Source organism: Podarcis erhardii (genome assembly GCF_964252035.2).
Source record: "Podarcis erhardii genome assembly, chromosome: 2".
In the NCBI taxonomy this organism is placed as follows: Eukaryota; Metazoa; Chordata; class Lepidosauria; order Squamata; family Lacertidae; genus Podarcis; species Podarcis erhardii.
In genome coordinates, this window is record NC_138498.1 from 65,892,094 (window position 1) to 65,953,041 (window position 60,948).

General features: G+C 43.4%; 1 protein-coding gene across 2 annotated transcripts; it reads right to left on the reverse strand.

Moving 5' to 3' along the window:
- Positions 1 to 27,763: 27,763 nt before the first annotated feature.
- Positions 27,764 to 60,195, reverse strand: LOC309336091 (LON peptidase N-terminal domain and RING finger protein 1-like). 2 transcript variants are annotated; one of them, XM_081851541.1, is made up of 12 exons: positions 60,072 to 60,195; positions 47,527 to 47,645; positions 43,124 to 43,246; positions 41,888 to 42,022; positions 41,333 to 41,459; positions 39,725 to 39,833; positions 36,397 to 36,511; positions 34,154 to 34,275; positions 33,002 to 33,160; positions 32,691 to 32,853; positions 31,906 to 32,052; positions 27,764 to 28,933 (listed from the first exon to the last, which is right to left on the reverse strand). In XM_081851541.1, the coding sequence occupies exons 1-12, from the start codon at positions 60,178 to 60,180 to the stop codon at positions 28,769 to 28,771; spliced, it is 1,593 nt and encodes a 530-aa protein (XP_081707667.1). In that variant the 5' UTR covers positions 60,181 to 60,195; the 3' UTR covers positions 27,764 to 28,768. The 2 variants fall into 2 exon arrangements, with proteins under 2 accessions (XP_081707667.1, XP_081707666.1); XM_081851540.1 differs by lacking the exon at positions 60,072 to 60,195 and adding an exon at positions 58,711 to 60,065.
- Between the last annotated feature and the right edge of the window lie 753 nt (positions 60,196 to 60,948).

Genomic DNA, 60,948 nt, shown 5'->3' on the forward strand with positions numbered 1-60,948 from the left:
TGCAGGGGGAACAAACCTGTTTCCAACAGATTGCTCTTCTGGCACTTGTGATCAATCCACAGGGCTTGGAGAATGCAGGCAGGGCAGAGCTCAGGAGGGGGCACCACCTGCCGGCAAGAGAATTCAGAGAGATTAGGATTACTTCCTAGAAAATGAAGTGACATTTTACCAAACTTATTGTGCTTTGCAGAGATATCTCACTGACTCAGTAAGCAGGGAGAGCTGTTGTTATGCAGACCTGGGGACGAGTTGCATCCACATCAATGACAAACGGACAGCATTTTCTCTCCGTTTTGCCTTTGCACTGGCTCACAATTCCTCTGGAAAATGATGTGAAGGCTGCAGTCCTCAGCACACTTCCTTGGGAGGAAGCCCCATGAAACTCAGTGGGGGTTATTTCTGAGTAAACAGACATCTTTTATCTCACTGTATGCTGCTTCTGTAGGTTCTGGTTGTGAACTTATCTACAAATAGATAAAAATAAATAACAAGCATACCTAGTATTGCATGCCTGTTTAGAATCAGCAGAAATAATTGTGGCTTCAAAGTTATTTTCTGCCCCTGCCATTTCTCAGGGCATAATATTATTGCATTGCTTCCCATATCCCTTAGGCATTCCAGAGCCAGTATGAGTACCTGAATTGGGTTACCACAGGAAACTTGCATCGTATTATAATATTTTATTTATTTACATATATAGAAAATTGGGCATTGAGGTTGTAGAATGATCTTCTCTTTTAAGTGTGCCTTTCACCATCACTGTATGCTTTTCAATGGCAATTTTTGATGGCCTTTGGTTGAGTGTATCTCTTCCTGCCTCCTCCTCCTCCAGGATGACATGTTGCTGGGTGCTGCAGCTCTGTGCTGCTGTTTTGTGGCTCTGATATTGGTTGTTTTTGTAGGGTTTTTTATTTTATTTCATGATTTACTTTTTCTTTCTCCTTTTTGTGTAACTTGCCCTGGGACCATTTGGTGAAGGGCAGGCTATATTTACAGTAAATAAATATGGGGCAAAAAAGCAGCAAATCAAGGATCTCATATCCACACTCTAATATGCCTTTGAGTCTTCAGCTCACAATCAGCCAAATACTGCAGCTCCTTTTTCAGTCTCACAGAACCTGCTCCTTTTCTCTGTCCCCAAACTAATTCTGTTGTTCTTCCTCTCTCTCTCTCTCTCTCTCTCTCTCTCTCTCTCTCTCTCTCTCCCCCTTACCTACTGCCCCTAGTTTTGGTGTTTTCATATTCCAAGCCATCCTCTCCTAATGAATTCCTATGAAGACACATCCCTTGAACTTCCTCAGTCATTACCAGGCAATTCACCTGAGGAAACTTATTTATTTATTTGAAGCATTTTTTTTACTCTGCTCTTCAGCTAAAAAAAAGGCTCCCAGTGTAGCTCCCAAAGATCCACAAGAAAGATCTGTAACAAAGATCAGTAATAAGACAGTCTCTACCCTCAGGCTTATAACCTAAGAGGCAAAACACAAAAAGAAGGAGGGGAAAAGGGGGGGAGCAGATGAAACAAGCAAACTCAGAGATGACTTCTTAGTTACAAAGTTCTTACAAGGGCCAGCTGGAATAGGAACCTTTCAAGGAAAACTGAATGGAACCCGCCTCTCAGCAGAGACAAAGGAGTGTCCTTGCTTACCATATTTCCTTCTGTTGTAGCCCAGTAAAATATATATTCCTCCAGGGGATAGTTGAGGGAGGGATGGCATAACGGCGCAAGTCTTTCAGCAGAGCTGGTCCTGCCATCCCTCTGTCACAGCCTGATGGAATGGCTGCCAGTGTTGGCATTGCACATTATGTTTTCCTGCATAAAAGTCCGGTGAAAGATACCTCTCCATCAGCATTCACCACAACACAACACAACACAACACAACACAACACAACACAACACAACATCATTTCCAGTGGGGTGGACATGTTAATCTGCTGCAGTGGGATAGGGCTTTTTGTGGTGTTTGTTAGATGATGTCTGGGAATGTGAAATAACCAAAATGTGAAAGAGGTGAATTATCCCCCCTCCAGGTGAAGACAGGGGCAGCTGGGGACTGTGAGAGAGAAGGTGGGTGGGGAATGAAATGTGAATTAATAGGGCTGCATTGTCTGGGAGTTGGGGTTGTTCAGAAGTTTGGATAAGCAATGCACATATGATAGCAGGTATTCAACATTCTGAAAACATGGCTTATCTGGACCATAATGAATCACCTATTTTTTATTTTATTTATTTATTATTTGTTTTTTTAATTGAATTTATACACTGTCCTATACCTAGATACCTTCCTATTCCAAACACATTTTCTTCCCTTCACTAACTTTACTTGTTTGAGTGACTTAAAATATTCCGATCCCACCTTTTGACCATAGGCCTCAAGGCAACTTATACAATACTCATAAACAACCACATCATCAGAAAAGCGATCAATATTAAAAACTCAGCAGGCACAGCTGAAACTCTCACACAACTCCAACCTAGTAAGAGCAACAGAAGGAGAAAAAAAATGTAGAAACACAGGATGGTGCCTTATACAAAGTCAAACTATTGGCTCCTCTAGCTCAGAATTATCTACACTGATTGGCAGTTACTGGCACCATCTCCTGGGGGCCTGGGCACCCATAAAATGTTCACTGTGGATGTCCGGCCTCTGCCCACCACCACCACTGCCCACTGCCTTCCCTCCAGCCCTCCAAAGCCATGGTGGTGACTGGGCTGGGGCCTCCACCTCTGGGACTCTGTTGGGGCCCACTGTGGCCACAGACATGAACCCACATTCCACCACCCCACCACCACAGAAGCAAGGAAGTGGTGCTGGAGAGTGGAAGAAGCGTGTGCACACAACGTCTTGACAGCACATTCTGGGGCCCAAGTCTGTGCCTCTACTGGCTGTGGCTCACCAGGGTTTTCAACAGGAACCATTCTCTCTCTTCCTCTCTTGTCTCACTCCCTGATTCCGCAGCTGCCTGCCTGGTAGTATGGGAAAAGATTGCTCATGCCAAAGGTCTCAACTGTAACAGAGTGTGTCCCCCCCCCCTTTCCATCACTTCTTCCATTTTCCATTTTTCCCCTGGGTTTTCTCCTTCATCCCCCTCATCTTCTTCCAAGCTCCCCCTATCCACATGAAATAAAGCTGGAGGCCACACGTAGCCCTTGGTCCACTGCTCTTGAAGCAGCAACAGGTAGGTTTTCTTTTTTGTGATATGTGTTCAATAGGAGAAAGCCGCCTGACCCTTCTGTTCCTCCTCTCCAGGGATTAAACCACAGTCCCCACTCAGAAACATCTCTTTATTGTCTTCCTATATTTAAAATTAGCATTCACTGTAAGTAGTGATTGTGGTAAATGGTAGTCATGTAAGAACACAGAGGCATTATAAGTGCACAGCAGTTGTATTGAAAGGCTCAGAAGATTAAATTATATACTCTTTTGTTCTAAAAGTGGTCTGCAGGTCAATTAACTTTTGTACTGGAACACTGCGCAGCTCCCACTGCTATTGCTATGGACATTAGCACTCAGAAACTTGGCTTCATTGACCAGCTTCCCGCAGAACTGAATATTTGCAGCAAATGTTGCACCCATTAAAATTTGCTAATTTTGGTGGCATGACTTGTCATTGAAAAATTATTTCTGGTTCAGAAGCAAATTTATTCTAGTAACGAAAAATGAACTTAAAATGACCCATCTTGTTTTAACCCTAATTTTGACAAACATGTTATCAGTACTCATTTCTAGCCATAGAAGTACCTAAACAAAATGGCTTGTACCTCTGTAACTGGCTATTGAAACTGATTTGAAACCTGAAATCAGACTTGCAAGGATCAAATAGTGCAAGAATGCAGATATCACATGTGCATATAATGCTTGGTGCAATTATAATAAAGAAAACTTATCGATCAAGCATTAATATCAAAACACAATGTAGCTTGATATCATAGAATCATAGACTCATAGAGTTGGAAGAGACCACAAGGGCCATCGAGTCCAACCCCCTGCTGATGATATAGTCATCAGCACTCAGTGGTGTAGCATGGGAGAGCCATGGGGTGGTTGTGCCAACTGCAAAATGGTTAGGGGCACAAAATTTCAACATCTACTGCTGCCTCAATACAGCTGCATGCTTCCGTCGCTGGGCTCCATTGAAAATGGCTTTTCCATGCGAACCAGGAAGTAACGTCTCCAGATAACGGAAGGACTCTTCTTTTCTTATCTCTGTGGTTGTGATATCCTGGGTGACACAGTTAGACAGTTGAATGTGCATATGTACTCCATCCATTCCCTCCCTCCCATACAACCCTCCACGCAGACCAAACTATGTCACTGCACTGGCAGCACTTCCAGACTAGAAGTTGGGTTTACTGCAGTTTTCAACCCAAACACTCCTGTTTGATAGACAAAATCAGATTGGAGTCAGTCGTTCTCTGTAGACTGCCAGTTGGGCAGATATCCGTTCATCAAAATGCCAACAGTTTAAAATATATCCAAATCCCAGCATCAGCTTGTTAAATCTTTGCCACCCAAAACCAGGCCAAATTAAAAGGCCTTAGACTGCTTCCAAAGGTCCACTTCAAAAAACTATGCATTCTGCATGGAGAACTATAAGGACAGCCTCAAATGCATAAAGTATTTTCACAAGAGAGAGTTCTCCCATATATTGCCAGATGGTGGGAAGAGATATGTCCATTTTTTGTTTCTGGTTTTGTACAATATTTATTTGATGGGTCCTACTGGCTTTCAGATTTCCCCCTTATATGCTCATTTCAGTTGAACTTCACAAAGAAGCAACAGGAACAGAGAAGATGAGAGCGTGGGAGTGAGAGGCTGAGAGGGGGAAGGAAAGAACTTTCTGAGTTTCTGATGGAACAAAACACTTGGTGATTTTCATCCCTGCCAACAGCAAATTGCTTGTCAAGCAACTCACAAGGGAGCAGCTTTTGTCAGTTAAGTGTGAATAATAATTGGAACACAAGACTCCTATCATTTGTTGCAATGCTCTCCAAAGCGTCCATGCTTTTTCATGTTCTCATGCCAACAGGCTCTGCCATTTGGTATCTTGGCAATGTTAAGAGAATGCTTCTCTTTTTAGAAGTTATCAGTAAGTGTTGAATAGGAGGTGTTTAAAGTAATTTTCATGGCTAGAATGGAAGTAAAGACTGCAATCCAAACCCCTGATCTGCTGTGCTACAGGTGTTGCAGTCAGAAGGGGAAGAGCTCTCCCTTGACCCAGCCTAAAAGAGTGCCTTCTCATGCTAAAAGTTCAGGGAGGCAGAACTACTACTAGCAATATATATATATATATATATATATATATATATATATATATACTCATGAAAATTCATCAGCATTTTAGAGTGAATTCCTCCCAATATGTGCATCTTTGTAGGCAATTTTAATAATTTATAATATAAACATTTTTGCAAAACAATTTCCCTAATGTAATGTGTTTCTGTATGTTATATTCTGTATGCCCCTACATATATTTATATTTTTTGCATATATTACTCGGCTGGAGAACTGCACTGCAAAATTTAGAAAAATGCAAACTTCAAAGGGCGGCTGCATTTCAGTTCACATCTTGTTTTGGAAAGTACAAATCAGGCAAGTTCCCCTTTAAATGAAAACTGAATTAAATTTCCTCACCATCTCTAGTGCATTTATCACTCCTACCCTACTTCCATGGGCAAGTTGCTCTTTGGTGGGTTGGTGGTGCTGAGAGGCGCAACACACACATTTGTTTTTTGCCAGGGTTTTGTGTAAGTCTGTGTATAGGAAAACTTGTATCTCAAAAGTAAATAAACTGAGCTCTGCTTTGACCTTGAATAATATCAACTAAGGGATTGGCTGCTCTGGATAGAATCGCTTCACTGCTACAGATATAGTGCTTTGACTTCACCCCTGGAGATGCACTCCATTGTCTCTTGAGACAGACAGATGCCAACAAAAATTGCCCAGTGCAAGTTTGTCATGGCCTTTGGTAGAACAATAAACTCATGAACTTGAAATTTTTTTAAATGGCTGCATGCAGAGGTAAACAAATTCCCAGTAGTGGAGAAAGGGAGGCGGTGGGGCCGGTCTGTCCCAGGGGTCATACTGAGGGGGGGTGACATTCGGCACGGCGCACGTGCACCCACAAACTCCCAAGCCTCCTCCGACTCCCGAGCTGTCAAAATGAAGGGGGAAGGCTGCTGGCAAAGTGGCGCAGCTCCCCCCTTCACCCAACGGCTTGGGACTCTACCCTGTCAGGGGAAAGGGGAGCTGTCGTTTAGACAGCTCGGGAGTTGGGGGAGAATCGTGGGTAGGCAGCTAGCTCCCCTGGGACGAGCATGGCTAGCCCCGCCCCCAGGTGCACAGCATGTGTGCCACTCCTGGTACCAGAGTACCTAGCTCCGCCTCTGCCAATTCCTGCATGCATTTCCACAATGGAGCTCGGGTTTCCAGAAATCAGGGTAGGTGGGAAAGGGCTAATTGAGCGGAAAGAACAACAGCATACAGTATGGCTGCACCTCATCAGGCCCCAGGCACTGGTGTGGGCAGGAAACACTGAGATAGAGTTTAATTGAAAACACTTAACATGCTCAAAAATAGGCATGGGCTCATGTACGCATTAACACTCTGGTGTATGCACAGCCTAGGACCTCAAACCAAAGCAAACCAGATTTGTAACAGAAGGAGGGGGCCTTTTAAAACAGCCCATTATTTATTACCCTAGCCCAATCGACCAGCTGACATATGGTTTCTCCATAAAGCTGCCACTTGGATTTACCCCTAAAGGCTGCAAGCCCATGTACTGCGCAGCTAATGAAAGAGTCACACTCTGTCGCAGCAATTTCGGTCTTATTTGTCTCTGCATGCTTAGCTAGCCAAAACACATCAGCTATTGTAAGACTGGCACTGAAGTAAGAATGGCAGCAGTGGTGCAAGGGGTGTGAAAGCAGAACCCATGGGTCATTTTTCAAACTCTGAACTGTGCAGTAATGGATTTAGCACCCATCTTCCTACTCAGAGTTTAGTCTTGTATGAAGCTTTCAACAGTTTAGGTTTCTCGACAACTGTGCCTTCAATGCTGACAATGTGCTGTTACGAATTACAAGGGGAAATGGACAGACCTTTAAAGTTTGCATTTTAAAAGGTGGGATGCCCTACCTTATCTGAAGTTTTGTGGGCTGTTTGGATGGTTACGTCACACAATGTAGAGGTTTACTTTTGCAAATACCCCAAAGAATTCAGGAGGATTGATCTAGGGCCTAGGGAGATGCTATGAATGAAAAATGATTTCAGGCTTTGTTCATTCATTTTTTTTCTCCTCAGTTGGCACTAAAGTCACAGAAAATGCTTTATCCTTCCTTTAGCTGATGGATGACACATTACAGAGAATATATATGGAAATGTATACTGTGCACACTATATAATACCAGATATGGGCTGCTTTTAAAAGGGATTCCCTCCTGCCCCATTGTTTTGTGAGCAATTTGCTGTGCATTTTGTTGTATGTGTGTGCAGGAAAGTGTTTTACATACACACCGCGTTAGACTACTGCTTGCTACCACCTGCAAACCATGGTTGCACACGCTCCAATCTCCCAGGTGTGCCAACATGTACTAAGGGTTTGGTTTTCTTGGAATGAAGGTCACTGGGCACTGTGATATCTTCAGGATATATGGTTTTATTTACACTTATACACAACTGGAGCACAAGATAGATGAGGTCACAGCATTAACACTCCATTAGGTTTCCAGGGACAATCTCTTTCTCTTTCTCTTTCTCTTTCTCTTTCTCTTTCTCTTTCTCTTTCTCTTTCTCTTTCTCTTTCTCTTTCTCTTTCTCTTTCAAAATGCTTGTTCTTCTACCTCTAGGATGACATAGCATTTAACCAGGTAAAATGGGGATGAAGGCTGACCAATTTGTCTCTGGCAACATGGCAACTCTTTAATCCTGAACATGCAGAATGCTTACAGGACCCACTACAGTGGTTTACCTCAGGTTACAGATGCTTCAGGTTACAGACTCCGCTAATGCAGAAATAGTACCTCGGGTTAAGAACTTTGCTTCAGGATGAGAACAGAAATCATGTGGCGGCAGCTGCACAGCGGCGGCGGGAGGCCCCATTAGCTAAAATGGTGCTTCAGGTTAAGAATAGTTTCAGGTTAAGAACGGATTAAGTTCTTAACCCGAGGTACCATTGTACATCCATTATGTTAACAAAGAGACTGAGTTGAGCAATTCAGCGGTTCTCTTCTCCTACAACTCCTTTCCCCATCATCTACTTTCCTATGTGAAGGAATGTTTTATGTGTTGGAGAGCTTGCATACCTCTGAGCACCAGTCTACAGAGGTACAAGTCATGATGTTCTGGGAGAAAATATTCTTGATGGGTGGGGTTTTACAATAAAATAAAATGAACTCCAAGGGGGTGTGGTTTATGCGTCTGACAGTGCAAACCTATACTTGTCTATGCAGAAGTGAGCCACAATGAGTTCTGTGGGACTTCGTCTCAGTGAGCTTAGAACTGCAGCATACATTTCTCCCCACAGCTGCCCTCAAACTTCTTCATTGAATAAAAAAAGACGACATTTGTTGATTCGACATGAATGCTCCATAAAGAGAAACTTGTGAAAACACTATGAACACAGCTGCTGGTAGTTTGATGGGTGAAATTATTGCCTTCCTTCTCCTGTTGGCTAAGCCACAGATTCTATATACCGATTTCTTCATTTCCCAATCAGCCCTTGCAAACTACTTCCAGAAAGAGAGGCTGCGCAGCCAATTCTTTCGTTTCAAAAATTGACACCTCTTCAATTTGTCATCACGTTCTATGCTTAGCAGCTTGATTTCCCATGCTCTGTGACACACTGCAATCCCCATTATGTTCCTGTCGATTTTGTCTTTGACAAGACAAGCAGCTGTCTTCATTCTGCCAGTCAAGCTAGCCAACAGCCATGTCAGGAGCAGATGGATAGCAAAAAGGGGGGCATCTTCTAATTCTCATTGCCTTTTTGTTTGCTTTGTCTTCTAATCTTTCCTAATAAAGAGCTTCACAACAGCCAAAAGCCTTGACCGCCCCCCACCTGCATCCAAGAAGAAGGATGCCAGCCTATATACACGCAGACAAACACACCCCTTGGGTCTTGCATCCACAGGCTGTATCTTGGCTTCTCAGAGTTTTGATCCATCAGATTTGCACAAAACCAGAAAACCACCAAAGTGTGTGTTTAGAATGTACAATTGCCTGACAGTGTGCTTTTGCATACTTCCTGGCAGGAAATTTAAAAAACCAAAAACAAATTGGGTGTGCATGCAGCTTTCTGCACACCAACCCTTTTGGTACTTAAGCAGTATAACAGAATCAACAAATTAGAAGGCAGGGACAAACACAAAGGGAACCACCTGCTGGTATAAATGGGAAAGATCAAAGTTGCTCTTCTTGTACAAATTAAAATATGTGTGGGTGTGGACTCCTCCAGTCTAATTCAAATAAGGAAACATAGACCAACAGCTGAATAATGCTCAAATGTGAGCAAGCTCACCAATGTGTATCACTTCAGAGTTGTTTACATTGAATCAGTTTTTGTGGCCATTCACCCAATTTGGAGAGATATTTCAACCCCTGTTTGCTTTCACCACCCTGAAGAATTTGATACCATCAATTCTATGGAGCTTGCTCCCACAAGAATTGTCTAATCTCATTTTCAAGCCAACTAAACCAGTGGCCATGAGCACAATTCATAGCAGCAAATTTTGCAAGTTGATTACGTATTCTGAGAAAAAGTAATGGTAAAAGGTAGGTAAAGGACCCCTGGACGGTTACGTCCAGTCAAAGGCGACTATGGGAAGTGGTGATAATCTCGCTTTTCAGGCTGAGGGGGGCAGTGTTTGTCCACAGACAGCTTTCTGGGTCATGTGGCCAGCATGACTAAATCTCTACTGGCACACAGATGACCGTGACAAGTACCAGAGCACATGGAAACACCATTTACCTTCCCACTGCAGCAGTACCTATTTATCGACTTGCATTGGTATGCTTTCAAACTGCTAGGCTGGCAGAACTGCTAGGCTGGCAGAAGCTGGGACACAACAACGGGAGCTCACCCTCGTTGTGTGGATTTGAACCACTTACTTCCGATCGGTAAGTCCAAGAAGCTCAGTACCTTGGTTTGTCTAGAGGACCAGACTCAAAGGCAGGACTAGAAGTGATCGGTGAGGAACTGATTTTGGCATGACATTAGGGGAAATGTGGGAGAGCTCTGCAAGAGTGGAACAGACTGTCTTGGGAGATGGCGGTCTCTCCTTTGCCAGAGACATTTAAGCAGAAACTGTAAGGCCATCTGTCAGAGATGCTAGAACTGCATCCTGCACTGCAGATCCTGCTTTGAGCACAAGGTTGAACTAGAATCCCCTAACAGCTCAGTACTTGAAACATTGTCAAATTGCTGCCATTACGACTATCCTTGTTCATCACCCTCTGCAAAAAAGCCCCTTTGACTCCATAATTCTATGATTATATGTTGAATCCACTGCCAATCTATTTCACTGTGTGACCCCCCTGGGTTCTAGTCTTAGGAGAGATGGGAGAGGAAATCACAACTCTTCCCCACATAATTCATGGTTTCAAAAACCTCTGACACCCCCCACTTAGCCACCCTCTTTTTAAAGTTGTTTTCATAAAAATCTTCAAGCGGTTTAAGTCTTTCTTCATAGGAAAGGTGTTCCAGCTTCTTGATCTTGGAAGCAGAATGTAAATTTTAATGCCATGCCTTTCCATTTAATAGAAAGGGGATGTCACGTTTAAGCTTAGCTGCAGATCTGTCTTTAACAGGAGGGGGAAGCGGTGAGCATTTCTGAATGTTTCTAGACTATCACCCCCACCTCTAAAACATACTTTTTGGAAAGCATTTTAATTATCTTAAATAGATCAGATCCTTATTCCTCCATCACACACTTCTTTCTGAAGAGCCAAGATGTCTCAAGTCTCTGTTACACGTTTAACTAAGCTTCTTGCATCTGCCTTCCCTCCCACATTTCCATCTCCGTTTTCTTTAATATGGTATTCATTAAAACTGACCTTCAGCCTGCAAGGTTACGTATCTTTCTTTCTTTATTAAAGAAGAACATATATAATGGCACAGCAGGGAACACCAGAAATCAGAAAGTCTTTTGTTTTAAGCAAAACAAGTGTTTTTTTTATTTTCATAGAGAGTGATGGACAGGCATCATCATCATCAGAGCAATGCAATAATGTGTTAAGCATTGAGCTGTTAAAGAACTGCTTTAGATTAATCTGGCTATATTTTAACGTGGAAATGCACCTCCTAACTCCCTTATCTATTCCAGAGCACCTGGCACTGTGTCCTATTTAAATGTACAAATCCAAAGCTCATACTAGGTAAATATTCAGATTTCCATCAAACACATATATTCGGTGGGGGGGGGGAGATCCTCTATATTTGGTCTTTGGATTTCCTCCACCTCTGCAGGCGTGGGAGGAGAGGAGCTGCCAAGGGCCTATAGATTTTGTACATGAATTGAAAAGCATGACCTTGCTCCGTAATCTTCGTAGCAATGCATTCCAAAGAAAGGAAAGCTATTCTGCTGCTTGAAGTGAGTTCACGGCAGTTTTCTTAAATGCCCTTTTTATTTTATTTTATTCTAAGCAGAGGCAGCAGTAACGGTTTGGGCTGCAAATCAGTTTACCATGATGCCTGCAGAGACTGGAATGGGATGAAAGGACTCGCAACCCAAGCCGGTCAGATGCTCGTCGCCTGTGAAAAGGGGTCATCACTGGGCAACATTTTGACATCTTGACTCCGGCTTCCCTCTTCCTCTCCTGTCCTCAGGTTCTCTGCTGTTGTGCCACTGCCTGCCGGATCTTTTGTTCCAGGGCAGGTAAAGCACTGAACCTGTATAGGTCTAGCTTCTTTTCCAGATAGGCAGAGAAGCTACCAATGAGACTTACAGAGTCACTGATCATGCACAGTGGCTGTCAGTGGATGTGGTACCCTGTGCACAGTGCCTCACTTGTTGGCACTCTGCAAAGTGCTAATCACTGGGCTTTGCAACACTTGGTGATCAGCCGGTCATCGGGGCTTGCAAAGCTCTGTTCATAATGCTTTAGTAGGGCCTGCAAAGCCCATTTCAGCTCAACTGCATTTTATAAGAAGACATGAGATCAGTGCCGGATTTACATATAAGCTAAACAAGCTATAGCTTAGGGCCCCACTCTCTTGGGGGCCCCAGGAAAATTTAAAGGGGAAAAACTGGATGTACATTTCCAAAATATAAGATAAAAAACAAATACAATAAAACCTACATACAGTTAAAGGTAAAGGTAAAGGGACCCCGACCGTTAGGTCCAGTAGTGGCCGACTCTGGGGTTGCGGCGCTCATCTCGCTTTACTGGCCAAGGGAGCCGGCATACAGCTTCCGGGTCATGTGGCCAGCATGACTAAGCCGCTTCTGGCAAATCAGAGCAGCGCATGGAAACGCCATTTACCTTCCAACTGGAGTGATACCTATTTATCTACTTGCATTTGGACGTGCTTTCGAACTGCTAGGTTGGCAGGAGCAAGGACCAAGCAACGGGAGCTCACCCCGTTGCGGGGATTCGAACCGCCAACCTTCTGATCAGGAAGTCCTAGGCTCTGTGGTTTAATCCACAGCACCACCCGCGTCCCTCTACATACAGTTAGAGCTTAATAATTATTTCACTATTAATATACTTCTTCTTAATTGTATTTCACTATTAAAATACTTCTTCTTAATTGTATTTCAGTTCAACAATTACTTTGATAAAATACATATTTTGTTATGTGCAAATGGCTTTAGATACCTATTAGGTCCATAAATTACCATATAGCATATATTCAACACAAGAAACAGTGACAATTTGTTGTTGAGAAATGACAGCTGGACATATAAAGGGCCCCATTACCCTCAGTAGCTTAGGGCCTCATCAAACCTAAATCCGGCCCTGCATGAGATGTTGAGCAAATGGGTGCGGCTTGGCTGAAATACCCTCACTGGCCAAATGGGGAAACTTGACAGGCCTAATTATATTTTTCTGAAACGAAAAGCTTCAACCAGAAGGTTGTATGGCAGAAGGAGACGTGGAAACTGCACCGGAAAACTCTGTTGCTCTGTTATACAAGACTAAATTAATTACCACCTCCATGCCACTCTGACAGAAGCGAGCTCTGTTTTCCTTCAATGTGCAAACTTTTATTGCTCTTTCCAGGTTGGGCCTGTCACTTATATTACAATGCGGTCAGACTGAAAGTCAGAATTGTTGGATAACAGGGTCCTCACGACAGAAGGCGTCAGTGTCGCAAATTTAAAAAATGGGTTCCTCGAGGGTAGCTTTTGCCTGCCAAGGTTCTTTTTAAAAGGAGCTCAGGCAGCTTTTAATGCACTGCCAGTTTCCTCTCAGCTTTCTCAAAGGGAAATTCAGTGCAGAATAATCAATCAGCCCAGTCAACTGCAGTTTCAGGGGAATGCCTAGGAATGCCTAGGGCAGCTCTAATTTTCTACCTCCAACTTCAAGTAGACAAAGTCTTGGACCCTGAAAAGTCTCACCTGGCTTCAGATGCAGAGAAATGTGTCTCTAATTGCATCGGTTTGCCCTGAAGTAAACCCAAGCCCAAACATTATGCACTTAAAATTATACCATTAGCAGTGGTTGATACCAAAGACCTAAAACTGCATATGCAAAATGCATCAATCTAATATTCCACCCACACCAGAGTTGCTGTGGATTGAGCCATTCAAATGCACATTCCCTATAACCCTAGTGGAAGTTGCAATTTATGCGCCCCACCCCTAATTTCTAAAAATCAATTATTTCTAAAACACATCTCCAACTATATATTTTAAGAGAGGCAGAGAGAAACAGCTATCACTAAAATATATATATATATATATATATATATATATATATATATATATATATATATATTAGCATGGAAGTATTGTGAGCTTGGGACAAATTCCTCGGTTCAGATTTCTTTATACATCTTCTGCACAAGGCTCTGGTTTCTGACTTTTCAGTTTTCCTCCTTTACACATCAGCTCACAATTTATTTATATATATATATATATATGAAAAACCCATAAAAGTTCATTAGCATTGTAGTGCAGATTTCTCTTAATATTCACATTTTTGTATGCAGCTCAGCCTACAATATACATTTGTAAAGCAATGTTTCCTAATACAATCCAATGTTATTATTGCATACATATGTTTTTATAAACACACATTTCACGCTAGCAGATGCAATTTTGTCCACAAAAGATACAACTGGAGAACTGCTTTGCAAAATTCATAGAAGTGCGAATTTCGAAGGCTGGCTGTGTTTCAGTTCGCGTTTTGTTTTAGAGAAAGTGTGAATTAGATAGGTTCACCTTTGAACATGAACTGAATTCAACTTCTCCATCCTTGCCATCCATAAATGCCACTGTTAGCAGAGCAGTGTGAGTTGGCACTTGTAGTCGCTTTGATTTATGTGTGCCTCGCATCCATCTACATTTCTTTTGCATACTATGTCGAAGTAAAGTTGAAGCAGTACATTTACCTGTAGTATTGCACACCTTACTGGGGTGTATTTCACACAAGGCACCCACAACGAAATATGGATGCCACAAAATGGGAGCAAGTGAAGGTGTGTGGAAATACAGACATTTTTGTTTTCTCAGTGTTGTGATACAGCTTAAGACACACATTCGCACCTACATGCATTCTGCTGACATTTCATTTAAGGAATGAGAGAGACAGCAGGGAACTAAATACACACCTTATTATGTTTTGCTGGGTCAGCTGATAGCTGGCTGTGTTTTCCTTAAGTCTGCATTTTGTTAGGTTAAGGCCTGCCTATTTTTCATTCTCTCCTTCTTACCAGCTAGCAACCCCTAATTAGCAATCACTAATTCTACAACCAATATATTCTCCTTGAAACCTATATATCCAGCAAGCAGCACAAATTCTCTGCTCAGTCTCCATTATCTAACCAGATGGGAGCTCTCTATTCTCCAGTGTGGGCAGGTTGTCTTCCTTTAACCCAGTGAATACACACATTTTTTAAAAAAATGCTCACTGTTTTGCTAGAAGAATATTTTTGTGTGCACCCTACTCTCCAAGCAATGAGAAACTTCAAGGGTGCCTACGGCTATCCAGAGTTCAGTTGCCTTGGAGTGAAGGTGAATAGAGACTGTGGTGTCTTTAGGGTGCATACATGTTTATTCACACTTATATACAACCTAGCCCTAGAATGGAAGGGTTTACAGCATTAACACTTCAACAAATCTTGCTATAGCTCAGGGCCCAGCACAGAGCAAGACAAGTCTCTGTCTCTCCAGCTTCCAGCAGCAGCCCAAACCCTCTGGCCTGTTGCTCTCCTTTCTATGAAGATGTGGCATCCAGCCAAATAAGGGCATACCCCACAAGTGTCCAGGGTAAATTAGGACACCCTGGATTTTTCTGTGAGAGCATAGCGGCCATTTTAGGCATAATGATCTCACACAATTTGCCTCGAAAAAAGCACTTTTGGGGAGCTGTGATCTCACGCGGCACCCCAAATTGCACATTTGGGGGGCATTTTATATAAATATATTAGTAACTTTGTTAATGTAACTGTGTGTTTTTGTAAAATGATAGGTTGTCTGTCGTTGCTTCAGTACACTGCTTAGAAATATGTTAAATATATTAAGCAGTATAGAAATCAAATAATCAATCAATCCACATTTTGGCCACGAGTGTTTAATGAATGCCAGAAACTGCTGTATATTACCAGTATATATTTTATTTTCTAAAAGTGATGGTATGACAGCCCTAACAAACTCATTAACACTGACCTTGTTTGGGCTGAAGCACTTCAGTCCTAGTTCTAGTTCCAGGGTATATGCCATACCATAATAAGGCATCGTCTGTCTATTCAGCATCACATTTCACCACAGCTAGGACTGCTGCTACTTTCAAACTCTTTCAGCATGTATCCTTTGGCTGAGTTTCACAGTGAATGGATGCTGTTTCTTGTCCCCTGCAATGCTGATTTATAGTGACAAACAAAGGAACAAAAACATCATTGATCAAAATGCTTTTCTGACAGCTGATTCTCATTCATTCCTGCAGGACTGTGCTCCCAGCACACTCTCTCATTCTCTCTCTCTCTCTCTCTGAAAGAGAGAACAGCAATCTAGGAAACATAATCTCATCATCCAAATGAACTCACTTAATCGAGACCCTCAGACACCACTATCAACACAAAGATTTAAACAAATTTGATTAATTTATTTCAATTTGCACAAAATTTCTTCTCAAATGATAATGAATGAAGAGAAAAAAGTTAAGGTAAACAACGAAGCACTGTCATTGCTTTACAGTGGTACCTCAGGTTACAGACACTTCAGGTTACGCGATTTCAGGTTGCGCACTGCACCAAAAACAGAAGTACCAGAACGGGTTACTTCTGGGTTTCAGCGCTCACACATGCACAGAAGTGCCGAATCGCGACCCGCACGTGCGCAGACACGACGCTGCGGGTTGTGAACAGTGCAGGTTGCGAACTAGCCTTCCACACAGATCACGTTCGCAACCCGAGCGTCCACTGTATTTGTTTATTAATTTATTGGGGGGTGTCACATAATAGTGTTCTGTTTATATCAATTCTACTTTTTTTAAAAAAAAATGAAACCTTTTTTTTGTCATTTTTCTCAATCTTGTAAGCACTGCTTTCACTGGAGAGCTAGGACTTATTTCTGAGTGAGCCAGCACAGGACGCTTTTCAAAAGTCAAGGGAGCTGTCCAAGAAAAGGAGCAAAAGCCCAGTTCCATCTCTATTGAACATTCATGCTGATTTGTGTGCAGTAAGGTTATACTGCAATGAGAATTCCTCTTAAATTCACCACGATTTATTTGATTTATAAGTCTTCTCATTAATCTTTCATTCAATCAGTCAATTAAAAAAGGGGGCAGGGTTTCTTCTGTTCTTTTTACTGAGTAGTGAATGATTTTAAAAAGTTTTTTAAACAGTGTAGAATAGCTGGTGAGAAATTATTTTGGAAACAGCCTTGAAAACTGTGGTTCTTGTCACATTAGCTTACTCTCCAGGGTTAACCATGTGGGTTAAACATTAGCCATTCCTGCAATGCAGTGAGGCTGAGTGGCTGAGTGGCCATCTGTCTGGGATGCTTTAGGTGGGATTCCTGCATTGTAGGGGGTTGAACTCTACAGTTCTATGATTCCATGGGTATATAAGTGTGGTACACCACTTGCCCCAAGAATAGCATGATCACATACTTTGGAGGTGGTCAGCCTGAAGAATGGTGGCTGGAGAGCCCTTTAGGCCTCTGTTGAGTCAAAGAAGACACAGTCATAGAATTTCCAGTGCACCTAGTGTGCATTTAGACATAGAAAGACTTGCACACAGCGCCATATTTCACTTCCCACAGTCAACCCCAGCACCAGCTCTTTTGAGCTCCTAGCAACCCAGTTGCTTAGCAAAATCATTCATAAAATTAGGCTTTTAATGCTGTTCCATTTCTTTCTTTTATTGCCTCTCCTTTGTCTTTGTAAAAGGGCGAGCCTCTGTGAGACAGAACTATCTTCCTAATATTTGTATTTCAAATTCCTGTAACGGAGCAAAATCAAAAATATAGACAAATAAGGCATGCCAAGAATAATAATAACAAATCTTCTTCCTGCCATCCTCCTCTCTAGGACTTTGGCTGTGTGTGTTACTAGATTAACATTTCAAAACAAAGTAACACCCTGGGGATCTGATATATGAAATATGGGTGTTGGGTCTCCATGACATTCTGTGGAACGCTGACAAGAAGGCTGTTCAGCCCAATCTCCTCCAGAACTTCACTTGCATTGGGGCTTAGGGCTGATCTGGCTGCTTTCAATGCCACCGATAAGCCCTGCAATATGTAAAGTAGTACACTTCTCATCGAGGGAGCGGGCATCGCTCAAAGGGAAGAACCATTGACCTTGACAATTGCTCAGTGCTAGTGAATAGGCTTTGTGTGCAAATGATTCCCAGCAGCCCTTCCAGTTAAAAGGCTCAAGGAGCAGGAGGTGTGAAAGATGCATCTGCCTAAGACTTTGGGGAGTCCCAGCCAGTCAGAATAAACAGGTCTAGACTAGATGGACAAATAAGCTTGGCATGGTACCAGATTGCTTTCTTTAGAAACAAATTCTTCACCACTGTGTGTCATCACTGCCGGCCCTCTCCCATCTTACATGACAAATGAAGCAGCGCAGCTCCCAGACAGTTTGTTTCCTGGCACAGTTTTGAAGCATGACTGCTGTTAACTTCTAACTAATTTCTAACTAAATTATAGAAATTTAGCTGCCACTGTGGCGTGGGGTGTGGGGTAGTGAGGGCTTCAGAAATCCTTACAGACAATCCAGCATTATTCTCATTTCCTGCAGCTTGAAGCCATTCGTTTGAGTCCTACCCTTGAGAGCAGGAGAAAACAAGCATGCTCCCTCTTCCATGTGACAGCCTTTAAGATATTTGAAGATGGCTATCATGTCTCCTCTCAGCCTCCTCTTCTCCAGGCTAAACATACCCAGCTCCTTCAAATACTCCTCATAAGGCTTGGTTTCCAGACCCTTGATCATCTTGGTTGCCCTCCTCTGCACACGTTCCAACTTGTCAACATCCTTCTTAAATTGTGGTGCCCAGAATTGGACACAGTATTCCAGGTGTGATGGGAGTTCTGGTCCAGCCACACTCAGAAGGCCGCAGGTTCACCCCTCCTGCTTTAACATCACCAAGTCCATAAAAGGCAAGAAAAACCCTTGCCTGTCTCTGCAGCTTAGCCCACAGAAAATCTGGTTGTTTTGTTCTACCTGAAATGAAGGGGGGGAGCATAAGTAATTTATTTGGAGTGTTAGAAGAGGGAAGGAGAAGAGGCCTCACAGTAATTATAGATAAGCAACCAAGCGTGCCATGCTATTAATGTCTGCTTGGTTCTAATATAGAGAAAGAATAGGAATCTGCATTTCCCCTCCCCCATTTTAATTCTTTTAACAGGCACTTTTCAAGCCTGTGGCATTAAAACAAAAAGCCACCATTGCTCTAGTTTCTCTTGACCTCGGTAGAATGGAGCTGAGAGTCAAGTTAAAATGGAAGAACAAAGCTACAGCCCCTGGGCAGCCTGTGGATTCTACCTTTTCATGTTCCTTTCGCCCATGGCTTTGAAGCAGTGGCTATTGGCCCTTTCATATATGAAAGGCACTTGTGATGGCTTCAAGGTCTTTGGAGAGGCACAGCCACCCAAATCCTAAAAAGAAAGTGTCAGAAACACAGTGGAGTGATGCTAGTCATTGTGGGATCAGGTAGACATTTGCATTCAACCACCATAACTAGAAACATGCGCTACAACCATGGCAGTGGGGGCAAAGCAAGCACATTGCACCTATCCTGCTCGATGCATGTCTCAGAAAAGAGAAGGTAACAAGGGCTATGATCTCCTCCATTGCTGTTCCATCTGTACAAGGGGAAAGGCCATAATTCAGTGGCAGAGAATCCACTGGCATCTCCAAATAGAGCTCCTTTATGAAGTCCTGGGGAGTGGCTGCCAGTCGGTGTGGGCAATACTGGATTAACTAAACCAGTATAACATAGTTTCCTATGTTATTTTGATCACTTTAACTGCAACGGCTTTGGGAAAGGCTGTCACAAATATGATAGAGCACCTCTCCCCCCCCTCGCTGCCCCAGAAAGGTTCAAATTACAAGAAAAGGGGATTTCACTAGTCACTAAGAATAATGTCCTGGCAGTATAAGAGGCTGGGGAGTGGAACAGGTTGCCATGAAAAAGAATAGGCTTTCCTTTGTTAGAGGTTTTTAAGGCTGGGCAGCCATTTACCAGGGGTCTTGCTGGAGGGGTTGGACAATAGGATATTTTAGGTGCCTTCTAATTCTATATATCCCCTAATGGAGAGATCCACATATAAGAAGCATTTCATGTGTTTGCTGAAGCACACACAAATCACTGTTGAACATCTGGTTGGAGGTACCAGTGATGATTCTTCAGAGGTTCCCTTCTTTTTACTCTGACCCTGTGTGCGAATTAGGGAGCGAGCTTTTTGTTGAGTTTTCTGCTGTTTTTACTTGTATAATGCCATCTATGTACATGACACTTTACAAAGAACTGGTAGCTTATAATCTAATATAGACACAAGGAAACAAAAAGGAAGGGGGGAATGGAGCCCTGAGTAGGCAGAGGAAGAAAAGGTGATTGTTTCAATTACACATACTTTGGCTTAGTTACAATAAGTTATCTGTCATATTGATGCCAAGGCTCTGGGTGAGATCATCCAGAGTTGTGGTTTTGACCTCCAGCAATATATTGATGACATTTTGCACTAAAAGAGCATCTTTATCTCATTATTGAGCCTACCTAATGGCAGTTAAAGCAGCAAAGGAGGTATACTTTTCTGCCTCCATTGCATCCCCATTATGTCATCTGGCAGAGCTTTTCTGGGTTGTACGGGGCCTTTTACAGGCTGGCCCAAAGGAGGTGGTAGAACCACCAGTAGCTCACTGTGACTTGTTTGCAAAGCATTTTGAGGATAAAATCACTTGCACCCGCCAAGACCTTGAGTCCGCTATTATAGCAGATGAATCTCATGGGGTATCCAAAGCACAGTCTAGTCCTGTTGTGTTGGATGAGTTTCACTTGGTAAGGCTTGAGGACGTGGACAAGGTGGACAAGGTGCTCGGATTGGTCAAGGTGACCACTTGGAGGTGATCAATGTCTCTTTATGAGAGCGGGTGGTCCCTGCCTGTTTGAAGGAGGCAGTGGTAAAACAACTCCTTAAGAAACCTTCCCTGGATTGGGAAAACATAACTAACTACCAGCTAGTTGCTAATCTCCCTTTCCTGAGCAAGGTTTTGGAGCAAGTGATTGCAGACCAGATCCAGGCGCTTTTGGAAGAAACTGATTTTCTGGATCCATTTCACTGGGGTTTAGGCCCAGTTTGGGCATAGAAACTGCTTTGGTTGCTTTGTACGATGACCTCTGTCGAGAGAGAGACAAGGGAAATACAGTGGTACCTCGGGTTACAGACGCTTCGGGTTACAGACGCTTCAGGTTACAGACTCCGCTAACCCAGAAATAATACCTCAGGTTAAGAACTTTGCTTCAGGATGAGAACAGAAATCGCGCGGCGGCAGCGGGAGGCCCCATTAGCTAAAGTGGTACCTCAGGTTAAGAACAGGTTCAGGTTAAGAACAGACCTCCAGAACGAATTAAGTTCTTAACCCAAGGTACCACTGTATGTCTGTTAATTCTCCTCGACCTCTCAGCAGCTTTCAGTACTATCAACCATAGTATCCTTCTGAAGTGACAGCCCGAACTATGGGTGGGTGGCACCACTTTGTGGTGGTTCCAATCATACTTGGATGGCCATTCCCAGAGGGTGCTGCTTGGGGAATGATTTTCAGCCCCATGGAACCTTCAACGTAGGGTTCTGCAGGGCTCAATCCTATCCCCTACGTTGTTGAATATCTACATGAAACAACTGAGTGGGGTTATTCGGAGATTTCGTGTACGTCTTCAGCACTATGCTTATGACACTCGGCTCCTTTACATCTGCAGGTGAGGCAGTGGAAGTGCTGGACTAGTGTCTTGTCTCAGTAATGGACTGGATGAGACCCAACAAACTGACCCTCAATCCAGATAAAGCTGTTAGTGGGTGATTCTCTAGACCAGATAGGTGGGAGATCACCTTCTCTTGATGGGGTTACACTTCCTCTGGAGAAGCAGGTTCATAGCTTGGATCCTGGATCCTTTGCTGTCGCTCAAGGCTCAGGTGGCCTCAGTGGCCTGGAGTGCTTTCCATCAGCTTTGGCTTGTGGCCCAGCTACACCCCTTTCTGGACAGAGATAGCCCAACTACTGTTGTCTATGCTCTGGTAACCTCAAAGTTAGATTACTGCAATGTGTTATATATAGGCCTGACTCTGAAGATGGTTTGGAAACTTTAGCTAGTGCAGAATTCAGCGGCCAGGTTGCTCACCGGAGCAAGACGGTTTGAGCACATGACACCGATCCTGGTAGTACTGGCTACCCACTAGTTTCCAGACCTAGAGCTGGTGTTGACCTATAAAGCCTTAAATGGCTCAGGACCGCAATACCTCAGGGACCGCCTCTTCCCATATGAACCTACCTGAACCCTGAGATCATCTTCTGAGGCCCTTCCTCATGTGCCTCCTCCTCAAGGTGTCAGGAGGGTGGCAACATGAGAATGGGCCTTCTCTGCAGTGGCTCCCCATCTGTGGAATGTTCTCCCCAGGGAGGTTCGGCTAGCACCTGCATTATACACCTTTAGGCGTCAGACAAAACATTCCTTTTTAACCAGGCCTTCGGTTGATTTCATTGACATCCAATGCCTTTTTTAAATGTGGGGTTTTTTTGGGGGGGGTATTGGGTAGTTGTTTTTATTTTGATTATGTATTTTGTGGTTTTATATTTTGGTTTTATTCTGTGAACCGCCCTGAGACCTCCGGGTATAGGGTGGTATATAAATTCAATTAACAACAACAACAATCTTCAAACTACTGTCTGACATTTTATCCTAGAATCAGTGGAGACTGGGTACTTTTTTTCTACATAGTCCACACACATGTAGATCTATTGCATATTTGTTTTGCTCCTGAAAGGCAATGGTGGAGAAACTGCTTTCATTTAGAAAGCAAAAGCTCACTGCCGATTAATTCTGAATTAACCTGCAGTGTGTCTGTTCGAACACAGATGTGGGCAGTCTTGGCAATTGCAGGCTTCCTTCTTCATTCAGCTGGGGAAAAGGTGCAAATAACCTAATCTGGGGAAGGTTTCAAATGTGAATCAGGTAAGGACACCCAGCCTTGCAGGTGGCAGGATCTGGAATCAATCTACATTGAAAGTAGCATATTGAGGATGAGCACGAACAATTCCAGATCAAGAAAAACTACATTTTTGTGCTACCAATGAGTGTCTATGCAGCCTGAGCTAGTTGGTTATATGTCCCAGACCAGCTACTGAAGCTTTGCTGGCCCAAACTGGAACCAGGCCACAGAAACTTGCAACTGAACCTGAACAGAAACAGCAAAATTCACGGTTCACTCTGTGCTTTATGTACCACCCCCCACAAATACTTGCACAAAAACAGAGTGCTTTGGTGCATTCGGAAACGGGACACTTGATTTTGGAGTTGAAAAGCTTGGATGCTGGAGGAAATAGTCTCTTTCTGTTGATAACCACCAGAGTCCTTAATTTTTCTTCCCTTGTCTGTGAAGTCCTCTGATCTATAATGACACCTAGTGGAAAGAGGCTTCATTGCAAAAGTACATCCCAAGCACTCAATACACTGCACCGTCAAGAGACACATGTAACCCAAGAAGTAATACACAACCCATATGGCAAGGGGGTGAACTGCTGGCCTCTTTGTGCCATATGGTATATAGTAACCCCCTCCCCCCAAATCAGACTTGGGGGAGAACTCCTTTATGGTACCCAATAGAATGCTTTTTGCAAACCCGATTGCAATAGGAAGGTGCATTTTCAGAGAAGTCACAACTGGGGAAAGGAACCCTCCTCTCCCTTTGTGCGGCAACCCTTTGCTGAAAGCACATACTAAGCTACAATTAGTCTTGGAAAAGGCCTTCTATCACCTGCATGCCCCCCCCCCCGAGTGATTTTAAGCCGTTTCCTCTGCTTTTTCCATCACGTTGCCATACATCCAGGTTGTCCCTGACATTTTGCCGATTCGGCAAAATTCCCCTGAAGCCATTTTTACACCCGAAAAACAGGACATGTCAGAAATTTTCCTGACGTGTGGCAAGCCTACCAACCACTGATATGCAACCCCCTAGAGAGCAAGGGTGGACATCATAATGCCTTCCAGATTTTGATGGACTGCAACACTCATCAGCCCCTATTAGTGTGGCCAAAAATCAGAGACATAGAAGCTGTGCATCACATGTGCATCACATTAACTACGCTTGCCCTAGAGACTTGGCCAAGAGGGAATATACAGGGGGGAGGGGGAAGAGAGTCAATATCCCCCAAGCCAGTATCAGAGGCTGCAGGGGAGAGAAGAGGGGGGAGCCCCATTGCACAAGTTGAAGTCCTTGCTCAGAGCTGGATAGATGAATCCTGCCCACGGCTTTCCTGTATACCACATTACTCTGTTAGCTTCCACCATGCTTCACTTGAAAATACTTCAGGCCAAGATACAACTTTTTCATGTATCTGTGTATTGCCTTCCCAATTATGAGAGCATAAATACCCAAGTGATTGGAACTGCAAGGAGGAAGGGTCTTTTTGGATCTCTTTACAGCTGAAAGCTAGAGAATCCTTAAGGCAATTCCTGTGAAATATATGAACCTCGGATTGATCCAAGTAGACACAAACGCTGTGCTCAAAAACACAAAAGTTTATTAGTTTGATAAGAAAATAATAATAATAATTAGACCAGCAGGAAATAAAAAGATACAAATACAAATGAATTCGGAGTGGAATAATTCCCTAACACATTTTCTACCAGGTAAAATAAACAGCTCACTTACAGTGGAATCCGAAATGCACTTTCCCAGCAGTGAGTCTCACTGAATTAAATGAGACTTACTCCTGGGTAACTGTATATAGGACCACAGCCTCAGTTTCTCTAAGTAATAACTTTGCAATGAAGAGAGAGCACACAAACACATTTTAAATACTATCCACACCCACATTTACAGACTTGGGGGAAAAGAGGGAAGCAAGGAAGTCCATGTGGGGTTAAAACACACACACAAGCAGGATGAGTATATCTGCTGGTTGACTATGCAGTTTGAGAAATCCTAACTGCCAGAGGGTCAGTAAAACAACCGCTGCCACCCTCTCTTCCTTCAACCTGGCCTGGCTCTGAAGTAGCTCCACCCTGAAAAAAGGCACTTTCCAGTTAAGAAAAAACTTGTGCGTTTGTCAGTGGCTTTAAACACTCCCTTCATATTTCCATTTCCTATAGCATGTGAAGCAAGCAGCAGCAGCAAATCCCTTCCATAACAGGGATATACATATACAAAAGAGGCATTCACCCTGTTCCCACTCCATTGCTGGGATAGCCTCACTTCTCCTTACCCATAATTCCAAGGCCACGTGAACAGGCCTAGCACCCATAAGACTCCAATGCTAATTGGCTCCCTTTTTTACCCTCCTTGTGGAGACACAAGGCCAAGCAGCCAGCTTTGAACAAGAGACTGCTCCACATGGTGCAGGACGGACAGCAGTTCCCCACACAGACTGGCTTGCCATGTACAAAAAGACTGAAGGTTGAGACTACCAAGCTGTTACACTGACACCTCCGTGTATGAAAATGCCTCTGGGAAGTCAGCGTTAAAGTGTCTATCATACAAACTTCCTAGATACTCGAAATGAACCAGAGGATTTTATTTTATTTTTACATGTTGAAAAGAAACTAGTACTGATTTCAAGAACCCAACTTTGCCCCATCCCTTTTAAGCATCATTTAACATCTTTGGTTGCAGAAGCTTATTATTCCCCTTAATGAGGCACATTGTACAGAAGAATGGGCTCGACTCAAATGCTTTAGAACAAGACATTTGAAAGAAATAAACAGCTGATGCCAGCATGACAAAATAGGCAGCGAGGCTGCAGAATCTCAATTATACTCTATAAATAAATATCACTTATCCTGACTTAGGACTTTTAGCTAATGGGACAGATACTGTGATTGGCTGGAGAACCATGTCAAAATGCTGCACGGCTTATAATGTAAATAATATCTCTCCAAATGCTTCCAAATAAATACAGAATGAAATTCAAGATGAAAAAAAGAACCAGCCTAGCCACCCACCACAGAAAAATTCAGGACACTAGACAATGTTGATGTTCTCTGTTCCTTTGCAATCCATTAAAGAAAACAACATTTGCAGCAAAGTTTAAGCAGGCAATGAAAAATAAATAATTACAATGGTAACTTAAAGTACTGGTTTTCTTCTCCTTGTGTTTTTAAGAACAGAGGACTCATTCACACTTATGTTTACCCTGCTCCTTTCCCCTGGGAAAACCTACGGATTAGCAATGGATTGGAACAAGCAGCAATTGGGTTTTCTGCGGACTGCCATTTGCTCCAATTTAGTACTAAAGAGCAGGTGTTCCAGGGGAAAGCAGCCAGGCAAAGGCAAAACCACTTTGACTCGTTCATACAAAGTCCAGGATAAGCAGAGAACTGCTCGGACCTGTGCTTTCTAGGAGCTAGCATGATGACCTTTCAAGTCTGTATACTAAACCTTCCAAACACAGTGCAGATTCCAGATTCAGAAGCTTTCAGACTGTAAGACACTTGCATCATGTGAGAAAGCAGAGGTTACAAATATGGAGAAACGCTAGACATGGCCCAAAACTCACACCCATAGGCATTTTGGTAGCTTGGCACTCCCTAAGTTATCTGATAAGCAGAGCAATCCTAAGTTTAGGAACCTAGTGGAACTATAGCCCCATTCCAAATTCCATTTAGGAGCAGGGCTACTGCCCGTTGAGCCAGGATAAGCCTGGCAGAAAGGAAACGAGCTAATAAAATAAAATTTGACTTACACCACCCTTTTTACTCGCATAACAGTGTCCTCAACTTGACTCAAGACAGCAACCATTTCCAGACATGTTGTCATAATACTGATTTGCTTGGGTGATTTTCAGCAAGTTCTCTCCTTTCTCTTTGAACCATTCCTATCCTATTACCAGGTGGTTAGGCAGATGAACCTAGTAGGAAGGATTGTGGTCGCCCAGGAGATGGTGAACATGTGCTTTGCTAATTGTAATGTGGCAATTATTGGACAATCTGTCAAAATAATTTGGTTTTCTGAACAGAAGGTTCACCTGCCTACAATAAAGTCTTAATTCTTCTTTCTAAATAAGAGGATCTCAATGTCATTGGGAAAAAATTTAAGGTCAACCAAAAAGCAACAGAGCTAGAAATCTGAAGACGTTAATAACAGGACAGTTGTAATCAAGCTTTGTTGCTCATTCCTCACATCTATGTCCTTCAGTTGGGTGGCAGTTGAGGTCATTCTGCCATGTGCTTTTTATCTGAGGGTACTGAAGGGTACGTACCATCAGCACCTTTTTTTCTAGAAGAAAAGCACTGATTTGGCCTAATAATTGTTAATCATAGAATGGTAGCATTCAAAGGGACCATGAGAATCATCTAGTCTAACCCCCTGCAATGAAGGAATATGCAGCTGTCCCATATAGATGTCCAGCCTGCAACCTTGATATTATCAGCACCACAACATTCCCATCTTCTATGTAAGTAAGAGGTCTGTAGCACCTTAAAAGACCAACAAAATGCATGACCACTCATAGCTTGCAAAGCAGATTCCTATACTGGATACATTTATGTGACCATCTCCTACAATATCAGATGAAGTAGTGCCTTGGTTACAAAAACTCATAATCAGCTGGCATTTCAAGGTGTTTTTGTATTTCACGTAATTGCCTAGCCAGGCACACAATAACTAGGCAGTGCAACAGAGCTGAAGCCTTAGCCTTGTTGGTTGATGCTCTCAAAAGTAGGGTGATTCTTGGCCAATACATGTTAGACCACAGCAACTGTTTTAGCTCTTTGCTCCATTCCGTAGAAGTGATTTCCAGAATTTAAATTTTCTTCTTCAAATCTCTCTGCAGTCATCTTTTAGAAGTTACATTGTTTTATTCATGAACAGCCTTTCCCTAATTATACCGCTTTGGAGTGTTACTTCTACATTATGTAGAAGTAGTTGGGGGGGGGGTTATCACATGACTACAGCAGGGGTGGGGAATCTTTGGCTATTGTTGCTAATATTCCCTGACCATTGGCCACACTAGCTACAGTTAATGGGAATTCCAGTCCAACAACATTGGGAGGTCCACAATTTCTCTATCCCTGGCTATACCCTTGTTCTCCACAGTTTTCTTCTCTTCACAATGTCTTAAGGGCCAAGCCACACATGACTCCTGTGGTGTATTCTCCCACAGAATTTTTCTTTAGTTAAAATGCAGCTAGCAGGGTTAAGGGGTGCAATTTGAATTGAGGCTGAGGTCAAGGGAGAGGCTTTAACCCTTTGCTCCTGCATTGTGGCCTTGAGGAAAGTCGCTCCCTTCTGAGGTAACAACCGAAGAAAAGAAAAGAAAATACAGATACCTGTATTGATCCTGTCTTTCTCTATCCTACTCTGTAACCTCAAGCAGATTGCTTAAGTTGAAGTTGAAGAAATGGCACAATATACACAATATACATTTTGTAGAGCTTTGAATAATTGTACACAAGCATCATTAAATGACATAGGAGGACAAAACCCAGGAAGTCCTAAGCATTCGTGGTGGGGTTTTGGTTTTTGCTTTCAAGGGATGTGGTTGCTCAGAACTTTCTTCACTTAGCACAATGGTAGTCAGGTTTCTTGGACAGATTTCACATCTAGATCACTGCATTCTTTTAGACCCAACAAGGCCAACTAAAAGTCTTTCAAGGGATATTTCCTGTGGACGGTACATCTTTGCTATTGAATCTTGATACTATTGCACAACAGTTTCAGTTATCTGGTTCATGGCCTATTGCTGATCAGTTCTACAATGAAAAGAAGTAACTGAAACACACAGAAGAAATAAAGAAATAGAAGAACAGGTTAAGGCTTTACCCCAACCCCAGAAAGAAAGCTGGTAGGTGAATACAGCAAAAACCCACTTTGTTTCTGCATATATATATATATATATATATGCATACGCACACAACTTCTCTAAGGAATGAGGCTTGAGAATTAGCTGTTGTAGTCACGACTTTCCAGAATGACATTCAGAATATGCTTCAGTTGAGTGAGACGAGCCTTCAGGGAGGTCTCAGAAAAGATTGTCAATTTGCGGGTCAAGTCAAGGGGCAAGATGGAGATAAGCCACCAACACCAAACTGGTCCATCTGGAGATGCCTTGTGAGAAAACAAGGGAAAATACATTAACTCCTTGTGCTAGGGGTTCTATATCACTTCATGGAGGAATCAGTTATGGCCTGTTCAGTTGCAATAACTGAGGGATTGTTCCTTCTTCGGCTAATTAGTCTGCATTCCCCACCTGCAACAGTGATGTCTGATGTATGCATCTTGTCTTGTTTATTATGTTACTAAGTTGGAAGCCCACCCTGTGAGCTTCTGACGTAAATTTCTTAAATAAATAGAATCCTTCAGGAACATACGACTGTTGTTTCTGTGCTTTTTATCTTTGTTTCGTTCTTATGCCTTTTCAATGTAAGCATCTCACAGGTTGTGTGCTGCTCTGGAGTGCAATATTGAAAGGTTGCCTAGAAATTATCTAAATAAGAACAGTAAGGGGAAAAATAACAACAGGAACCAAACTCCACTGGGAAACTCCACTCTCCTTCTTTGGAGGTCTTTAAGCAGAGGCTTGACAGCCATATGTCAGGAGTGCTCTGATGGTGTTTCCTGCTTGGCAGGGGGTTGGACTCGATGGCCCTTGTGGTCTCTTCCAACTCTATGATTCTATGATTCTATGAAATGTGCCCCTTCCCCACTTAAGATCAGGATAAGGGCTGAGAACTCCTGAGGATAGGAAAGAGTTCCTTCTTTCAGAGCTGTAATTCCTACTTCCATATTGCTTCAGAATAAAGATATGCAGGTTTTGTGCTGTTCAACAAGATAATTATTCCTGTACTTTAATTAATTAACCAACCAGCCAACTAGGTAGAATAGGACAAAAGAATCTACCCAAATAAACAGGCTTCTTCACATGCTATACTGAATGCAGGAACAAACTGTCTCTACATATGTACAAGTGTTTGTATGAAAAAATATGCAAATTGATTGGTACAGCTCAACTATTTGTGTAACAGGTACATAGATTGTACACTCATTTAATAAGAAGAACTAGCAGTGCAAAGAAGCCCACCCACTACTACCATGAATTAGAAAATAGCTGCTGGACTGATTTGGAAAGTCCTTCACTTCCAGGATTTTAAAAAATACATCAGGTAGAAAATCCTTCTGCAGACTTCTCTTCTTGCCTCTGCTGCACAGCCCAAGATGAAGCATCTTGTGGAATATGCATGAATAGGGATGACAGTGTATTGGTTCCATGGATATGGAAACAGAAGCCCTCCAACGACTGTGCATTGACCAAATATTAAGTAGCCTTTCTCTAGGAAATCACACAACCAATACTGCAATCTGCATTTCCCATCAAAAGAATTAAAGTTTACTTTCATGGGAAATATGCATTAAAAGTTCATATTTAATGGATGTATTGCATTTAAAAAGTTTACTTTTTAAAACTTCGCATTAATTTAAACAGTGAACAATCTTAAACTGCTTAGCATCCAATTTACTTGACATACTAAAAAAAAAAACAACTAGTAACTAAACAATGAACCACACACTCGAAAAAGAAAATACCATAATAGTTCCTTTTTCCTTTTCCTTTTTGTAATTTAAAAAACCTGCTTAGTTCTCAGGCAATAAATTTAGGCAATGTCTCTTGGGAAGCCAAAAGAAAAGCTTGTAAATAGATCCATTTATCTATTTAGCAGTGTGCACATATTTTAAACATATGCTCTAGAAATAAATTTGGGAAAGAAAACAAATATTTCGATTCATCCCATGTCCCTTGAGAGACCAATGCAAGAGCTTAGTTTTCTGTAAAATTGTTCTTGGCTGATCAAATATGCCTGAAGATTACATAGTGTGGTCTAAAGTTCAAGGTTGGCGTCAAAAGTTACTTTAGTGGCCTTGGGTAGCAAGTTAACAAGTGGACCAAATTTTCCATTCCCACAGTTAAGGTACATACAGCAAAGCATCAGTTTATCCATAATGGTAGGCTGCTCTGAAAATCTTATGAAGTAAAGCTGGGACTGATGGAAGTTGTGGTTCAACAACACCTGGAGGACCACAGTGGGAAAGGCTGATGTAAAGGAACTGGAGGAGCTGTTTGGCACTTTAATATATAGCCAAGTCTCATTTGGTATACAAACAGAAATTCAACACTTGATCACACTGGATCAAGTCTTATCTTCACCTCATTCCTTCAGTATTATTGTGTTCTTTCCCACACAATTTAGCCAAGATTGGCAGGCACCTGTAGAGATTGGCTACTGGTCTTTGAGACAGTCCACTGATCTCAGTAAGGCTATTCTTAACTTCCTGCATCTCTGCAAGCCAGCAAGAAGATGGAACAGATTAATCACAGGATGCAAATGATCGCACTGTTCCTGAGCTCTTTCAAAACAAAGCTGTTGCTAAACTTGGCAGCAGGCCATTTGCATTGCCATAGGCACAGCCAGTTCAACGTGTGAAAAGCATAACATTAACAATGGCCTGGGCTATTAGTATCCCCGTTAGGCTGAGTCAACGAGCTGTCACTTCACTAAAGGGGAGTTTGAGATGAGGGGCCAAACCAACACAACTCCATGAACTGTGGCAATTTTTTTCAATGCTTTTAAAGCTAGCCTTCTAGTAATGCAAGTCAATGCTGCTTTTATCCACGAGTGCCGTGCATCTACTGGTTCCTCACCTTATTATGTTATCTAATAAATGGTCCACGCATCTTGTATGTAGAATCCTGTGAGCATTTTGCCCACTGGGAAGGCAGCTAGGCCAGTGCAAACCTACAGTGTATATGCTCTATTAGGCTCTTAGAGTGGGCTTGCAGGAAATAGGATGCATGCCGGTCAGTGCAAGTCACTCTGCACATTGTTGCAGCCATCCAGATCTAACAAGACTGGATCTCCCATGATTTTTCAGCAAAATGAGAAACAGAATGGGATGCGAGAGTGTCTGTATTATTAGGTACTTATCTCCTTTTCTGACCCTTCCCTCTGTTTCACTAGTACACTGTGCTTTTGAATCTGGACAGCTCCCATTTCTAGGAGCCTGGAGAGAGAAAGCGCCAATACCTGTATATCTTCCTCTTTCTCAGGAAGAGGTCCATGGTGCATCAAAAGCTGTCTGAAGGTGGTGTCTCCATGTTCATAAAATCTCTGAGTTAGCTGGTATGTGCAGTCATGAAGAATTTGAAGCTCAGCCAGTTCTTCTCCTTCCACCTTTGCAGAGAGAGCAGCAGATGGAAGAACAAAAGAAGTGGAGGTGATGGAGAAGGGGAAGGGGAAGGATAAGAAGGGCGGAAAGAGGGAGAAAAGCTCTGTACGAACAACAAGGCCTTGATTTAAAGGGATGTCAACTAAAGCTTTAGGTAACTAATTGGCAGTGGGCAAATTTTAGCTGGTGAAGCTGAGAGTTAATGCCATGCTTTCTTCTCTCCTTTTTGAGGTTATTTTGGTTTTCAAAGATGTCTCCTATTATCCGCACTGAATGGTGGCCTTTCCTTCTAACAATAAATTGGCTCTCCCACATCCATCAGTATCCTAAAAGGGCACATTTGTGTGTCTGAAATTTTAATTTGATTAATCAGTTGAAAGGCAGATTAACACATCAGCTCAAGTTCCTTAATTGGAACCTACTTGTTTTGCATTTCTCCTGCACAGAACTTTCAATCAACAAAGTGCACCTGTCATTGCAATGATTTAGTAACTCAGTAAGATGAATGCCTGCCACATACACCCCATCACCAAAGCTGGCACATAAGTTATACAGCCAATGGAGAAGACGCCACTTTATTGCCTCTGTCCTATTCCGTGTTATGATTACTGTAGCCATAAGCTACATGGGGCACCTTACTCACCTTCTCATCATCCAGATACTCAATATCTGCAGTGTGGTAGCCATCTCTATGCCCACGTCTCAAAACATGGAACCTCCGTCTGCCTATGGTATCCACTAAAGAGCGTCCGTCAGGTAGAAATGCTATCTTCTGAATCTCCAGCATGCAGCCATAATCAGCAAAACTGAAGAGAAGGAAAACAATATTGAGATGGTTTCATAGAATAAAAGAATTGTAGAATTGTAGAGTCGGAATCTCAACTAAAGTTCAATAGAGGAAGAAAGGGATTAGAGAGATCAGTGCCACTCTGCCAGGATCTCTCTGCCACTTACCTCTTCCCATTCTCATACATACACATGCCAAACGTCTTTGTGCCAGTTTCCTGACACCTTCGCATCATGAGGCGGTAGCGAGGCTCAAACACATGAAGGGGACACACAATGCCTGGAAAGGACATTGTGCACACAAAAATTGGGATATTCTTAGTCAAGCTGCAGAAGGAAGGAGAAAGAAGCATAATTATATGCTCTCAGTGTGGCTAAAATAAATTCTACTTGTGCGTGTGCACATGTGAATAATTCGCTAAATTGGAGCTCTCCAGATGTTTCAGGCAACAATTCCCATCAGGAATGATGGGAGTTGTAGTCCAAAACATCTAGAGAGTGCCAAATTGGTGTATGTTCCGCATGTAAAGTTATACAACTTAGAGATGCGGCACAAGCTCTCTCACACAAAATGAATCTAGGCAGCTGTGAAAGGCAGTCATTGCCAAAGGAATGGGCAAGACTGATCCTCTCCCTTACTCTTCACTTCCATGTCCTTTTCACACCTTTCACATTTTCTGGGGTCTAGTTGCCCTGGCAGGGCCCACTGGAACTGCTACCTATCTTATCTGATTCCTGAGACACTAGGCCCTCATGAAGCATTGCTGCCAGAGCCCAACACTGCTTGAGGCCCCAAGCACTGCTACAGCCATGGAGCCACTGCTCTCCCATATCCTCCTCCTGCTAAATGGGCCTATCCAGCAGCAGAAGAGTTGGGGGCAGAGGACAGTTCAGACTCTGATACAGAGGAGGGCTGGAGAGGTGTGGGGCCCGGAGGCAGAGAGACAGGACACTGAAGAAGCCCAGGAGACTCCAGCTCCACACAACTCCCCTTGATCTCCTAGGACATGCGGGGAAATGAAGCAGGCTGAGCAGAAATCAGTCGTGTGCAGGTGAAGTATGAGACTGCTTAGGAAAGACCCTGGGAGAGAGGAGCATTAGTGGACACTGGGAAAGTGGGGTCCTTCAGTCCTCATCCCTGCCTCAGTTGGGAAAGACCTGCAGAGAAGGGTGGCTGGGAGTACTAGGCCGGAGTGCTTCCGTTTCACTTTGAATGAAGACTTAACTTTACTGACTTCTGGAGATCTGTTGTTTTATTGCTCACCTACGCCTGACCTGAGCCCTGGCACTACAAAACAGAAAGCAAAAGTCTCTGTTTACTTTGAAAGTTCTGCCATTTCAGCCTGGTGGACGCGTTTCCTGTCTGCAAGTTGTAAAGGGAAGACAGCCATCATGAGCTCCTCCAGCAGAAGAGTGGTGTTGTATTTTCCAGCTCTCAGGTACTGGAAGAAACCATAACATCGTAAGAAGAGTCCTGCTGGATCACGGCAAAGGCCCATTTAGTCCAGCATCCAGCTCTCACAGGGGCTAACCAGATGCCTATGGCAAGCCCAGGAAGAGGACCTGGCTTTAATCCCACTCTCCCCACATCTGATTCCCAAAGGCATCACTTTCATTTTATGAGGAAGAAAAATCATTATGGCATGTATTAAGGATTCACCATTTCAAGTAGCCTTTCCCAACCTTTGGTCCCTAGATGTCCATGGACAGGAACTACCATCATCCCTGACCATTGGCCATACTGGCTGGGGATGATGGGTGAAACAAGGTTGGGGAAGGCTTCTTTTTTGAGAGGTATAGGTCCTTGTGCATTATCTAGACAACAGAATGGTTTTTCTTTTCTTTTTTTTAACAGAATGTAATTATCTAGTTTTGACAGCCAAGACCACAAATCAGATACATCCCAACACCAGAAACCGAATTCCAGGTTAGCATGTTTTCAAACAAAGATCTACAGGGCTTCCAAACACAATTTGAAGGAGAAAGGCATGTGCCTTTTTCTTGTTTGATATTGCCGCTATTTGAGATCAGTTATCTCTTATTATAAGAGTCTATGTTGTGCTACCTAGATTTTTTTTTTAAAAAAAAAAACTTAGAGTCAACACACATCACAGCCTTCTTTCTTCTTGTTTTCATGATGAACAAACCAGTATCTACTATCAGGGGAGCCTCGCCCAAGTGAGGCAGAGTTGCAGCAATAACCTCCTGGCACTGCCACTTACTGGGAGGGGCAAAGTGGTGGAAAGGTCAGGGCTGCATGACTACAGCAGCAGAGCAAATCTGACATGTATATCAACCCACCCCTCCTGTGGCGCTGCTGCCAAGAGGCTAGTGCTGTGGTTCCAGCCCACAGGGTGAGCTGCTCCTGTCTATGTGTAAGTCTAGAAAGCACAAAACTCAGGTAGAGGAAGGAGAGAATATGGAAACCGAGGTGTGGGAGCATTTACTCTGTGGAATTAAATCAGGGCAAGGCTGTAGCTCAGGGCCAAAGCAACTGAAATCCCCAGAATCTCCAGGTAGGAGAGACTACTGCCTGACAACCTAGAGAACCACTGCCAGTCACTGTAGACAATACTGGTCCTGGGTAGCTCAGTTGGTTAGAGCGTTGTGCTAATAATGCCAAGGTTGCAGGTTCAATACCTGTATGAGATAGCGGAATAGTTCTGCATTGCAGGGGGTTGGACTAGATGATATTGGGGGTCCCTTCCAACTCTACTCTTCTATGATCAAGGTAGGCAAATGGTCTCACCAGTATAAGGCAGCCTACTTCTGAAGTAATATGACAATGTCTTCCTTAATTGCTTCCTTTAAGCAGGAAATTACAGCTATTGTTCACTCATCATGTCAACTGCTTCTTTTCTTCATGTGAATCCTGTTGCATGGGGGGAGGGACCTCTACCTATGCAGGATATGGCCCACAGAAACCATATCTATAGCATCCATATAATAACTTAAGCTGATGTTTCCAAGGAGGGGGGGGGGACTGTATTTGCCTTGTGTCTGTAGATTAGCTTTCCTATTCCATTACTTTGCTACCTGTTCACAGGAGGCCAGTTTGCTTGTGTCTGCTATTGACCCTTCTCCATTATGGGATGTGTTATGTGATTTCCCATTTCAATAATGTCATCTGCTCAGCAATAAACCTGTGGCTCAGAGGACCCTCTTAATTGGAGGCTGAAAGCATTATTTAATCTCCACATCTAATGCAAATATAATGTTTCCATTTAATCAACAATTATCTATGCAAGTCATACCTGGCAATATTCAACAAACCCGCATTGATTTAGCACTTGGAGAAGAGCCAAGTACCTTTTGGTCTGATGATCCTAGCAAGAAAGCAGGTGCAGCGATTTCTACCATAGCACTGCACCTGTCATAATTTCACTTACGTAACATGCTGCTTTTTCTAACAATTATCCAGGTCAACAATGGAATTGAATAAATGCCATCACCTACTCACAGTGATAGAATCTACAATGATCTTTTCCCCTCAAGCACAAAGAAAAGCTCTAATTCAGGTTAAATTAAACACAAATGCACACATCCTGCAAGATTTCTCTTACCTCTCTGAGACTCTGTTTGCAAAGTGGACAGTTGGGTCTATGATCTAGGCAACGCTCCAAGCATTCTTTGCAGAAAGTATGGCCACAAGGTGTGGTCACAGGCTCAAAGAACATTCTGCAGAAAAACCAGGGGAAGAAAGGGAACGTGAAAAATTCAGGTGGCAAGAGAATTCCCAAGCAGCATCACAGACAAGGCTAAGTTGTGTTTTATCTTTTTAATGTACCAAAAAATATGTCCATTTGCAGAAAGTTTGGTAGTTGAAGCCACATTGCTAATTTTTAATGACTGATATATAGGGACTTATTTCTTAACAATGAAAAATCTCTAGTACAGATCATTACATTGTTATGGGGAAAGGAGTACTGTGTGTTATGCTTCACTGTCTTCCAAGAGTCATGTTTGCACGTTGTGTGTGTATGTGCACAAATCCGCTGTTTGCTGAAAATCCCAAGCATTTATATAAAACTTGCTTTTTCTTTTTGCCTGATAACATCAAGCAATTCATTTGGGAATAAAGTGCAGCTTATATTCAGGCCGATATGGTATTTGGTGTTTTCCTATTGTATTTTTATGTTGTGAACTGCTTTGAGATCTGCAGATGAAGGGCGGTCTACTAATTTAATAAATACAGTGGTACCTCAGGTTACAGACGCTTCAGGTTACAGACTCTGCTAATCCAGAAATAGTACCTTGGGTTAAGAACTTTGCTTCAGGATGAGAACAGAAATCGTGCAGCAGCAGAGGGAGGCCCCATTAGCTAAAGTGGTAAAGGTAAAGGGACCCCTAACCATTAGGTCCGGTCGTGACCAACTCTGGTGTTGTGGCGCTCATCTCATGTTACTGGCCGAGGGAGCTAGCGTACAGCTTCCGGGTCATGTGGCCAGCATGACTAAGCCACTTCTGGTGAACCAGAGCAGCGCACAGAAACGCCGCTTACCTTCCCGCCGGAGCGGTACCTATTTATCTACTTGCACTTTGACATGCTTTCGAACTGCTAGGTTGGCAGGAGCAGGGACCGAGCAACGGGAGCTCACCCCATTGCGGGAATTCGAACCACCGACCTTCTGATCGGCAAGTCCTAGGCTCTGTGGTTTAACCCACAGTGCCACCCGCTAAAGTGGTACCTCAGATTAAAAACAGTTTCAGGTTAAGAACGGACCTCCAGAATGAATTAAGTTCTTAACCCGAGGTACCACTGTAAGTAAAAATAAAATAAATATCACACACTTTAACTGTGACACAGACTGTTCCAGCCACTGGTGTACCCAACAGATCATGCACCTCCTCATTTATGTGGTAAGATGGCAATCCAAGAATGTTCCAAGGTGGCACGGGGTAGCTAACTGAGAAAGGCTTGCTGTCTGTCTGTCCATGGCCTGGTATCGAGCCAACCATGTTTTCAATGTCAATTTTTCAGAAGTTCATAAGGCACAACATCACCCTCATTCATGAGAAGAACTTGCTTTGCTACGAAACAAGGAGAAATAGGCACTGTAGGCCATCACAAGGAGCATGTGGCATTTCCCATTGGTCCTTCTTCCATTTTGAAGGAAGCATCACCAAGCCTCACCTCGACTGCACTGGCATGCAGTCATCTCATTTCCCTTAACTAAAGTTTAGGTGGATAAGCCTGGGTGACAAAGTTGCTAATAAGGATATTGCCTAATTACAGGCACAAATCCTCCAGGCCATGAGCCTTTTGGCAAGGCTTGGGAGAATTAAGCTTTTAAATCCTGAGAGAGAAAGAGATCAGCACAGGGGCATCATTCACATCGGTTTCTCTCTGTCATTTCCATGATGAACGAGGAAAGGAAAGGCTGGAAAAGGTTCATTAAAAAGGGCAGACAAGGTGTGTGTTTAATTGGACATCCAAATGAACCCAAATCTCACAATCTCACAATCTCACAAAGCTCCAGCACAGAGCCCAACCTCATGCTTCCATACAACTCAGCAGAAGTAGGCAGAGATGCAGGGGATCAGCTCTGCTCAGTTTCTCTGTATTTTTATTATTAAATTTCTATATCACCCTTCATCTAATGATCACAGGGCAGTTTACAGTCTAAAACACTATCTACTGAGAGAAAACAAGATATAAATCTAGAAATAAATAAATAAGGGTTGCTAATTTTATATTATTTTTGTGTCTGTGTTGTTTTATATGAAGTAAGTATCCCGACTCAAAATCATGGGTGATAATTCAACTAAGTTTTACTCATAGCAGACCCCCCGAGATTAATGAACATGCTAAAGTTAGGTCCATTTAATGGGTCTACTCTGAATAAAATCTATTTGAGCATTGCCTTATGTATACGGAGGCCATGGTAAGTATTTTAATAAATTGTTAAATAAATGACTATCAACACTTTCATCCGTGATGATGAAAAGCGCTGAATTCTCAAATGCTATTATAAAGTCATTTTCACACCTCCCATTATATACCGTATTTTTCGCCCCATAGGACGCACTTTTTCCCCTCCAAAAATGAAGGGGAAATGTGTGTGCGTCCTATGGGGCGAATGCAGGCTTTCGCTGAAGCCTGGAGAGCGAGGGGCATCGGTGCGCACCAACCCCTCGCACTCTCCAGGCTTCAGGAAGCTATCCGCAAGCCTTGCAAGCCCGGCGGGAGTTGCCGCGGGCTCACAAGGCTTGTGGGCAGCAGCCTGCAGCCCCGGCGAGTGTCCACAAGCCTTGCGCGCCCGGCGGGAGGTCCTGCCGGGCGCGCGAGGCTTGGGGCAGCAGCCTGCCGCCCGAAGCACGGGGAGCCCTCCGGAGGGCTCCCCGTGCTTCGGGCGAGTGTCCGCAAGCCTTGCACGCCTGGCGGGAGGTCTCGCTGGGCGCGCGAGGCTTGGGGCGGCAGCCTGAAGCCTGAAGCACGTGGAGCCCTCCGGAGAGTGCCCCGTGCTTCGGGCAGGTGTGCGCAAGGCTTGGGGCGGCAGCCGCGGCTGGGGGGGGGAATAATTTTTTTTTTATTCATTCCCCCCCCCCAAAAAAAACCCCAAGCTCCGGGGACAGCTGGGAGGCGCAGTGCGTCTTCCCGCTGTTCCCGGACCTGGTCTGAAGGCGGACGGCGGGGAGAAGAGCGCTTCTCCCCGCTGCCGGCCCCACAAGCGCCTGGGGGGGAAATAAAAAAAAATTCCTTTATTTCCCCCCCAAAAAACTTGGTGCGTCCTATGGGCCGGTGCGTCCTATGGGGCGAAAAATACGGTATATTGCATTCCACTCTCCGCCTTTCAAGCTTTGGCTAGAATGTGAAGCAGATGACTGATCACAAAGTTCTCACGTCAAAGTGCACAGGTGATCCTTTATCCAGCAACTCTAGAAACTGACCGTATGCAAAGAGAACATTCCAAGTCTGATGTACTCAAGAGATCTGCAAAGTCTGGTTTATGCTCCTGGGTTGACTTGGCTCCTGTTGCCGATGCCCCTTCTTCAAAATCTTTGTTAGTGAAAGAAAAAGCAAGAGAGAAATGTTGAATGCCACACATTACCCCACCTCAAGTCCACAGGGCAGCTTCATCAACTTTGCTTTGCACATGATGATCACAGTCATACTGGAACAACCCATGCCTTTGTACCTCCACAGACCAGTGGTCTCAAGCTACACCTGAGCGACAAGGGAAACTGCATCAATAAATGGTGCCTTCACACCATACATTTTTAGTTAGAAACCTAAGGGTTAAAGTGAATCCCTGCTGAATGTGAACTTAGTGGCAAACCTAGTAACATCATGGGAGCTAGTAGCAAACCTAGTAACTTAGTGCCAAACCTAGTAACATCATGGGAGCGGTTTTTCCAGCTACTCCACCATTTGCCTTTGAAGACTTAAAAGAAGCTTCTGCAGGAGAGGGACTGTGAGTAAAATCATGGAAGGAGTGTTTCTAGGACTAAGCTGAAACTGTGAAGCTGCATGTTGATATATTTATAGTATTGGAATGTAGTTTTTGGTGTGTTATATTTGATATTGTTTTATTACGTCGTTACGGAATTGGTTTTGTATTGTTTGTTTCAAATGCATTCCTATTTATTTGTTACAACCTACTTTGAGCATGATTTTTTTGTGTGGAAAAGCTGCCTACAAATAAAAGGAATGAATGAATGCCTTGGTATAATGTGTGAAATGGCCTTTTGGGATTTGCAGAGGCAACCTGCCACCTGACAGCATTTTGCAAACTTGCCCTGCGTAGTGTCTGACATCTCATAATTGAAACACTTAACTCAGGCTTCCTCAACATTGGCCCTCCAGATATTTTTGGCCTACAACTCCCATGATCCCCAGCTAGCAGGACCAGTGATCAGGGATGATGGGAATTGTAGTCTCAAAACATCTGTAGGGCTGAGGTTGAGGAAGCCTGAGTTAACTTGATGCCCCCTTCCCTGCAACAACACCAAATAGGATGCTGTGTCATCAGACCCAGTCAAGAGGAGCACTGTGGACTATGGAGACAGCCTCCTGGAAGCAGCATCACTGACACCTGCCGTGGTGGGGCAGGGCACAGTGGCAAAAAGGGCAGAGTGGCAAGGGCAGAGCCAATCTGGCCTTCCCACCGATGTGCACAATTACCCTCAGCTCACTGCCATCCTGCCCTGCTCCAAGTAGCACCATCGCTGCCTGGCCAGCTCCATAGCATCATCACACCAGCCACCCCTGAACCCAGTAGTTGCTGCAATCTGGCTCTTTTTCAAGCAAACCAGTGGGAGTGTGTGAGCCCCAGGCAAGGCTAGGGTTAACAATCCAAACACTGCCATACGTTGTGTAGACAGGACCTCTGCTCCTCCATTAAGACCTTGCACCCTAATATAAGCTATAAAAATTGACTGGTGCAGTTTAGAGAATAGTGGTTAAGATACCATACTCCCATGAAGATTTAAGTAGCCACCTTTTGTTTTCCCCAGGTAATACTGACTTCTAAACATTGTTTTTTTATATATCCTTACCCCTTTCCTTCTCTGCTGGAAAACCTGAATTGGACTTCTTCCTCAACCATTCTGGTATGGAAAGTGCTGCTTGGCTGTGATCAGAAGCATCTTCTCCCAGCCACACTTCCTTTCTTCCCTTCAAATCCTATTTCATAAAGAAAAGCATCCTCTTAAACACCTCCTTTCCAGAGCAGACCAAGAAAAAAGACTACGGGTGAAGAAAGACACAAAAAGACAGTTGTAGTCTGCAAAGCACATACATGCAAACCCCACATTTCTTGTCTAACATTTTGCTTTATTGAAATCTAAAGTTGTTGTCTGCAACAACAGTTGCCTACTTCTTTCCACTATTATTAAGACCCTCAGTTCTCTAAAAAGGTAGAATCTCATTCAAGAGGCAGATTTAGAACGCAGGAATAAAATTTCCAAGAGCAAATTACTAAAACACAGTATGTATGCTGGTTAGGTGGTCTATATCATGTGCACACCCATCCAAAGTGATATTCAAATGCATGCCTCCCTTTCATGCTGCTGCTAGCCTTGTAATTGGTACTGCCACTCCATGTTGCTTACCTGTAGGGGTTCTCCTTCAAAAGACACAAGGGCAGTTAGCTCTTTCCCTGAACTAGACCCTTTCAAGTTCTGACTGGCATCACTCTTCAGCTCCATAACAGTGCCTGGAAGAGGGGAGGTGTCATTCGCGAGAATCTGGCAAGAAGAAGAAAACAGGTTACTATATTTCTGAAAGGAAAAGAAACTTCAAGGTAGAACTTGCTTTTAAATACCATTATCTCTCTTACGAAGAGTTTCTTAAGTCAAAAATTGCTAAGCTAGCTAAATGCAAATTAAAATAGTCTTTGATGCCACAAGTAAAACAAGACTTCAAGCCAGTTTCTTTACCGTTTTTCTTTTAGTCTTTCCCTTTCACTGGACAGAAAAACTCTTTCCTGCAGCTCCAAAAAATCAATAACAACATGCCTTAAAAAATATGCATGCAATGAGACTAGATGTAAAGGCAGAAGCTTATACTTATATCACAATGCATTAACTAATATATTTGACTGTAGTACTATAGTTAAAGAACCCACCTGAAATCAAATTATTGGAGGATTTCCACTCCAGGAACTAAAGTCCCCTGTCAGCATAAATGGTGTACTGTTCTGAAATGCAAACAGTCACACTACCTCACCAGAGTGTTTTACTCCTAACCCATAATAATGGCAGGAGCTAAACTGTTTTAAACAGTATTACAGATGCTCACAGCACCTGTTGCCTAGATTACTGTACACTCTTAACACCTAGCAATACTAATGTCTGGTTCATTTGAGCCTGACGTTATTGAAATATTTCCGTTCAAAGCTGTGATTATATTAAAAGGTCCTGTAGCATTATTTCATGCTCAAGCCATCAAAGGGAGGGAAGTTTGCAGTGTAAACATGGAAGCGCCAGTTTAGTTTTGGTTTTGCGGCCAATCAAAATGAATACTCCATCTTTTGTTTTTGAGCAGTCCGTGTAGGCACAACCATGATGCTGCAATGCTGCATAATCAAACAGATGAAGAATCTCATGTTATTTTGCTGGGAGGCAATAAAGTGTCAGACATGGCAACACTAACAATTCTTTATACCCAAAATTTAAGCTGAAGCTAATTCAAATGGCCATTGTGCATTTTAACAGTGTTGTCTAGGTAAACTGTAATATACATATATGTGTGTGTGTGTGTTACACATACACATTTTATGTTTTACAAGCCACATTGAGAAAGTTTTACCTTAAAGGAACATAAAATCATTTAAATTAAACAAATACCTTTTCTGTTTCGTATTGAGCAGCATGAAAATTGGGATTCAGCGTGAGGCAATGTTGGAACTGCAGCAGGGCCTCAGATTGCTTCCCCATTTCCAGGAGGACCTTTCCCTTCCTAAAGAAGACCTGCAAAGAAGCAGACAACATAGAATTTTAATTTGAAGCCTTCAGACTTCCCGAACTTCCATATTCTTCTCTTAGTGTGCTGCTTTTGGCATAATTCAGAAGGCCCCAGTCCAATCCCCAGCATCTCCAAGTCAGGCCTGGGAACTGGAGACCTTCTGTCAGACAGTGCAGACAGCACTGCATTTGATGGAACAATGGTCTGAAATAAGACAGTATGCTATGTTCCTAACAGTGACTGGGAATTATTTATGATTCACATGCTAACCAAGATACATCAGTACAAAAATCATACTTGTGATGCTGTTGAAGCCTGTTGAATACAGTAAGGGAAACCTGGAATTTATTTGTTTCTTCATTTATTATATTTCTATGCCGCCCTTCCTCCCAAAGCAGCAATAGTTGAACAAGCTGTCAATCACAAAACTACTTTTAGCCCTTTGGAGTATAACATCCGGCATGAAGATTGCTGGACTTATTTGGCTGTAATTTGGTAGGATTTATCCACTACACAGTGGCTATTATGCTTGCAAACTTCATCCACTTCTGTCAAAATGGAACAAAATTTGTAGCTTTGTTATTATTATTTCCCAATAGCGATTGGGGAAAACAAAGTAGGCTCAAGGCCCCAAGTTGAATTAGGCGGTCTTCAGATTGGTGCAGCCTGAATCAAGCATAAAATTTTAGTCTGAACCTAATCTTGTGGCTGCTGTACACCCCCACCTCCTCAAAGCAAAAGCCAAATAATCTTATCGAAGCAAAGCATTTCCTTTTCCGGTTTGGACTTAGATTTTTGCTTAGTCCAAACATATACATATTCTGCATATTATAAATTTGTTTTAAGTGTTTGTGAGTCACTATTCCAAGAAATGTCTCCAAATCAATGGACAGTCAAATGAAAAGCTGGAATTAATGTGGTAGACAAATAAAACAGAGATGAACGGCAAACAAAATAAACAGAATAGCAGTCAGGAAACCCAATAGAACAGCAGGAGTGTAAATCTATTTAAAGTCTTAGTGATTTTTAAAAGTGCAGTTTGTAAATGTAACGCTGGATCTCTCGGGCTCATGTTTAAATGATGGTAGTATTGGTGCCACATAAATCTATCTAGGAAGGATAGTTCAAAGACAGGATGCCACCACTGAAAAGGCTGTGTGGTCAGCCATAGTACCCTTGGTAGGGTTTCTGAAGCCAGCAGGGCAGACTCATATGGGAGAAGGCAATTCTGCTTCCAGACCATTTTAATTCTTATCAACTTTTACAAGCCTTGTCACCCATTCTGAGACCATGGAAAATCTCAACTACCCCCAACCAACGGATGAATTATTGTACTCTAATGCGATTTCATGCTAATCGTTGCTTCTCTCTCTGAAAGTTGTCCTGATGCTTCTGATCTGTGTATTGTTTCAATTAAAGAAACCAAACACCTTTACCTGGCCAGCTTCATCAGTTCAGTTCACCACCGCAACTAGGCTTGCTGCAGGAATTCCATCTTCTTTCATAGCTTCTGCCTTATTAATTTGCTGGCAGACAAGCTATGAGACTGACTAAATGAATGAAGATTGTGTATGACAGGAAGCCAGACAAGTTCTTGGGGTGGGGTGCTGTTTTTCTTTTAACCCAATAGAGTTGTCTAGGCACACCGAGTTTAACGAGGATTGACAGATGAACCAATTAGCATAATGCAGTGTTTACATTCTATCCTTGAAACCTAATGCTTCATTGACAGATTTGGTTAGTGTGTTTCCGAAGAAGATCTACCCAACAAAGCTGCCAGGAATGTCTACGTTTAGGATTACCAGTGAACAGCTGTACCATGGCTACAGGCGATGTGCTGGCAATTCAGAAGTTAGATTCACAGTGCAGCAAGTGAACACATTTGTTTCTGCTCTCTGATGCTAGACCTGTGCTATCTGTTTTCTCCTGGCAATTTGAATACAATAAGAATTTCCTGGATGATCTATCTAACCCTTCTTGATACTGTGGGTTTAGCACAAAGATGGGGGAGCAGGATCTGGCTAATGGGCCAGATCCAAAACTTCCTCATCCCCTGTGGGCTACTTTGACAAACAAGCAGCTCCACCCATCTGTCAGATCGCATGAAGTCACATGATATCAGGTGATTCAAAGGAAGAATTAGCATTGCACACTGCGTGCTCCAAATTATTCGCTGTAGCTTCAGTTCAAGTTGGGCTGCAAAGGGGAAAATCTGTAGCATATACAGAGTACAGAGGTTGTTGTTGTTGTTGTTTTATATGCCTGTTGTCTTTGTCCATGGAGTTTTCTTGGCAGGGATACTGGAGTGGCTTGCTGGTTCCTGCTTCAGGTGGATCACGTTTGGTCAAAACTCTCCACTATGACCTGTCCATCTTGGGTGGCCCTGCACAGCATAGCTCATAGCTTCTCTGAGTTATTCTGCTTCGCCACGGCAAGGCAGTGATCCATTAAGGTACAGAGGTACCTTACAGCAATTACACAGATGCCATGTCACAATCATGGATCCAAAAGTTTCGTTACAAAAGACACAAGAGAAGCTCTCCTTCATCATGGGATGCATGTCTGCTACCTACTCTGGCACAAGCCTATTCTGCAGGAGAGGGGGCGGTTATTGGTTTGCATTTACAGTCTTACCTTGTTACAGGTAGGTAGCCGTGTTGGTCTGCCATAGTCAAAACAAAATAAAAGAAAAAAAATTCCTTCCAGTAGCACCTTAAAGACCAACTAAGTTAGTTCTAGGTATGAGCTTTCGTGTGCATGCACACTTCTTCAGATACACTGAAACAGAAGTCACCAGACCCTTCTATATAGTGAGAAGGTGGGGAGGGGTATTACTCAGAAGGGTGGTGGGAATGGGTGATTGGCAGATAGCTGTGATGAGCCTGTTGACGACTCTTAACGACTGCAATAGGTCTTACAGGAAAAAGCAAGGGGTGAGAAGGTGAAAAATGGCTTTGTCATGTATGAGATAAGAATCCAATGTCTTTGTTAAGACCAGGTCTCTCCATGGTTTTAAGTTTGGTAATAAGTTGCAATTCAGCAGCTTCTCTTTCCAGTCTATTTCTGAAATTCCTTTGTAATAGAACAGCTACTTTGAGATCTTGTATAGAATGTCCTGGGAGATTGAAGTGTTCTCCTACTGGTTTCTCTGTCTTGTGATTCCTGATGTCGGATTTATGTCCGTTTATCCTTTGGCGTAAGGTTTGGCCTGTTTGTCCAATATAGAGAGCTGAAGGACACTGTTGGCATTTGATGGCATAATGTCTTACCTTGGTTTTTGAAAAGCCTAGTTCTTGAAAGTTTTGGCTCCCAAACGCCATAAACCCGAAGTGACCGTTTTGGTTTTCGAACTATTTTTGGAAACAGAATGTCTGATGGGGCTTCTGCAGCCAATCAGAAGCTGCACTTTGATTTCCGAACATTTTGGAAGTCGAACGGATTTCCAGAACTGATTCCATTCAACTTCCAAGGTACGACTGTATATGTTCTTGTTTCTATCATGTATTTTATGTTGTGAACCACCCTAAGAGCTATAGATGGGATGTATACTAATAATAATAATACTTTATAGAACAATAGTCAAATACCATTCTCAAAAATCAGTGCTCCAGTTGATGAGATTTTCAGCCATCTAGCATATGACCAGGTACACTTCCGGGGAAAGAGAAATTACCAGAGATGTTGTCAAAGCAAACTTACATATACAAACATCAAACAGTACAACAGATCTTTTAAGGATGCCATTTCATGGAGCTTAGATGCTCAAGAGGGGTTTTGTGTTTGGGTGGTTGTTGTTGTTGTTTGTTATAGACTGAAATGCCACTCCTCTTCTCTGGCACCCAATAATTCAAGCACCATAAAATATTCTGGTAACACTTTCTTAAGTTTACTGTCTGTCTACCAAATTTTGACAGTAACAGTGAACTGGGAGGCAATCTTGGTGGCTGTTCCTCAAGTACAGAATGTCTTCCTTCCAAAACCTCGCCAGAGTAGTGAGGAATTCATCTTTTTTGGCTTTCGGTAGCCAGGGAGGAAGGGAGAGAGGAGGAGGAGGATCATTTGAAGCATTCTAATAAGCTTAGTAGATTCAACATCATTAAGCCTGGCAACTTGGCAAAGGGTTGCCCATTAATTAACTGCTCCCTTTTCACCTGATTGCAGGGCTACAGTATCTCACTTGCACACTCAGCCTATTACAGAACACAGTTCCATCACATTCATGGCTTGCCTGTGGGCAAATACAGATGCTTGTCCGGGACAACATCAAACTGCACATTCAACTCACCTCACTCTCTTCTGGCTTTTGCCTGCACAGCACCTCCAAATCCTCCAGGGCATCTTGGTATTGCTGCAAAGCCACATAAACCTCCGATCGGCATAGTCTCAGCATAAGATCATCGGGAGCTACAGGCAGAAGCAGGACACTTCAGAACTGTTGCTAGCGAAGCAGTAGTCAAGGTAAATCTCTGTGCCAGAAGTGGGGGGCCTGGGATCTATTTGGACTCCCAAGTGACATCAGCCCTTGCCAATGGGAGCTATAGTCCAGAAATATCTGGGGAGCCACAGGTTATTCACCTGCTCCACAAATTCTTGCACTCCCAAGCAGGGTGGATTTGATTTAAATCAAATTGATTTAAATCACTAGTCAGTAAGACTTGATTTAAATCTTCTTTTTTTACAGAAAGACTCATTCTTGCTAGCATAATCTTAATATTAACAACCAGATGAAGGTTTCGTTTTTGGAATAATAAATTTTCAGAGTAGTTTTTACAGTTATATCAAAAATTACTGATTTGGTTATACTATTAGAAATACATAGTCACATAATTATGAAATTATTGTGAGGTTTAATAAATTAACTGTTTATATTTGAACAACTTTTCTGCTGTACTTTATTGGAAGGAGAAAAATAATCATTTCCTTAATAACAATTTAAACAATTGAACTAAAAGAATAACATTATAGCAACTGTATCCATGTTTGTTAACTGATGTGGTTAAACAATTTTTTAAAAGAAAATTTAGACTGAGTTTTAGCACATATGAAAAACTTAAAACAAATCCTTATTTCCTGATGAATAGCCTTTGGACTGTAATGTAACTTAAGTAGAAAACTATCTTTAGAAAGATTTTTCCTCCAAAAGCATTTTATTTCAAAAATCCAATTTAAATCAAAAAAATCTGATTTAAATTTTTAAAAATCGGATTTTTTTATTTTTTTAAAAAAAATCATTGATTTTTATCCACCCTGCTCCCAAGTTAATGTAAGGTGACATAAACTTTTTAAACTGTGTGTGTTGCTTTTGTTTATTACTATGGCATGCATTTTTTGTGTATTTATATTGTAAACCACCCTGTAGTTCTTGGCTAAAGGGTGGTACAGAAATTTAATTAATAAACAGTAGTAGTAAGACTGTGTTAACTTCCATTGCATTATCGTTCATCTGGGCAAGGTTTGGGGATCAGAAAGCACTGTACAAGCGGACATCAAAAGGGTTGAGATGATAGGCTTCTTGGGTGACTTCAGTTTGCTCCTAACCTAGTCACAAATCCCATCATCTCCAAAACCCATTCACCACATATACAATCCAGGTATCTATAAAACCTATAAGTGATGTTTCCTTCCAGTACACACCCACGCACACACGTTTTCCAGATCTGAAGTTGCAGTAGGAGGGGAAGTTGGAAATGAGGAACTGGAGATAAAGGTTCTGTGTGACACAGCCCAAAATAATTCCCATCACACATTAAGGCTGCAATCCGGTACACACTTACGTGGGGAAAGCCTCGATGAACTCAACGGGACTTATTTATGAGTACATATGTATAGGACTACGAATGCAAGACAGGAATATACATCCCCAATTTCTGAGAATCATCTAGTCCATCCTTCTGCAATGCAGGATTCTTTCTGTGGTTATACTCACAGATGCAACACTCTGTATTGTTTGAGGTCTCTATTTAATATGGTTGCTACTGGACCTAATGGTCAGGGGTCCCTTTACCTTTTTACTCATATTATTTTATTTTTTGCTCCCAGGTTTTAATGCTTTGCTTTCAGTAGCAAATGGCGTGGTGGAGCAGAGTGGCTTCCCTGACCTCCTGGCAGATGAGTCATTGTTGCTTACAGGAAGAGGTGAGGCACAGGCACTATAAGGTCAGTGTGGGGCAAATGAGCCAGCAGAGCCTATACAGCACTCCAGTCTCCTGCTGCTGTGTTTGCACTGCCTTCCCCCAAACCCTGGTAAGCAGCACTGACTCACCTGCCAGGAGGTCAGATAAGCACATTTGCCCCACCATGCCATCTGCTACTGATGCTGCTTCAATCTCCTTGGAGGGAAAAGCTGGCTACAAACGCCTTAAGGTAAATAAATAAAAAACAAATCTGCACCAGAGGTGTGGGATGGAAATCAGCATTTATTTAGAGAGAGATGAAAAGCCACAAGTTTTAAAGAGGTGCTATGTGTATTGATAATGCGATAGAAATTCCCTACCAGAGAGGAACAGCAAACTAAGCTGTTAGACTATGCTGAGCTGGCAAAGCTGACAGGGAAACTCAGAGGACAAGCAGACATGAAATTCAAGAAAGAATTGGAAAAGTTTGTAATTTATTTAGGAGACCACTGTAAGCAGATGAAAACATTAGCAGGATTTTAATCCCGCTTGTAATGTAACAAATACTATGGACAATATGGATAGATACAAGACATAGACTATGAAATAATATGCAGTTGGAAAGGCTAACAATAGAACCCATGGAGGGGATGGGGGGGGGGGAGTCTCGAGATTCAAAGAAATCTCATTTTATGGATATGTATTTGGTATTGTAATTAATTTACATTTGTAAAATCAAATAAAAATGATTTCCAAAAAAAGATAATGATATAGAAATAACATTGATTATTATGATTAATGAACATAGGATTCTACCAAGGTTGGGAGAAAGCTCATATAGTCTACATCCCTCAGTTTATAGCAGCACCTTTCTTGCCCCTTTCTTGCTTTAGTTGAGATTCCTGCATTGCAGAGGGTTGGACTAGATTACCCTTGGGTCTCTTCCAACGCTAAGATTCCATTTTTAAGCCTTATTTAGAATAAAACATCTGAACTGTATCTCAGATAATCTTCTCTTTGTGCAGATTCATGCCCCAAAACCCTCATTTGAAAAGCATGCTCTTGTGCAGTTCAGCAGAATCCGACACGGTCACTCAATTCAGTTTGTTTAATGACAGGACCTACTGGCTTTTGAGTTAGAGTGATGCAGCTGTGCTTATTTTACCTCAGAGGGGAGGAATTAAAACTGGTAGCCTACATGGTTCTTGGACTGTCAACAGCCCACCCACCCCTCCGTCCCCAGCCAGTAGATTTCCACAATTAAAAAAAGAAAAAACACCACAGGGCTGCCTTTGCTGTAGTGATTCACCTATCAGTACTGCAGCAGTGATTCATCTATCAGTGCTGCAGAAAAGTGATTACACAACAACAGTTTCCATTGCAGAGATGTTGAAAGAATGAGAACCACGGAGCACAGGGAGCCTGCTTGCCGTGAGCTGCGGGTCACATTCTCCCCTTACATAAATTAGCTAAACTCTGACCCTCGTGTCTAACTTTAAATCTGGAAACCTGCAATGAAATCATCCCAGAGTCAGTTCCTAAACAAAGTGCAATGGAATGCTTTTAGAGCTGGAAGGTTGAAATTCATCACGAACAACCCTTTTCCCTTCAGAACCCAACAATCGCAAGATGACAAAGATCCTTAGAGTAAGCCATGAGCTGCCAGTGCTTCTAAGAACTTATCCCACTATCCCACTGTAGAACCCACAGATCTTATCAAGTGTTGCCATGGGCTCCTAATGTATACTTTAGAGTTGGGGGGACAAGCAAATGCAGAAATAATAGTTACACAAAGAAGCCGTGTACATCGTAAGCATGTGATGGACAGATGATCCGGGAGAGCACCTACTCTCATACAAATGTATGATGCATGGAGATGGGGACTGAGAGCCCACACCTCATTCTCATGCCACGTAGAAGAAGCAATCGATCCTAGGCCAGCCAGAAATGCAAACAGTAGGGAACAGAGTACAAACTGCCACTATTTGTGGTCATAGGTTGAAGAGAAGTTCCCTTCACGTGTTTAGTGAACATATGGAGAAAGGGGGAATCAGGGTCACAGCTACTGTCCCAGCTCCTGGCCTCTCCCTTACGCATCTGAAGGCTGCATGTATAGTTAAATCCCACCTGCACTAAATATTTAAAGCAGTATCATGGCACTTTAAAACAGCCATTGCTTCCCCCAAAGAGTTCTGGGAAGTGTAGTTTGTTAAGGGTGCTGAGGGTGGTTAGGAGACCCCTATTCTCCTCACAGAGCTACGATTCTTAAGAATGGTTCAACAGTCTTAATTGAGGGAATTGCAGCTCTATGAGAGAAAGAGGGGTTGCCTAACAACTCTCGGCCCCCTTAAACTAGCATTCATATGGGGAAGTGACAATGGTTTAAAGCAGAACAATTCCACTTTGAATGTATAGTGCATAGTTCCTCAAACAAAATCAGGAATTCTACAAGAGGCAGGATCTCTGCAAATATACATTATGTGTAGACATGGTGATGGCTGCCATCTTGGATGCCTTTAAAAGGGGATTAGATGAACTCATGAAGGATAAGACTAACAGTAGGCAATAGTTATGTCAGCTAGTCCCGCCCCCTCACAAAAATGTGTTCAGACCTTCAGACCTTGTTCACTGAACAAGTGAAAATGACTAGAGGAGGAGGCAGGCACAGTCTTCAAGGCTAAGAAAAAAAGGAGGGAGGAGGAAGTCATTTGGAAAATGCAGTAAGCTTTGCCTCGATACTGTTTTGCTTGGTGTTTCAAGACGTCTACCATTCGTGAATATTTTAACAATCTACAGCTTCGGACCGATCAAAATACCTTTTAGTGGCATATGCCCTAGTTATTTTGTTAATGCTTACCACTTATGTCTGCATTATCCAATGATTGTACATTCTGTTCTTATAAAGAATTGATAAAAAACAAGCATAACAAACAAATGCAGCACTTTCCCAGCTTCCATGGCTCACAGGTTCCCCCTTCAGATGCCAAATACAGGTTCCCTGAGGGCATGTTGTTGCATAAAATACTTTTTAGTGGGAGCAAGAGAAAGTTTGCCCTGGACTCCGCAGACAATAATATCCTTATCCTTGCCTTAAACCCCTTTTGGATAATAGCAGGGAAGGCTAACATGCGGCTTTCCTCTTATCTTTAAGGCCTTCGCCAAGCCTTTGCCTTGCACAAAATATTTAAGTGCCTTTGCCATTTCCTAGCCAAGCAACATTGTAAGGGGTTGTATGGACTGGGCTAAGGTGGTGGGTACATTGTTGCATCTTCACAGCACCCAAGTATGTCTTCTTTCAGTTGGGTCTTTGAACCTAGGTGATAAGATGGAAGAGGAAGTAGTGGAGAGACTGTTTATTTTGTCCCACTTGGTTGACTGAAAAAACAGTCTAAAGGCAACCAGATTCAGGTACAGATTCTGCAAGCGGCCTTGAGTCTCATCAGGGGAAATGGCACATTATATAATAAGAGTATATAATAAGCAATTAAATCTGAGCACCGCTCTTGCTTTGTGTCAAGTAAAATCGGGATCACCACCCAAACAATTCTGCGCCTTACTTCTGCAAGCAGCACCATGCTTTGCAGAATCCAACTCTTTTACTTAAGATTGCCACATTGTCTCCTGTCTGGGGCCTTAGGGATGACCAGCCACATACCAAGAGTGGATGCACAGAATCTAGGATTGTGTCAGTTTGCCAGATTACTGCCAGACTTCTTCAGGCCCATTAACAGTTTATGGGCTATTCTTACATAGCCCTACAGACCTGATCCACAACATGCTCTACTAAAAAGTTATGCCATAGCCAGGCTCAGCAAGATCTAGTGTTTGTTGTGCTCGAGTATTCCACCATAGATTCACCCGCTGTGCTGGGGAAGTCATCTCTATCTCTGCACTATCCATCTGTAAAATGGGTTGGTGTCTTCTAAATACTCAGCAGAATGCTGACAACATGAGCATAAGAGAGAGGTGATTTGAAGTGAGTTTATAGTCAAGCTCAACTTGTTATCTGTACCGCATGTACCTTCAGTTCTTGCTTTCTGCCTGTGACACAGCGAAGTCTGGATTGTGTTAGAACAATCTGAGGTGGCTTGGTATCTTGTGTGGATGGTATTGCTTAGTGGCAAGAGACTCGGAGGCACAAGCAGCAGTTGTACAACTTGGGTGACAGTTCCAAGACATTTTGCTGCTTGAGGTGAAGAGTAAGATTCCTTCCCATTTCTAGTGACTACATTCTGCCATTTCTCAGGTCACTTTGCTAGAGCATCCTGTTTCTAAAGTACAGCTTCAAGCCAAGGCCTTCCTACAGGGGCATTATATGGTGGGGGGGCAGCTCATGACAGCCACCTAAAGAAGGGATGGGATACCTTGCTCTCCAGATGTTGCTGGACGACAACTCCCATGGTCCCTGGCCATCAGCTATGCTGGCTGAGGCTGATGAGCCCAACATCACCTGCAGCTGGAAGATCACAGGTACCTTATCCCTATCCTAAAGCTACTGTAGGCAAGAAGATTATAAATATAGATCTAACTTGTAAGTAGAGCTGCACTCTTTCACCTGCTTGCTCACCTGTTTTGTCACACGCGTGACATCACAACCTTCTGCTTGTATGAAGGTTGCAATATGAAGAAAAAAACAGCCTGAGTTTAGGGTCTTGCCACATGTCATATCAATCAATTGCTGTTTCTTCACCTGTCTCCCACCCAACATCTACACCTGATGTTCAACTGTTCTGTTTTATATCCAGGTCTTCTTGTGTGTGTAAATAAAGGGTTGAGGGTCTTAAATCATTTGATATGATTGAAGACTGGTTGCGGGATAGGTGGCTGACGCACTGTTCAAAATGTGGACCAAGATTTAATTGCTTAAACAGTCTGTGTCTAAGAGAATTATGAAGAACACAATGGGGCTGCATTGAGCACATCCCAGACCAATACCATTTCTCTCCAGTTACCCTGTGTTCCCACATAATTATAGCTTATGCATCTCCATCACTCCTAAACATTTAGTGAGGAAACAAGTAACGTTCCATATTTTTTTTTAAGGTGGATATAATTACTTATTTATTTTAAAGTGACTGTTCTGTTGAAGGGGCTCCCTATTGTAGCTCCATGGTGTTTCCGCTGTGGAGGGTCCATCAGCATCTGCCTTGACTTGCTAAGGCACCTTTTCTTCCTCTTGTGTGGCAGCCATGTCAAGGTGGTTTTAAGGAAACAGGGACCAAAAACGCTTCTTCCTATTTCCTGAGCCCCAGGACCTTCTTCCAATGGCACCAACTCCGGAAGAAGAGATCTTTGAATAGACTCGCTTTTCCTCCCTATCACAGTGTAGTGGAAGGAAACCTGTAGTTCCCAGAGCAGTATAATGGGGAGGAAAAGAGCTAGAAATCCCCCCCTTATTTAACTGGTCTGCCTGCCTGTGTGAATGTGTTTGTCTGTCTGTGTATGTCCCTCACTGCTGAGGGGATGTGTGAGAGACACTGCTGCCTGGCTGCCTTTGTGTCCTGCCTTTGGCGAGTGAGCCTAGCTGAATCTGTAAATGTTGTGTGTTCACTTGTCTACCTGTTTGAACCACCTCTGCTCAGTGCATGTGTGTGTGCGCACCTGCTTATGTGCATTCATGTGTGGTCTGTATGCACACAGATGTGCTGTATGGGGTGTGCACACGTTGGCATGTTGGCCAAATGAACCACCTTGTAGCCTTGCAGGATGAAAGGGAAAGGTACGGCTTAAGAATTTCCCCTGCATTAAACCCAATCATTTCTGAAACAGCAGCAATACTTGCCCTTTAACTATTGTATGCAAAACTCTTCCTGATGTTTACATATGCTCTCGTCCTTAATGTTTTAAACAGGTTTTATTTCATTTTTTAATTTCTATTGTTTTACTACATTGCTATTTGCCACCCTGGGCTCTTTTTCAAAGAAGGGCAAGATGGAAATTTAACGAATCAAAATAATATTGTTCACAATCCATTTCAGACTTCAGAAATCAGGTTTAGGATTACACAAAAACATGGGAATGGTAGGAACCGATTTCTAACCCACTTAAATTTGGTGCAGCTTACTCACAGGTAATTGTGTAAAGGATTGATGCTAAAGGCAGAGAAGATCCCAAAGGTTTGTTTTAAGTTGAATCTACTGGAAAATATTTGACTGAGGTGGGAGTCCTAGCAATCATAATTTTGAAGAGAAGAAACATTAAACTAGCCTAAAAAGAAAAGGTTTCAATTTCCCTGGATTTTATTGCATGCTGTTTCTTTCACAAACCAAAGCAATAATAGAAAGAAATTATGACGTGAAGATGAATAGAGCAATAAATGTGGCTCTGAAAACAACAGAATGCCAGTTTGGTGAGTTTCCATAAGGAAGTTATTGTCTGTTGTGAAATGCATTAAATTGTTGCTTTAAGAGGTGAGCTGAAGAAAGAGCACTTTCAATCAAACAGGCAATATTAACTAAATACATAGGGCTGCCTTATTTTCCTGACCAAGTCTCTTAACCGTTACTAGCAAAGCAACAGGCAGAAATGGAACATGCAAAAACCCTCCTAGCACAAAGACAGTGGTTGGGAGAGCTGCACCTCTTGAATATCTGCCTGCTGCTTGGCTGTCAAAGGCACAGAGTCTCCAGAAGAAAAATGTGATAACTCAAACTGACTCCAACAAACTACGCAGTCAGCTTTTCATGCTAGAAGTTTGGCAGAAAGGGTAAGGATTTTACAACTGAATAAAAAAAATCACTGATCTGGACCAGCCTTTTCAGGAAAGTCACACACACACACACACACACACACACACACACAGTCTATCTATATGCAAATACCATAGAAGAATAAAGGTATTTTGTGACAAACAAGCCGTTAAGCAGTTTGGGAGAGTGGTTTAAATGGTTACAGACACAAAAGTGAATCCAGTACTGTAGCTCGTGGTGGAATTAAAGGTTAATTTCAGATCAGTTTCTTGTTGTAAAATCAGGAATATAGTTGGACTTCTACACAAGAAATATAAATCTCTCCATAATAAACTGAATAAATGTTCAACTAATTCCTAAATGAATCCTTGTGACTACTGCTGGTCATGCATATTTTGCTGAATTTACAAAACATAAATAATGTAACATGCTGTTTACAGGCAAGTCCTGACAAGAAATTCATGACCCAAAGTGAGGGCTAGCTTTTATGCTAACTGCTGATTACTGTCACAGAAACGGAAATCTTTGTGCTGTGTTATATAAACACACACACGCCCCAAAACCAAGTGCTAAATTAAAGGATTTAACAGTGAGATCCTAAGCAGGTTTACTCAGAAGCAAGTCACATTGTGTTCAATGGGGCTTATTCCCAGGTAAGCATACATAGACTTACAGCTTTAATCTATATTATCCAGAGAGTTATTTGCACCCTGCAACATGTTCCCTCCTGAATAAGCCTAAAGAGGAATCTAGGACTGCCTTTGAGGTTGGTAAAGTTGAGGTGACCTAGAGCTTGTGGGATTCAAGAGCAGCTGGATCATACAGGCTTCACTGATTCAGACCTTCATCTCTTTACAGAATTGCTGAGGCCCTCACATCATTCTTCATTTGTTAAGAGCCTGTTATAAAACACCAGCTCAGAGTCTGCAATGACTCAAACGCAGAGCACAGGTGTTTCATAAAACAGGTGAGCCTAGCACAGTGGAATAAGCTCATCCAGCCTCCACTTGACAGTTTCTCCCTCTTCAGTTTGATGGTTACCCCCCAACACAATGTCATGCTAATTCATTAGGTGCAGCTTTCTCTTTCACTGCCTCTCTATAACAGGAGCCTGTTGAATGTCTGCCTATCAGCCAACTATTTAAAGAAAGCTTGGGGGTGGAAATCACAGCACTCCCTAGTTTGGGGAGTGGGCATGTAAATAATGAGGTGAAAGAGGGTGTATATCTTCTCTAGGGAAGTACAGCACAGTCGGTAGAGCATAAGACTCTTAATCTCAGGACTGTGGATTCAAGCCCCACATCAGGCAAAAGATTCCTGCATGGCAGGGGGTTGGACTAGATGACCCTTGTAGTCCCTTCCAGCTCTATGATCAGGGAAGAAATAGCATTGCCCGCTACACTTTTATTTTGTGTAGCAAAGCATGTACAAGTGGTGCCTCGCAAGACGAAAATAATCCGTTCCGTGAGTCTCTTCGTCTAGCGGTTTTTTTGTCTTGCGAAGCAAGCCCATTGACGGATTAGCGGATTAGCGCTATTAGCAGTTTAGCGGCTTTTAGCGGTTTAGCGGCTTAGAAAAAGGGGGGGAGGGGAAAAAACCCGCAGGAACTCGCAAGACATTTTCGTCTTGCGAAGCAAGCCCATAGGAAATTTGTTTTGCGAAGCACCTCCAAAACAGAAAACTCTTTCATCTAGCAAGTTTTCCGTCTTGCGAGGCATTCGTCTTGCGGGGCACCACTGTACTGGGTTCAAATCCCCACACTGTCTTGGGCAAGTCATACTGCCTAGTAAGTTCAGAAAGGAAAGCTACAGAAATGACCAGTAATCCTGAACTATGACTACGTCCTACCCAGTGGACTTAGCGGGGGGGGGGGCAGCTGCCCCCATCAATAAAATTCCATAAAAGTACATAGGAAACTGAGGTTCTCCACCCCCCAACAAAAGGCCTGCCCCCCTAACAAAAATCCTGGCTGCTCCCATGTCCTACCCTTATTTTTGTGTTCTGTGCCAACAAAGAGGAGCCAAAGGCAACCACATGTTCCCCACACCCCTGAACAGATCTAGTAAATCCGGCAGCACAATTCGCATAGGTCAGCTTTTCAAAGGTCCCACGAGGTGCCCTATAAAAGGGCTGTGCCTGCCATATAAGGCAAAGCCATGCTTTTTTCTATAAAAAGACAAACCAACAAACCCTCGTTGTATAAGTAATTTTCTGATGTCACCATCGCCACTGGACGCGTTCTTCTCCTTGACACACGCGCAGCATAAAAAGTTGCAAGAGAAGCAAACTTCCCAAAAGTTTACTTTTAATAATATTTTTTTTAAAAAAATAATAATGCAAAGAGACGTTTTGGCAGAATGCGACATGCATATGTGGCATACGCGGAAGGCGGCTCCGTGTCCGCAAAGTCTCTTGCCTGTAACGAGCAGGAAACGAGGAACTCGGCGACAAACTGTTATCGAGGATTGTCCCTCGCTGCTTACACAATGCGATACGGTGACAAGTTGCATAACCGGCGACGGCGGGGTGTGTGTGTCTTCAAATTCAAGACTCCCGAAAGAAATCCGTCAAAGCCCCCCTATTAACCTGCCTTGCCCCTCCACCCCCACCAGACCCGTCAGTGTCCCCAGTCCCCAATGAGGCATCTCTGGGGCATGCAACGCTTACCCAGCGCGACCCCTTTCTGCACGCTCCTCAGCGCTGCCCGGTAGTCTCTGCTTCTCAGCAGCTCCTGCAAGTCGGTCTTCAGCCTGGCCACTTGAGTGCCTTTGTCCAAGCATTTCTCCAACAAGTCACACAGCAGGACGTTGCAGGCCACCGTCCGCGATCCCAGCAGGACGGACTTCCCCCCACAGAGCCGGCACTTGGAGGGCAAGTCTCCTCCGAGGCATCTTCTGCAGAAGGTATGGCCGCACGACACGGTCACTGGGTCCCACAGAGCCCGCTGGCAGGAGGCGCACAGGAAAATCTCCATGGCTCCTGCCACGGAGAGAGAGGGCAGGCAGGCAGCGGGGCTGGCTAAAGGGTGCCTCCCAGGGCAACGGGCGAAGGGCGATCGCCTCTGGAGAAGAACGGCATCGAAAAGGTGCGGGGATGGAATCGGGGGCGGGGGGTGGGAAGAGGATTTCCCTGGGAGCAACTTGGCGTGGTGAAGTAGCCTCCTGCAGCGACCGGGGACACTTTCCCAAAAAGGCCGGGAGGTTCACCTTCCTGCTTTTTTTTGGGGGGGGGGGCAAGACCACGAGCCGAGTGGCTCGCTCGCTCTTAAAGGCGCAGCGCTCTTCCCCGGAGGTTCCCCACGCAGAGCGCGCTCCGGAGAACTTTGCAACGGATCGAGAAGCAGCAGCTGGTGCAATGCGAGCAGCTTTCCGCTTTCACTTCCCTTTGTTTATTGCGGGTCGTCGTCCCACCCTTTTTTATTGCCCCTGTTTCATCCCTTTTCACCCAAGAGGTGCCTGCTCAGCCTCGTCGCCCGAGACATAGAAGCTTTCAAATGCATCCAGACAGACACCAAAACAAAAGCAGAGGGAGGCGGCGGCGCAGAGGAGGATGACCCTTTGTCCCCACCACGACCGCGGAAAAGTCAAGCTCGCTCGCAGCGCGCCACCCGCCGCTCCTTTGCTGCGTCTGCGCGGAAACTAAGCGAGCAGGTTACTTTTTGGAGTGGTGCCGGCCGGGGCGGAGTGGAGGTTGCTTGTGTAAGTGCGAGCTCCACCCGCCCCCTTCTCCTCAAACTCTTCTGACGGGTCCTGCTGCGATCGTGCCACTTCGCCGACGCGCTGCCCATCCGCTCCCCTTTCCAAGAGGCTGGGAGAGAAGCGAAGAACATCCGATTTCCTCCCTCGCCTCTGGATTCATGCAGGGCGCACCGGCCGCCTCTCCGCGTGCGTCAACTTGGGGCGAGTTAGCAGGAGGGGAGAAGCGTGGCGGCAGGATTTGCAAACAGAAAAAGCACAATCGGTCACTTTTCTTTTCCTGCTCACTCGCCAGATTGCTTCCCCCACCCCACCCCCGACCCCTTTGGTTACCTTCTGAACACAGGCGCGCGCACAAACATGAAACAACAACAAAAAAAGGCCCGAATATTACATAAAATGTGGAGTAGCCCCATGTGATGGAGCCGGAGAGCTGCTCCATTGGCTGCCGGCTTCGGCCCGCCCCTGTTGTGAAACAGCCATTGCGGAGCGCGTTTCATAACCTCTGAAATGGGCAGTTCGGAGTTTGGAGGTGGGGGCGGGAAGGGAAGACGGAAAAGAGAGAGAAGACCCTACTTTTTCTGGGGACTGCGATCTGTTTTTAAGTTCCCAACCTGGAGGAGGGAGTGGCGATTGCTTGCGAAGCGCAGTTGATGCATTGCAAGAGGCCAAGTCTCCTGGGTCAGCTCTGCGTGTACTCGCAGGCAGCCCTTAGTCAACCTATGGCCCTTTAGCTCGGCGTTGCCTCTTCGTCGTTATGCTTCCCCCGGTGAAATGACGCTCCCGGAAAGTATTTGCATGCAGAGTACAAAATGTTCCGGATCTGAAATGATTGCTCATGAAATGAGCAGCGCGAGCAATCCCAGGCAAGTTTGCTCGGAAGAACCAAAGTGCCAGGGAAAGGCGTAGCTGGTAGGTGAGCTGTTCCCTTACTTATAGGGAGCAGGGCCCATGGAAGAACCTGGTGGAAGTGACCCTTTGGGTGTGGCGTGGACAACGCAGCAGTAGGGGACAACGGTGGCATAATTTACTGGGTGGCTGTCAGGCTTACTTGGGTGGCCATGGAACAGCCTTCCCCTTGCGACCCAAACACTTTCATAGGGTTGTTCTGAGGAGGCTAAAATGGACATGGAGGAAAGAACACTGCCTGGAATGTTTGCGCAAATGGCCAGACTAGAAATGCACTAAATAACATGTATCTGGTAACTTG

Coding starts and splice junctions, on each gene's coding strand:
- LOC309336091 (XM_081851540.1), bottom strand. CDS start 59,017: ATGGAGATTTTCCTGTGCGCCTCCTGCCAGCGGGCTCTGTGGGACCCA. Junction 39,834..41,332: donor TCCAGCAGAGAAGGAAAGGG/GTAAGGATATAT, acceptor TCACTAACAAAG/ATTTTGAAGAAGGGGCATCG. Junction 33,161..34,153: donor GAAATGGCAGAACTTTCAAA/GTAAACAGAGAC, acceptor TTCCTTCTGCAG/CTTGACTAAGAATATCCCAA.